We start from the raw sequence: 72,089 nt of genomic DNA, 5'->3' as shown, positions 1-72,089 counted from the left end.
GTCATGTTGCGGTATCCCTTGGCCACCCTGTGTATGTGAAGATACAGGTCCTTCCTGACCTGGAATGCGTGGACCTTCTCTGGCGACATGTTGGCTGACAAATAAGAGCAATGACAAAAAGTGAGTCCTGAGGACTATGTCAATGTTCTCCATTTAACTCAGAAACACAAGGTTAGTGAAACATGGGAGCCTACACTCTAACAAAAGATTGTGAAGTTCGAAAGTGACATGGACTATGCAATGTAGAATCAAGGATCAGTTAGAACATGCTGGAGGCACTGACATGACAGTGCATGGCATGTGACATGTAGTGTCACAACCCATTGAGACTGTCAGTGTCAAATGATGGAGCTGTCACATACCCTGTTGAGGGGGACATGTACAAGGAATTAGATGAAAGAGGCATTAGCCCTTCGGATGTAGCTCCTCGCTACTCCACTTCTGCAACACAGTGCTGCACCATATGTACAATATTCTGGTGCAGCCCTGCGTGTCCGCCGGCGATGGCGTGAAGTTTATCAACTCAGAGCCAACATAGGCACCCTTGCACAAGAGTGCAAGGGTGTCTGTATGCAGGGGAGGCTTGTTTATGTGTAGGAAGGTGTCCCTTCCTGCATAAGAACAATCCTTGAAAAGCCCTACTGTCACTTTGATTTGTGCTTCATCAAGCAGCACACATGTAAAAAGAACGTTAGGTGGCTGAACACTGACTTGTATATGAGGCGCAGCCCCTCTAGCCACCACAACTTCACAATATGTGACGTAGTGGTGGCGAGCGGGACAAACATTGTTTACCCCGCATTTTTCACTCCACTGTAAATTTTACAACGCATGGCTTTACACTGCAAACTGTTACAATGCATTTCTCAAAGTAACGCCCCCCTGGAGTTAGAATAGCAATTATGTTGTAATGGGGAATGTGTTGTAATGAATAGCGTTGTAAAAGGTATTGCGGAGTAAAAACTGCGGAGTAAAAGCATGCATGGTAAATGCATGCGGGGTAACGTCACATATTTGGCAAGAGGGGCTTGTACATTTGCCCCTATGTCTACCGGGGGAATGAACCCAAGGAGAAAGCTTAACAACACCATTGCAGTGCCAAAACATGCCAATTACATATATAGGGCCATCTTTGCTAGGTGGTTAGGGAACGTGCCATTTGTAGACTTGGCTTAAAGCTAAGTGTAGTATTCTCCTCTTACTATATATCTCATGCTATTCTTCTCCCTAGCTGCTCAGCCTGTGTGTGTGTTCTAAATGGAACGTTTAGTGTGTGAGCTATGTGTGGAAGGCTTGAGTGACTGAGAGAGTGACAGTTGGATGGATGGGGCTGAGCAGCTAGCAGGCTGCTCCCGGTAGGACTGTTATTGGGACTTATCTAAGACCTTGATGGACTATTTACCTGCATTATCTTTACTACAATAAACCTACATTGACTACATCATACTGGTGTCATCTCGGATTACTACACTACGCCCTGCACCTTTGGGGAAGCTTGTATGCAGCATACCTACTATAGTACTGTGCAGTCCTGTGTCTGATCACGCACAGCCTGAAAAACACTACCTCCATGAGCATGATCTGGCCCACTTGCACAGTCATCTCAGTCAAGGATGTACATGCATTCCATGTCTGGTCATACTCATCACCAACACCACTCACATGTCTCCTCTCCTGTCTGTAGGCTCTGTAATCCACATGCATGTGCTGTAGTGACAGAACCCATTGATATTTCTTAAATGGGTATCACTGACTGGGTATGTGCAAATATACATCTGGAAGATATATGCATTGCTCCATCTTCACTTTCTGATGTGTATACCCTTCACACTTTCACGAAACGCCATCACACTGGAGGCAAGGTACATGTGATAAACACCCATACTGCATACTACTAAGTACATAATTTGACCCAGACATTCATCACATCTCACAATGACAATATTTAATGGGTGAACTCAGCAGTGGCGTGTGGGTCCCTGAAGTTGTCGCTATCCCCCTGTGTGATGAGTGGTCTGCCAGCTGTGAGACATGCAAAGAAAAGTGTGTTGTTAACAGACGTAAATTCACACGTGTTCTATTCATCAACATCAATGTCAATGCTCTGTAACTGTACTGTTGCAGTTCATGTTGGCATACATGATTGTGTGTAGTTGCCTGTTATTCCCACAAGATATGATAATGCAGAGTTAGGCCAAACAAGACAATCATGATTGAACATTTGCACATTTTGCACAAACGACTTGTGTGACACATTCCCAAGGCCCCGTTTCTCCTAACAACATCTAGTTCTCCATGCTCTGTAGACAATAGCATAGCTGAAGATTGCACAAGGGTGTGTCACAACTATTGATGGTGTATGACACTCTGGAGATGTCCTATGATTAAAGTCCAATTGTTCATATCTCATACAACGTTACATAAAACCTAGGTACAAGGGCAGCGTACATAGGAGGCAACGCCAATAGTAAAAGTCAGTGATAAGCTGATCCTAACTTAGCAAAAGTAGGAAAAAAGCATATTTCCTCATCCTTTTTGCACAAGGCAGCACACATGGAATAAGCAAAGTACCTTGGATTGTTCATGTACAGTAAGGTCACCCTTTCTGTATATGAACAATCTTTGCCCTGCACGCAGACACTCTGGGCCCGATTCACAGAACTAACTTAAGCCAAAATCATAAACTTACTACTTATGGTATTCACAGAAGTTAGGATTTTGTCTTAAGTTTGTCTTAAGACAAACTTAAGACAGACTTAAGACAGACTTAAGACAAGTCTGTCTTAAGTTTGTCTTAAGTCTGTCTTAAGTTTGTCTTAAGACAAGCTTAAGACAACATCCTAACTTCTGTGAATACCATTAGTAGTAAGTTTAGGATTTTGTCTTAAGTTAGTTTTGTGAATCGTGCGCCATGGCACTATGGTGCAAAGGTGCCAGCATTGGAACTACACTGCTAATTGTTGCACCAGCGCAGGGGGAATTGCAAGCCTGCACCATATGTTTGTATGCATGGTGCAGCGTTGCGATTCTGAAGTGGCAAAGTTAGGCATGAAGGCATGACGTCTAATGCCCCACTCCGCCACTTTCTTGTACATATACTCCATTGTGTTACAGACAGCATTTATTTTTACAAAAGTGTTCATTTAACTCTTTTTGAGGTTGTACTTACCACCTTGTTGGCCAATGAGGACTCCCAGGTGGTCCAACATGTCACCCTCAAGGGCCACGCAATCCTGCCATGGTTGCTTCCATTGTTGGACAGTCCTGTCCACACCGAAGACCCGCAGCATCTGTCTACTCACATACTCTCACCTCACCTTCCACACACATATGGCATATCCCGGCAGGATCTGACCCCCTCTTTCAACCATTAAGGCAGGTAGTACTTCACTAGCCAGAGGAAGCCCCCCAATGCCCCCTCCAACACCCTGCCCTTCTTACCCACACCCACCATCTCCCAGCACACAACCTTGACCCGGTCACTCTACTACTGCACAGCCCCCGTGTACCCGGATTCTGCTGCCGCTCCCTGCTTGGCCCTCTTGCTGCCGCCTCTCCTTAGGGCCCCTGCTCTCCAGGCTTGCCCACGCTCCCCAGGCTTGCCCAGGCTTGCCCTCACTCTCCAGGCTTGCCCAAGCTTGCCCTCGCTTCCCCGCTCTGCTTTCCTGCTCTTTCCAACCCCACCTCTGCTCCCCACCGCTGCCTCCTGCAGCCCTGCCATCTTCTCCTGTCTCCCGCTCCCCATTCGCCGTCCCGCTCCCGCCTCCCAGCTGCTCCTCCCTCCCACTTCACCATAAATGGCGGGGACCGCGCATACGCGCAGCGGCCACGCGCAGCGGGCGCGCCGATTGCGTGCCGAAGGCACGCCAAAGGCAAGCCCGTCTACGCCAGTCCGCGCCTGGACCGCACCCAGCTCCAGAACCCCTGGACTCCGCCAGAGCCAGCCAACCCGACTGAGCTACGACGCCACCACCCTCCACGCACTCAACACCGGCCGACATCCAGCCTGCTACCAAGCCACCCCGAAACACACCCACGGAGCCTTCACCTGCCACGCCTGCTACTTCACCTGCACTCGGTCCTGCACCGCGCCAGCCAAAACAGCCACCAACAACAACCACCTCAAGTGCATCCTGCTAAATACCCGCTCCATCCACAGGCACGCCGTCGAACTATGGGACCTCCTGGACAAAACGGCACCAGACATCGCCTTCTTCACGGAAACCTGGATGAACGCCTCCTCAGCCCCCGACATCGCCATTGCCATCCCGGACGGACGGCTACAAGATCATCCGGAGGGACTGCGTCAACCAGACCGGAGGAGTCATCGCCATTGCCCACAGAAACACTATCTGCATCACGACCAACACCGACGACACCCTCGCCACCGCAGAGCACCTGCACTTCCAGATTCACACCCACCCCAAGACCACCCTCAGAGGATCCCTCATCTACAGACCCCCGGGACCACGCTCACACTTCAGCGAGGCCATCGCAGACTTCATCAGCCCACTCGCCTCGCCTCCCCCGACTACATAGTCCTAGGAGACCTCAATTTCCACCTGGAGAAAGACCAGGACAACAACACCACCGCCCTACTAGACAACCTCGCCAACCTCGGATTCAAGCAACTGGTCAACACCCCCACCCATTAAGCCGGCCACACGCTCGACCCTGTCTTCTCCTCCAGCAACCACATCTCCTTCAGCCACACCACCGAGCTCCACTGGACCGACCACAGCTCCGGACACTTCAACTTCAGGAAAACAACGACCCACCACCGACCTCAACAAACCCCCCGAAGATGCTGGAGCAAGATCACCGCCGACCAACTCACCACCTCCTTGCGCCTAAACCCTCCCACCAACACCACGGACCCCAATGAAGGAGCCCGCAACCTCACACAGTGGATCACCGACTGCGCCGACACCCTTGCTCCACTGAAAAAAAACCCTCCCAGCAACCTCAACAGCAAGAAAGCCGCATGGTTCACCAACAATCTCAAAGACTCCAAGAAATCCTGCCGTGGCCTCGAGAAAGCCTGGCGCCACAACCAGTCATAGGACAACATGACAGCCCTCAAGAACGCCACCCGCAAACACCACCAGCTGATCCGCACCACCAAAAGGTCATCCTTCAGAGAACAACTGGACAACAACACCCACAACAGCAAGGAACTCTTCAATGTTGTGAAAGAGCTCTCCAACCCCAACGCCAGCAACAACGACATCACGCCTTCTCAAGACCTCTGCAACTCTCTGGCCACCTTTTTTCACCGTAAGATCATCGACATACACGACAGCTTCGGTGCTCAGAACACGTACCCCACCACCGAACCTACACCCCCCACCACCACCATGTGCGCCTGGACTCAGGTCAGCACGGAAGATACCACCCACACGAGGAACACCATCCACTCGGGCTCCCCAGCCAATCCCTGCCCACACCACATCTTCAACAAAGCTGACTCCATCATCGCACCCAAACTTCGGGACATCATCAACAACTCCTTCATATCTGCCACCTTCCCGGAGAGCTGGAAGCACGCAGAGATCAGCACCCTCCTGAAGAAACCCACCGCAGACCCCTCAGACCTCAAGAACTTCCGCCCCATCTCGCTCCTCCCCTTCCCTGCAAAAGTCATCGAGAAAACCGTCAACAAACAGCTGACAGCCTTCCTGGAGACGAACGGCTCCCTCCACCCATCGCAGTCCGGATTCCAAGCGAACCACCGAGACCGCCCTCGTCGCTGCCACCGATGACATCCGGACTGTGCTGGACAACGGAGAAACCGCCGCCCTCCTCCTGCTCGACCTTTCGGCTGCATTCGACAAGGTCTGCCACCGCACCCTGACAACCCGCCTCCGCCATACCGGAATCCAAGGAAAGGCCCTGGAATGGATCACCTCCTTCCTCTCCGACAGAACCCAAAGAGTCCGTCTCCCGCCCTTCCTCGCAGAAGCCATCAAGATCATCTGCGGCGTACCTCAAGTCTCCTCGCTCAGCCCCACCCTCTTCAACGTCTACATGAGCCCCCTCGCAGCCATCGCACACAAGCACAACCTCAACATCATCTCCTACACCGACAATACCCAACTGATCCTCTCCCTCACCAACGACCCCACCTCCGCCAGAGCCAGCTTCCAGGACGGAATGAAAGACATCGCAGACTGGATGAAGCTCAGCCGCCTGAAACTGAACTCAGACAAGACGAAAATCCTCATACTCGGCCCATCCATCTCCACCTGGGACGACTCCTGGTGGCCCCCTGCTCTGGGCCCCCCACCCAAGCCCACGGACCACGCACGCAACCTGGGCTTCATCCTTGACTCCTCCCTCACGATGGCTAAACAAGTTAACGCCGTTACCTCCTCCTGCTGCAACACTCTCCGCATGCTCCATAAGATCTTCCGCTGGATCCCCACTGGAACCAGGAAAACGGTCACCCAGGCCCTCGTCACCAGCTGTCTTGACTACGGTAATGCCCTATACGCTGGGACCACCGCCAAACTACAGAAAAGACTCCAGCGCATCCAGAACGCCTCAGCACGACTCATCTTGGACATCCCCCGACACAGCCACATCTCCGCCCACCTGAGTGACCTACACTGGCTCCTCGTCAGCAAAAGGATCATGTTCAGACTCCTCACCCACGCACACAAGGCTCTCCACGACTTGGGCCCCGAATACCTCAACAACCGCCTCACGTTCTACACGCCAACCCACCAGCTCCGCTCCGCCAGCCTCGCCCTCGCCACCGTCCAACTGATCGGCAGAACCACCACTGGAGGAAGATTATTCCCCTACCTGGCGGCCAAGACCTGGAACACCCTGCCCACCCACCTACGACTCACCCAGGACCATCTCTCCTTCAGGAAGCAACTCAAGACCTGGCTTTTCGAGCAGTAGCAGCCCCCCCACCCCCTCCCCAGCACCTTGAGACCCTAGCGGGTGAGTAGCGCGCTTTACAAATACTCTTGATTGATTGATTGATTGACCTAAACCCACTCTTAAAAAATAAAGCCCTAATATTTACCCCAACAACTATTAAGAATGTAAATTACCCCTTGGACAAACACCTGATAAGATTTAGTACAAGACGCAAAAAACATGTAAGGACAAGTACACAAGACTTCACAGGGACACTAGGGACAGTTCACAGGGCACAACACTTTTAAATCCAAAATCATCAGCACACAACACCAAACACCTCCAACACTCTCCATAGTCACCAGAAGTGTGCTCAAAAGAGAAAGTGAAAGTGCACAGTACTCCTCCAGGCAACAGGATGCATGCTGACATCACTTCCTGTGTGTTTGCGGCCCTTTTTTTTGACTATGCAGTGAGATTCTGCACGCAAACTGGCTTTAGCAGTAATATTCCGTGTTGTCACGGGTATTTAGCTATTATTTTCCCTTGCGGTTATTAAATAATTGTCGCATTAGTGTTAAGGCGGAAAAAATGTGGACGCTAAGTGCAAGTTGTTCCTCAGATGAACAGTATTTGATGAAATTTCCTCACTGACCCGACAACACACCCTAAAATTCATCTCTGACCCCAAAACACACACCCAACCACAAACTTTCAATTCACCATTACTAACCGCACAAAGTTTAACTTTCACTTGTCAGATAGATGTTCTTATGCAGAGAATGAACATGCAAATAAGGTTTTGGTGTTGTGATGTTTAATTGCACAAACTATGCTCATGTGCGTTTTGCACATAAAAGAAACAAGCATTTGCAATGCAATAGGTCTCGCATTAGGAAAGTGTGAGCTATTGGTATTGTAAATGACAATTTTCTTTTAATATGTGTTGGCTTTGAAAATAAATAAATTAATAGCATTGTTATTCACAAAGCCAATAGCTTACACTTTCCTAATGTGAGTCCTATTGGCTATGGCATTGCTTGTTGGTAGCAAGCGAGGACAGTGCTGTTGTGGTGCTGAGTGATGATGTGGTTGGGCTGAGTGATGTGGTGGTGTCCCCGAGTGATGTGATGGTCTCCCCGAGTGATGTGGTGGTGTTCCCGAGTGATGTGGTGGTGTCCCTGAGTGATGTGGTGGTGTTCCCGAGTGATGTGGTGGTGTTCCTGAGTGATGAGGTGGTGTCCCCGAGTGATGTGGTGGTGTCCCTGAGTGATATGGTGGTCTTCCCGAGTGATGTGGTGATGTCCCTGAGTGATGTGGTGGTGTCCCTGAGTGATGTGGTGGTGTCCCTGAGTGATGTGGTGGTCCCCTGAGTGGTGCCCCTGAGTGATGTGGTGGTGTCCCTGAGTGATGTGGTGGTGTTCCCGAGTGATGTGGTGGTGTCCCTGAGTGATGTGGTGGTGTTCCTGAGTGATGTGGTGGTGCCCCTGAGTGGCGCCCCTGAGTGATGTGGTGGTGCCCCTGAGTGATGTGGTGGTGCCCCTGAGTGATGTGATGGTGTCCCTGAGTGATGTGGTGGTGTCCCCAAGTGACGTGGTGGTGTCCCCGAGTGATGTGGTGGTGTCCCCGAGTGATCTACGGTTCAGCGAGGGGTTATTAGTGTTCAGAAATTGGATGGCGCACAACGTGTAGTGGTTGAGTGGTCACGAAAAAGGTAGTATTGGTTGGTGCTGCTTGTACAAAGAGAACCCTAAAACTCTGAAACCAAAGGGTATAGGAATTAACCCTTATGATAAGTCAAACAGCCAGTCAAGCGCACACAACAATTGTAAGGCTATGAGTATTCAAGGTAGGGTGTTCAAGGATAAGATCACACACGATGTTCTTTCTGTCTTAGTCTAATGGGTATGTGAGTGGTCCTCCTATCAAAGGAGACACCACCAAGAAAGAAAACCAGCCGACACATGTTTCGTCAGTTAGGGTATTAAACCAAAGACTCTTCAGGGCTGGAGGCTGCATATTACACAAAAACACCCGATCAGGACCGGGTTGGAATTATCACCGGTCCCCGGTGAGTTAGACTCCCTTTTCCATTTTTGTTCTGATATACCGTGGGAGCACCAATTAACCAGGTGCTTCCTTCATTTTCCTAATACGGCCCTTTCACTTTTCACCCACAGATACGACGATATATCACACCTTCTCAGGTACCCCTTCTGTTACGACACTTACTTTCTTCTTTTCATATTTTCTCCTATACTATTCTCTTAATCTATCACCCCTGTACTTTGTATGTATTTTTGTCCTTCTTCCGGTCCTGTACACGGCAGGCACTTTCATTTAATTTATTTTATTAAAATTGGGTTAATACAGTATGCTTTCTCCTCCGAATGTCAAAGTGCCGACCTATCAGCCTCGTTGTAAGAACAGTATAGGTTCTTTTGTTTTCTCTCCCCACGATTAGGTGGAAGAATCATGGATACATCACCAATTTATAACATTCATGATGCATATGTACCCATATCATTTGAGCTTTCAGTCGTTCTAAACGTATATACTGCTTTTTCTCTCCCAAGGCGGCAGGTCATTCCATCTACCATGCAAAGCAATATTTACTGATGGATAATTCTTTGAAACTGCTTTTTCTCTCCTAAGGCGGCAGGTCATTCCATCTACCATGCAATGCAATATTTACTGATGGATGATTCTTTGAAACAATACTATGCGTCTCAGTCAGTCACATTGGGCCCGATTCACAGAATGAACTTAAGACTCAATCCTAAACTTACTACTATTTTGGTATTCACAGAATGTACTTACTACTTTTGGCATTCACAGAAGGAATTTACTACTTTTGGTATTTACAGAAGTTAGGATTTTGTCTTAAGTTTGTCTTAAGACAAACTTAAGACAGACTTAAGACAAACTTAAGACAGACTTAAGACAGATTTAAGTTAGGATTTTGTCTTAAGTCTGTCTTAAGTCTGTCTTAAGTTTGCCTTAAGACAAAATCCTAACTTCTGTGAATACCAAAAGTAGTAAGTTCATTCTGTGAATGCCAAAAGTAGTAAGTGCATTCTGTGAATACCAAAATAGTAGTAAGTTTAGGATTGAGTCTTAAGTTCATTCTGTAAATCGGGCCCATTATTTTGTCACTGGTTCCCACATCACCGCACGCACTTGCAATTTACACCATGTCACATGTTCCATCCTCTTTCCCCTTTTTTACAGGTACTCAATTGGGTCTGTGGTTAACATTTAGCTAGTTTACCTAGGACCTCTGTGTTTCTTCCTACTGTGCTTCCTTTTTCCTTTTTCCTTACTCGGTACGCTGTTTTTCAACCATTTATTCACATGCCAAGACACTCATCACCATGTGGTCACAATATTGTTTTTTTGCACTTTTAGGTGTTTTTAATTTTTTGAAAGTCACTTCTTTCATCCCTCCTCACTTTCTTCTTTTGGTTTCCACTCACACTAGGTACCCCTTTCTTTTCTTTGATTTTCAGTTTGTAATGTGTCGTTTCGCATTCTCATTGTTATCATTCCCAAATCCTTTTCTTCTTTGTATCACCTCAAGCCCTGAAGAGTCATTGGGTTAATACCCTAACTGACGAAACACGTGTCGGCTGGTTTTCTTTCTTGGTGGTGTCTCCTTTGATAGGAGGACCACTCACATACCCATTAAACTAAGACAGAAAGAACATTGTGTGTGATATTATCCTTGAACACCCTACCTTGAATACTCATAGCCTTACAATTGTTGTGTGCGCTTGACTGGCTGTTCCCCGAGTGATCTGGTGGTGTCCCCGAGTGATGTGGTGGTGTTCCCGAGTGGTGCCCCTGAGTGATGTGGTGGTGTCCCTGAGTGATGTGGCGGTGTCCCCGAGTGATGTGGTGGTGCCCCTGAGTGATGTGGTGGTGTTCCTGAGTGATGTGGTGGTGTCCCAGAGTGATGTGGAGGTGTCCCTGAGTGGTGCCCCTGAGTGATGTGGCCGTGTCCCTGATTGATGTGGTGGTGTTCCTGAGTGATGTGGTGGTATCCCTGAGTGATGTGGTGGTGTTCCTGAGTGATGTGGTGGTGCCCCTGAGAGGTGCCCCTGTGTGATGTGATGGTGTCCCAGAGTGATGTGGTGGTGTTGCCGAGTGATGTGGTGGTGTTCCTGAGTGATGTGGTGGTGTCCCTGAGTGATATGGTGGTGTCCCTGAGTGATGTGGTGGTGTTCCCGAGTGGTGCCCCTGAGTGATGTGGTGGTGTGCCTGAGTGATGTGGTGGTGTCCCTGAGTGATGTGGCGGTGTCCCCGAGTGATGTGGTGGTGTCCCTGAGTGGTGCCCCTAAGTGATGTGGTGGTGTTCCTGAGTGATGTGGTGGTGTCCCAGAGTGATGTGGAGGTGTCCCTGAGTGGTGCCCCTGAGTGATGTGGCGGTGTCCCTGATTGATGTGGTGGTGTTCCTGAGTGATGTGGTGGTGTCCCTGAGTGATGTGGTGGTGTTCCTGAGTGATGTGGTGGTGCCCCTGAGTGGTGCCCCTGAGTGATGTGATGGTTTCCCTGAGTGATGTGGTGGTGTCGCCGAGTGATGTGGTGGAGCTCCTGAGTGATGTGGCGGTGTCCCTGAGTGATGTGGTGGTGTCCCTGAGTGATGTGGTGGTGTCCCAGAGTGATGTGGAGGTGTCCCTGAGTGGTGCCCCTGAGTGATGTGGCGGTGTCCCTGATTGATGTGGTGGTGTTCCTGAGTGATGTGGTGGTGTCCCTGAGTGATGTGTTGGTGTCCCCAAGTGATGTTATGGTGTCCCTGAGGGAGGTGGTGGTGCCCCTGAGTGATATGGTGGTGTCCCCGAGTGATGTGGTGGTGTCACCGAGTGATATGGTGGTGTCCCTGAGTGATGTGGTGGTGTCGCCGAGTGACGTGGTGGAGCTCCTGAGTGATGTGGCGGTGTCCCTGAGTGATGTGGTGGTGTCCCTGAGTGATGTGGTGGTGCCCCTTAATGGTGCACCTGAGTGCTATGATGGTGCCCCTGAGTGATGTGGTGGTGCCCCTGAGTGATGTGGTGGTGTTCCTGAGTGATGTGGTGGTGTTCCTGAGTAATGTGGTGGTGTTCCTGAGTGATGTGGTGGTGTCCCTGAGTGATGTGGTGGTGTCCCTGGGTGATGTGGTGGTGTTCCTTAGTGTCGTGGTGGTGTCCATGATTGATGTGGTGGTTTCCCTGAGTGATGTGGTGGTGCCCCTGAGTAGTGCTCCAAGTGATGTGGTGGTGCCCCGAGGGTTGTGGTGGTGCCCCCGAGTTACGTGGTCCCGAGTGATGTGGTGGTGTCCCCGAGTGATATGGTGGTGTTCCCGAGTGATGTGGTGGTGTCCCTGAGTGATGTGGTGGTGTCCCCGAGTGATGTGGTGTTGCCCCTAAGTGGTGCCCCTGAGTGATGTGTTGGTGTCCCCGAGTGATGTGGTGGTGTCCCTGAGTGATGTGGTGGTGCCCCCGAGTGATGTGGTGGTGTTCCTGAGTGCTGTGGTGGTGTCCCTGAGTGATGTAGTGGTGTCCCAGAGTGATGTGGAGGTGTCCCTGAGTGGTGCCCCTGAGTGATGTGGCGGTGTCCCTGATTGATGTGGTGGTGTTCCTGAGTGATGTGGTGGTGTCCCTGAGTGATGTGTTGGTGTCCCCGAGTGATGTTATGGTGTCCCTGAGGGAGGTGGTGGTGCCCCTGAGTGATATGGTGGTGTCCCCGAGTGATGTGGTGGTGTCCCCGAGTGATGTGGTGGTGTCCCTGAGTGATGTGGTGGTGTCCCTGAGTGATGTGGTGTTGCCCCTGAGTGATGTGGTGGTGTCCCTGAGTGATGTGGTGGTGCCCCCGAGTGATGTGGTGGTGCCCCCAAGTGATGCGGTGGTGTTCCTGAGCAATGTGGTGATGTTCCTGAGTGATGTGGTGGTGTTACAGAGTGATGTGGAGGTGTCCCTGAGTTGTGCCCCTGAGTGATGTGGCGGTGTCCCTGATTGATGCAGTGGTGTTCCTGAGTGATGTGGTGGTGTCCCTGAGTGATGTGGTGGTGTCCCCGAGTGATATGGTGGTGCCCCCGAGTGATGTGGTGGTGCCCCTGAGTGGGGCCCCTGAGCAGATACGTTTTTGCTTTCTGTAAAGAACTATTGCTGTGCAAACAGTAAACATGCTACCGACAATATTTACTTATGACTGTTCACTGTAGGGAAACAGATCAAAGGAGTTTAAAAAGGTATCAATTTCATTGTTCAAATAGCAGTGTTAATTCTGTTGCCTAACCTTTTATACAGTTTACAGGTTCTGGCACCATGGATTGTGTCTTTGCACTTGGTTAGATACGTAATCTTATTACAGACGACCAATAAAAACTGTTATGGAAATTTTAGACAGGTTTTATATACGGAATAAGGCTTCTATTAATATAAGGACATTTTCAAATATGTTTCTTTTTGAGGTTTTATGAGGCACGACTAGGCCAAGGAACCTGTCAGTAGAGCGCTGTGCAACAACACATCCGGGCCAGTAGTACCGAGTGAGAAACATTCTCCCTGCACAGAGATGAAGTAATGGAGAACATGTGAATAAAGTACGTTTTGTCATAAAATATGATTGATATGCACAAAACTATTATTTCTGCAGAAAGTAAAGCAAAAAAATCATTACAAATTCTAAATTCTTCTCAAAGAGATGTCACCTTGTATTGTTCATAGCAAGATGGAAAAGGTTATCATATGGATATTGCTGGCTAACCTATATAATATAGTTAATAACATTGGCAATGCCTGTTATCTGAGCCCTGCCTTGGACTGCATTGATTGGCATCTGCTACAAATGCTGTGAATATGTGCCTCTGTTGGCGTCACTGGTGGCCTGCATTCACCCATCACACATGTGCCCTCTTCATGGTACCACTGCTCAGAAATGGGATATTCGAATGTCCTAGTGTCAGAAGTGTCTGGTTTTCTTCTGTAACCTTTCAATCTGTCAGGGCTGGAGATCTCTTTTAACACCATCGCTGCTTGGGATCTCCTTCTGCTGTGCTGAGGGTCAATAGAAATGGGTGTGGTCATGATGAGCTCAGCTCGTCATGAGCACACGAGCACCGTGCCTCATGACGAGCTCAGCTCGTCATGAGCACGGAAGGGGTTAACGCACCCTCTGACTCCCTCCTTGCCCTCAGCTGCCAGGGCCAGGGGCGGCTGCTGGTTTTTTGGACTAAGGCAGGTTGCTAAACAAGTTAATTAGATCAAGGAGATGGAGGAGAGCCGCTGAAAGAGGGCCCCAACTGTCAGGCTGCAGGAGTTGTGAAAAACTTAATTCAATCAAGTTTTCTCCTCTAAACTAGTTTGGCCGCAATCTGCCACGCGAGCTGCTGCTGCTGCTCTTGCAGCCCGGAATCGGGCAGGATGGCGAGGTGTGGAGGCAGGGGGATAGGGAGGTAAGGGCAACGGCTGGTCGAGGGATATAGTAGACCAGGGAGTGTGGGAGAGGGGAAAGAGGGAAAAGGGAGGGGGAAGGAAGGGAAAGAAGAAGCAATAAAGAGAGGGCGAAAGAAAGGGGAAATGAAATTAGGAAAGAGACTGGAACGAAAAAGGCAAAGAAGGGCAGCATTGAAAAGTGAACCTGTAGAAGCAATGAAATTAGAAAGGAAGAGGCAATGAAAGAAACGAAGGTGAGAGAGAACGACAAAGATAATAAAGAGGAAACCCATCACAAAAAGAAAAGCAACTGAATTACAGGCTGAATGAAAAACGTTAACCAAGAAAAAGAAAGAAGGAAATACATGTTTAAATAAGGAAGGGTTTAACAATCAAGGAATAACGAAATGGTGAAATAAGACATGTAAGAAATATAAAATGTAAGGCAAGGAGGAAGGGAGCTAGGTAGGGGAAAGGAAGTAAATGCAAGATATGGAAGAAAGGTAATAAAGATAAAAATGTGTGGGATGAGGGGGCTGGAGACGCGAGACACGGCCAGACCAACTCGAGAGCAGGGAAAGACACTGCATAGGGAGATGCGGCGGGCGTGGTAGCGGCATCCTTTGAAGTCTGATGGGGGAGTGGCAGCTTTGAAGTCTGATGCGAGGCACAGACAAATGGTGGAGTGAGATGTGCACGCGGGGCGGGGGAGCGGCAGATTGACCTGCTGCACAGGGGCGGCTGTGGAGGGCCTAGACACGGTGTGGGAGGAGGGGGCTGGAGGCGCAAGTAAAGGGAGAGAAGCACATTCCTTTGAAGTCTAATGCGGCGGGCGGAGGAGCAGCAGCCTTTGAAGTCTGATGCGAGGCACAGACAAATGGTGGTGTGACGTGGCTGGTTTGTGCACGCGCATCGATCACATGAACTATGGCTAATCCGCCGTTTTGGTAGACTTTTCGGACCGCTTACTAGAATCTCGACAATCAAGCATTGCTAAATCAATGCTTTAGGTCGAGACCTGAAAAAGGGATGTCATATTTGAATGTGCTTATGTGAAGAAAACGTCAATAATTCTGTCCCTTTCTGCTGTTCTTGCAGCCGAAGCTGGGGTGTGTGCAGCTTCAACCTCGTCTTCTTGGTCATCATCAGGATTGTCCGGTTCATCCAACACTTCAATCCATGACGCATTGGTGCAGACACATATGTTGTGCAACTCACAACATGCCAGGCTGTGCTTGCTCACTAGTTCAGGGCTGTACAGCAGTCTGCCACTTGAGATGTTGATGCACCGGAACCGTGACTTAAGCACCTAAAATGTTCTCTCGACAATGGGCCTGCTGCGTCCAAGGGCATCATTGTACTGCCTCTTTGCCTCTGTGTTTGTGGCTCTGAGGGGTGTCATCAGCCATGGAGAGAGTGCATATCCTTGATAATCTGTGACATATAATAGAGAGATGTGTCCATTGGTATTTGTGCCTTCAGACAATTGACGAGCATCACTGCAAATTACATTGCCTCCTAGCAGCTCATACCCTTCCACCTACCCTATTTGATGGTGGCGGCTGTGCGTTTGCGCCCGTCCACGACCAGCACCAGGGTCCCTGGATCTCCTAACGTCTACCACTAAGACTCATCCGCCGTCCTCGCACTCACCCCTGGAAGAAAGTACAATGTCCAACAGGCCACACTGAACACAACCCATGGCCAGTTCTCCTGCGGCCACTAACGCCAGACCGTCACCACCGCCACGGCCGCCGATACATCCTCCTCATGTGTGCTCCCTGCACAGACACGCTGTGGAAATCTGGAACCTCCGGGACACACTCTCACCGACGTCGCCTTCTTTACAGACACCTGGACCACAACCTCCTCCGCCCCTGACATCACCATTGCAATCCCGGACGGATACTACATCCATAGGGAGGACCACTCCAACCACACGGGTGAGAACCTCACCATCACGCACAAAAACTCCCTCTGCCTATCCACCTCCAGTCACACCTTACCCAACCCCTAAGACCTGCACTTCCAGGTCCAGACCAGCCCCAGCTCCACAATCTGTGGCACACTCACCCACAGACTCCCCAGACCCCTGGACAGCTTTACCAACACCATCTCTGACATCAGCATACCCCACGCCATCGCCCCCATGAACTAAATACTCATTGGAGACCTGAACTTCTACCTCAACAACACCAACAACCACAACTCCACTACCCTCCGGTAAAAAGTTTGCCAACATCGGACTTAAACAACTCTTCACCACACCAACCCACAAGGCAGGACACACCCTCGGCCACATCTTCGCAGGAGGAAACAGCATACACTTCAGCCACACCACGCAACACCCGTGGACTGACCACCACTGCGTACACTTCCTCGAGGACAAACCCAAGCCGGCCAAAATCGCACCCCGTGTCCCTCAAAGGAACTGGAACACAGTCAACGAGGAGCAGCTCCAATCCACCCTCAACCGCAACACCCCAACCGCTGCAGCCGATGCCAACCCCATTGTCAGGGAATTCCACACATGGCTCTCCAACTGCTCAGACAAACTCACCCTGCTATGCAACAAATCTTTTCTAACACCACGCAACTAACATGTTTTCCTGCAATGCCAGTTTCTTGGTCTGATCATTACCTTGTTAAATTCACTATAACAAATAATGAAACTCAGACCCAATTCAATCCTTCTATGAACATCAAAAAGCGAGTTTGGAAAAATTTGGACATTGCAGCTTTTAACAAAAGCCTGTGCGATCTTATGCCTAAATTTCCACTCAACTTGGATGACATGGATGCGGCTGCTAATTCTGTGAATTCCTGGCTTCTTGAGGCTATAAACACTTGCCTCCCTCTCACTAATAAGAAGACTCTTGTTCATAAATCTCCTGCCCCTGGTACAATGAAACTCTTCGTTCACACAAATCCCAATGTAAAAGACTAGAGCGTACCTGGAGGAAGGACTACTCCATCACTGCTGGTCTTACATATAGAACAGAATTGAAACTCTATCATAAGGCTTGTGCTCATACCAGAGCCGCCTATGTCAATAACATGATTACTGAAGCTATGAACAAGTCCAATGTATTATTTAATGTAGTAAAAGATCTTGCTGGTTCACAGACCACTGCTATACCCCCACCTCTTTCTAGCAAGAAATGTGATGAACTTGCTCAGTACTTCACGTCCAAAATTGAAAATATCTACCAAGATATAGCAGCCCATGATGATACCAATATTCCTATTACTTCATCTTCAACCATGCATACTGATGCCATTTTTTGTCCGCCTCCCACTATTTCTTGTCTACCTTCGGCCTCATTGACGACTTGGCCTGATCTCTTACCTGCTCCCTTATTGGAGATCCTCAATAACATTAAATCGGGCTCCCCCATGGATCCCCTACCAATTTCTATTTTACGCAAGCTAGAGCTCCCTCAACTTAGTTTGATCTGTACTTTACTCAATTCTTCTCTTGACTCAGCCATGGTTCCCAACTGCTGGAAGCATGCAATGGTTACTCCGCTACTGAAGAAACCTACTGCAGATCCAAATGTTGCTTCAAATTTTCGCCCTATCTCGCTGTTGCCTGCTTTTCCTAAAATTCTTGAAAGGCATATTCATTTACATTTATCTCGCTTTGTCACCACTAACAATCTTCTTCATCCCTCCCAGTCTGGTTTTCGTCAGGGTTTCTCTACTGAAACCACTCTATTGGGAGTGACTGAGAATCTTCGCCTACTATTAGATCGAGGTGAAACGGCTGCACTGATATTGCTTGATCTCAGTGCAGCCTTTGATACTGTCTCGCACAGTATCCTTCTCAGCAACCTTGCCTCTTTTGGCATTTGTGATAAAGCTTTGCACTGGTTTTCGTCTTTTCTCACTGACCGGACTTTTCAAATCTTTTCCAACACGTCTACATCCAACACCTACCTTTCTCCACATGGTGTGCGCCAGGGCTCTATCCTTAGTCCTCTTCTCTTCAATCTTTATGTTGTCCCTCTGGCTCATATTGCACATCACTTTGGTCTTAATCTTTTTACTTACGCTGACGATTCTCAGATTGTGTTCTCCCTATCCCAAGCTGATCCCTCCTCTCCTTCATCTTTGCAAACAGATCTTAGCGAGATCTCTCGTTGGATGAGCCTCAACTTTCTCAAACTAAACAGCGACAAGACGGAGGTGCTTGTCTTTGGGAACAAGCCTGATCTATGGAGTTCGAGACATTGGCCTTCGACCATGGGCGGCTTACCCATTCCTTCTGAGCGAGCGCGAAATCTTGGGGTCATTATCGATAGGGATCTATCGATGAAAGACCAGGCCAATAAAGTTGCAGCCACCTGTTTTACTATTCTAAGATGGCTGAGAAAATTTTTCTGGATTCTGCCTTCCGACACCCAGAGATCTGTCGTGACGGCCCTGGTGACCTCTAGATTGGACTACGGGAACGTGCTCTATCTGGGGGCTACCAGGGCGGTCATGCGCCGCCACCAACTAGTTCAGAATGCCGCTGCACGGCTTCTCTGTGGGTGTCGGAAATACGATCCCATTACTGAACGTCTTAAGGAACTGCATTGGCTCAACCTCGACAATCGGGTAAAATTTAAGGCATTATGCTTTATGCATAAGATTAAAATTGGAGTCGCCCCCTCTTATCTCCAATCTCTTGTTAAACTTTATGTACCTGCACGTTCTCTCCGTTCTTCTTCTCAACACTTGTTTTGTGTTCCTAAGTTCAAGCTTTCCAGAGTGGGTGGTCACTCTTTTGCCACCTTGGGACCCAAACTCTGGAATTCCCTTCCCCTGGACGTACGTATGGAGCACTGTCATTTTCGCTTCCGTAAAGCCGTAAAGACCTGGCTCTTTGCCCAATAATTTCTCTCTCGGACTGTATTCTGCAATCACTGTCATTCAGCGCCGGGAAACCCTTACGGGTAGCTGTCGCGCTCCATAAGATTAATAAATAAATAATAAATAATAAATAAATAAACTCCGACAGACAGCGCACCAGAAAAGCTGCCTCGTTCACCACCGACCTTAAAGAATCCAGCCGCACCTGCCGATGCCTGGAGAAGAACTGGGGAAACAGCAAGACACCCGTAAATGTCACCACCTACAAGAACGCCATGACGAAATACCACCAACGCATCTGTACCACTAAAAGGACCTTCATCCACAACAAAATCGTCGCCAACTCCACCAACTCCACCAACTCCAAAGAACTCTTCAACGTCATCCAGGAATTCAGCAAGCCACCCAGCTAAGCCACGGACAACCCCTTCCTGGACCCGTCGCAATCCGGATTCCGTAGCAGCCACAGCACCGAGACCGCCCTACTTGCAGCCACTGATGAAATCCGCATCCTCCTCGACCAAGGCCACACCGCAGCCCTGATTCTACTCGGCCTGTCAGCAGCATTCCACACCGTTTCCCACCGCACACTATCAGGCAGAATACAGGGTACCGGCATACAAGGAACCACCCTCAACTGGATCTGTTCATTCCGCACCAGCAGAAGCCAAAGGATCAGACTGCCACCCTTCCTCTCCAAACCCACTAAAATCAACTGCAGAGTGCCCCAGGGATCATCGCTCAGCACAACCCTCTTCAACATCCATATGGCCCCCCTCTCCACCATCGTCCAACAACACGGCCTCAGCATAGTATCTTACACCGACCACACCCAGCTCTTATTCTCCCTCACCAAAGAGCCCACCCCACCAGACTCCACTTCCAGGAAGGAATGCAGGGAGGTGCGACCTGGATGAGCAATAGCTGCATGAAACTCTACGTGGAGAAGACATAAGTCCTCATCCTCATAACCACCCCAGCAGCATGGAACAACACCTGTTGGCCCACTGTCCTCTGCAGCCCCCCAACCCCCACGGACCACGCCAGAGACCTGGGCATCGCACTCGCTCCTCCCGCTCCATGACCTGACAGGTCACCCCATCCTCTCTAGCTACTTCAACACCCTCCGCATCCTCCGTAATAGCTTCAAATGAATTCACCCCAGTCACCCTCATTACCTGCAGACTGGGCTACGGAAACGCCCACTATGCCTGCATGGTAAAGTCTCTGCTCCACAAGCTCCAGACTATGCAGAACACCACCGCCAGACTCTGGCATGTGTTCACACTTTCCTCATAGGTCCTGACCTTCCATCACACCTACTTGGTTCCCACCTCTCCCAGCATTTGCAGATGTGTGACGGAGGAGCAGGCCCTTTGATGAAAGTTTGTCTACAAACATCCCCAGTGACCTCAGTGACTCGTGAGGGACATCTAGTAACCACCAGTTGAACTACAGCTCTTTGTAGAATTATTTTGATATTGGATACTATATAATATTCACTGCCCACTGCTAATCTCATCCCATAATGCTTTGCAGGGCCTTTGGTTGGGAATGTTTTTTTACCAATAACTGTGCTTGGGGTGGTCCTAAGAGGATGGGACCACTATCTAATAGTTCAATAAGATGTGCTTTTTTTGTTTTCAAGGCATCTCTTTGGTACTCTCCCTAGGTTAGGAAGGATCCCAAAAACATCACCTCTCTCACTGCTTGCTAATCTTTCAGTTTCACTTTTCTGAAAGTACTATATGCACTTTAGCATATAAAGATAGAGACACTTATTTTATCATAACGGGCACTGTGCCGTATGCCATTTGCAATTATTTTGCAATTTTTGCACAGTGCAGCTATGCCCAGGGTTAGACTTAAGATGTGTCGCGAGTTCAGTTAGTATTTTCCAATGAAGCAGTCCATTTCCATATGTGCCATTCTCAAACCGCTGGTTGATGATTGACTGCCGGAAGATGGAGGAGTTATGCACACTCCCTGCACACTCCCTAGAAACTTGGCAAGGACATTGGTGAACAAGCCTCGGTGGTCCACGATTGCCTGCACGTTCATGGAGTGAGTGTGCTTCCTCTTCCCGTAGGTGTGTGCAGTGTCCGCAGGAGGCACAAGTGGGACATGGGTACAATCAATTTCCCCCAACACATGCGGAAAGCCAGCAATGGCATAGATGCCTTGCTGTTCTTGATCATTGTTGGGGAACATAGGTGCTGTGGTGTCAGGCTGATTATGGCATCCAAGACTGTTGGGAGGAACCTTGATAAGGATGACTGGGAGACTCCCCCAACTCTGGCAGTGGTTGGTTGGTTGGTTAGAGGCCAACATGTGCAGCACTGCTAGTATCTTAGTCTGTGGAGGGATGTTGGTACAACGCTGTGTTGTTGCCTGCAGTCTGGGGGCTATCTGGGTCAGTATGCGGAGGATGGAGGACCTTTTCCGCCTGTAGCTGGCTTTCACATCCTCTGGCGTTAGGTCTAGCAGGGTGATGCATTGACAATAGACCTTCTGTTTTCTTTGGCGCTGCCTCCGTGGTGGTCCTGGGGGTGGGGGCTGTGGTCGTGGTTGTTGTGGTCTTCTTGGTGCTCCAAGCTGCTTGAGTAGTACCTCCAAGGCATTAGTAGGTTAGCAAATGTGGGTCTGGGCTAGTCTTCCTTATGTCCTGTTTTTTATCTCCATTTTTAAGACAACCTTTTTTCTGGTCTGAAAAACCAGCCACTAAAGGGCTTTAGCGGCTGTTTTTGGAACGGATCGCGGGACTGGGCATGGGAACGTCCTACCTTGCATCTCATTTTCGTTAGCTCTCGCTAACACAAGTGGCGACCGGAAAAACTGAGGATTTTTCCAGTAAACTGTCGCTAACCGCGTTAGTGGCAACTTGTACATATGGCGATAAAAAAAAGCTGCTGTACCATCAATAAATTGACGCTACAGCAGCGTTAACTCCTTGTACATATGCCCCAGAGTATCTACATGATTTATGCACACATTTCGAAGATGCACTAATATTTACGGGGGGCATTTTGTGCATTTTCCAGCACTGAGGAGACCACACCAGCCGTGAGGGGAACGGCCGCACCGGGGGGAGTCCACAACGCCGTGAGGGGAACGGCAGGCAGGACTACAGCCCCCAGGTGCCCCGGCGGCGCACACCTGACGCCACCAACAGCGCGCCCGGGGGCGCTTGATAACGAAGGAGCACCGAGCACTCAGGGGGGCATTTTGTGCATTTTTCAGCGCCGAGGAGACCACACCAGCCGTGAGGGGAACGGCTGCACCGGGGGGAGTCCACAACGCCGTGAGGGGAACGGCAGGCAGGACTACAGCCCCCAGGTGCCCCGGCAGCGCACACCTGACGCCACCAACAGCGCGCCCGGAGGCGCTTGATAACGGAGGAGCGCCGAGCGCTCAGGGGAGCATTTTGTGCATTTTCCAGCGCCAAGGAGACCACACCAGCCGTGAGGGGAACGGCCGCACCGGGGGGAGTCCACAACGCCGTGAGGGGAACAGCAGGCAGGACTACAGCCCCCAGGTGCCCCGGCGGCGCACACCTGATGCCACCAACAGCGCGCCCGGAGGCGCTTGAAAACGAAGGAACGCAGCCGCGGGACGCGCGCGGGACGCGCCGGACGTAGCCCGGACAAAGGGCGGGCCGTCTGTGGCCGTCCGGGGCCGACAGGGGACGGGACGGGCCACCCCCCTAACATCCATCAGCGCCGTGGGCAAAAGGAAAAAGGTATGTGTTTCTGATGACATTGGAACTAAAGCTAAACATCCTAGGAAATCTGAGTCTATAATTTCCTACCTTACATCCGCTGTGGGGGTCCTTTCAAAAGAGATTGCCAATGCCGAAAAAGAACTGGGCATAAATCCTACAGAATCAATCGATCCCATACTAAGGTCACCAATAGGTAATGATCGACCAATCCCTCTAGAGCCCAACGTTGTTATGCGACCAGGGGCACACCTCCCACTCAGATAATTCCCCCCATTATTCAGGACATTCCCCCAGAGACTGTAAATATACCAGATGTTTCCAGACACAGGCCTCCACCGAAACTCAGACGGAAAAGCACAACAATGATGGGCAGAAGAAAGCCTACAAAGACTAAGGCAATGGGAATAGAACCTGCCCTTAAGGACTTAATAGGAAATATGGTGGAAGACCTATTCATCTCGCATTTGGAACCAGCCCTGGTATAGATAGCAAAGGACATTGTTGATACCTTAAATACATGTGTGTCGGGGCTCTTGAAAAAATGTGAAAAAATTGATGAAATGCTTAAACATAGAGGGAAAGTGGGGGGGACTACACAGTCAACAGTACCCCCTGATAGACAGACAATCACCGATACCCAGAGAACAAATGATGGCGAGGGGTTCTGCAAAGGCAGTCAGGGATGTCTCAAGGGAAGCAAGTGGTGGGGAACCCCTTGCCCAGCTCAAATACGGGACTCAGGCAGTCATCAACCATGAGTAAGGGTCGACAAAATTGGCGTGGGCGCAATCTGGAACTACCCCCGGAGGCCGCACCATTGGTAGCTGTTTTTACAGGGGTACCTCCGATTATAGGTGACATCATTGACCCCACCACGGAACTAATGACTAGATCTGGACAATGGTGCCATCAGTTCAGCTCGGGTGGTGAGGAGGTCGCCCGTGCACTCACGACGGCAAGGAGGGTTCAGTGGGTAGGACACCGTCCAAAAAGTATTCCTGGAGACTGTGTAGTGGTTAACTTCAGCAATAGCCACACCGCACATAAGCTATTTTGGGATAGCTCTAATATCACTAACAAGGGGATTCAACCTCTCCCACTAGGGTATTTTTATCCCCCAGTTGGGGTCCAAAATAGCCTTCATCAAATGAACAAGCCACACACACGACACACCCCATGTTCCACCCACATACCTTCAACATCTTATCAGACAAGGATGCGCTTAATAAATGCACACTCAAGGGGGGAAGGGACCACTGCCCCTTTAAGATCAACAACAATGCTCATACAACCGGCAGAATCCAGCCAAACAATGTTGACTGGCCAGGAGAGCCTCATAAACCTGCAGGGAAGGGGAGGAGAGACTACAACCCCATTAGGATCACTAGTCACACCCTTACAATTAGATCCCCATCCACTTCTGCCTTATAGGGATGAGATAGAGTTATATAATCCTTTCTCACCCCTATCGCAGATGGACCAAAATGATTGACTGGGAGGGGAAACAGGGGACCTTGAAAGTGGGACCACTGATGTAGCGGATGTCATTGATAAAATACATAACCAGGCCGATACATGCAAAATGATTAGTTGGAATGTTGCTGGTATTAGAGCCAAATGTACAGATCCTATTTGGCTGAATTTCCTGAAACACCATGACATCCTGGCTTTCCAAGAAACATGGGATGTAGACTCAGGCTTCATATTAGACGGCTACCAAAGCTTTGCTATCCCCGCGGTCCAGGGCTTAGCAGGAAGACCCAAGGGGGGTTTATTATTCCTGATTTCCCTGGATCTGACAGGTAAATTCCAAAACCTTGAAGGGGACTCAGATAATCTCCTTATAATTGATTGGCTGATAGCCGACCATCACTACCTTTTAATAAATCTGTACAATGCCACAGGAAACTCCCCGCAAGAGGATCATTTTAGCACATTAGATCGTTATTTGTCAGCATATAAGTCTAAAAACTCGTTTGACTTCGAGATAATTTTTATGGGGGATTTTAATTTACACCCCTGTCAATGGGACTGTTATGGCGAGGATATAATGAGCCTAACAAACGGGAAACTTCCCCACTTCGAACACACTAAAATGGGGGGCGTTTTAGAGGAACTACTATCCAAGCTAAATCTAACCGAACCAGACAAGGAAGAGGGAGGAGAGCAGGTTCCCACTTTTATGGGTCGAGGTGTGGAGTCTGTGATCGACTATATCTTTGTCTCCCCAGGCATTAAGACAAAAACTTGGTCATATAAGGTGGTGACATCGACTTTTAGCGACCACAACCCGCTTGCATTAGAAATTAAACTGAGGTGCAAGGGCAAGGGTGCAAGGGCGCCACTAGCGATCTAGGCAAGGTTGTCTCTATGCCCCTGTCGACGAAAGATCAAGGAAGACGAATAAAATGGGAGGCGGTAGTCCCAGAAGCTTTCTTTGAGAACTTAGCGACCCAAGTGGAGCCCGAATTTGGTATATGCCTGGACGAGAATGCCGAGGGGCCAGATATCCTATCCTCCTTTTCAGTAATTTGTAATCAAATATCTGAAAATCTACACAAGGAGAGCAGGTCCTATAACAAGGCATACAGATGGTTTGACTCAACCTGTACTAAAGCACACGGGGCTCTCTTAAAAGCCCTTAAATGCACCCCAAGGGATAGATCTCTTGTCTCTTCCCTTCGCAAGGAATACAAACGGGCAATATCTATACGGAAAAGTAAAATCAAAGAAGAGGCATGGGACAACCTGCAGTTGATAGATGTATTGAAAGATAGCATGAAGTTTTGGGCCACCATAAATCAGGCCACTTTTCGGAAAGGGCCAACCCAGACACAGATTGTGTGATCCCTGATGACGCCTGGCTAAATCACTTTAAGAACATCTACAGTGACAGGGATCATCAGGAACCATACCCTAACGACTTGACCTTGAGACCTCAACTACAGCCGGTGAAGTTTAGAATAGCGGATGTAGAAAAGGCCATACACGAAACATTGAAACACAAGGCCCCAGGCCCACACGGGGTGCCCGCTGATCTTTATATTTTATATCCCACGTTTTGGGCAAAGATCTTAACTAACGTTTTTAATGCAGCATCTACTACGGGTTTCCCCCCCTCTTGGGCATCTTCAGTAATAGTTCCCATATTCAAAAAAGGGAGGAGAGAGGACCCCGCCTGTTATAGACCAATCTCCCTTGTGGACTCAGCAGTTAAGATCATGGGCAGAGTCATCTTGCAGAAATTTGGGGATTGGTTGACTAACAGGGGGGTGCTCTCCAATCTACAGTATGGATTCAGACAACACAGAAGCACCATATATCAATGCCTGAACCTACATCTTCTGATTAATAAATACACTGTGGCAAAGGATGGGTTTTTATACCTTGGGTTCATGGACCTTTCGTCAGCTTTTGACATGGTGAATCGCTCCAAACTGTGGAATATACTACTGGAACTGGGTATTGAAGCACCCCTAGTTTATTTCTTAAGTGATCTCCATCAGAACCTTACAGCAGCGGTGAGGGTCACTCAGGGGGGTAGGCGTACCAGCCCTTTTAACTCTAGGCGGGGTGTCAGACAAGGCTGCATTCTGGCACCCCTGTTATTTACCATATACATTAACGGCCTTGAAAAATCCTTGACTGGGGTTGGGGCAGACATTCCGCGTGCAGGGGGATCGGGTATCCCGGTTCTCCTGTACGCGGACGATGCCGTTTTAATCGCACAGATGGGGATGGGTCTCCAGAGGCTGCTGGAGTCCTTAGACCTAAAAGTTAACAGCAGCAAATCACATGTAATGATTGCGGGACGTAGAAGGAAGACCAGTACGGTCCTCACATTTAGATGCCTGGGTAACAATCTTACAAGGGTACCTGCTTTTAATTATTTAGGTGTCCTTTTTGATGAAATAGGTAATTGGCTCCCCCAAGAGAAAATGAAAAGCAATGCTGTTTTAAGATCTACATCAGCCCTACTCAACTTTGCTAAAAAACTGGGAGCCAGACCCATGGAAGCAATGCTAAAAATATATAAAGCTAAATGCTGCGCTATTGCTTCCTATGGGGCATCTATCTGGGGCTATGCTTCCGTTAGCAAAATCCAGCTTGTGGAAAATAGATTCCTTAGATCCCTGTTATCTGTCCCAAAGTCATCCTCAACTTTTTCCATACATTTGGAATTAGGCTTAGGTTACATTACAGATCACCTAAAGACTGCGCCCCTGATCTGTTGGGCATCAACATGGCTCAATGAGAAAATCACACTTAATCATTTGATCCTAAAAGATTGTTTGGCATTGGAAAAGGCCGAGGGAATCCCCTGGCTGGCATACGTTAGAGCGGCGTGTGCCAGACTGGGCAGACCCGAACTTTACACAGCTCCTGAGACCATCAAGAAGGAGGATGTGGTTTGGATCAAACAAAATTTTAAAATTTTGTTGGAGCTTGATAGAGAGGAAGAGGAGCTAAAAAAAAAGGCGTAAGAAGTATTTACCTTCTATAGTCACCCCCTCATTAGAACCCTACTTAAGGATTGTCACAAAACCTTTCCATCGGTTCTTGCTGACAAGACTCAGGTTTCATTTAATACACTTTTCTTTGGGTTCCTTTGAACAATGGGCGAAACCAGAAGATTCTGCACCTTGCTCCTGTGACAATTTCTCCTCCCAAGATACACTCCATCTAATTATGTTTTGTGAAAAGTACTCTGTGCCCCGTAAAAAAAAATGTATTGCCCATACTAAGGAAAGCTGGATTCCTGCAAGTGAGACCAGCCCTCTTGCACCTGCAGCTACTGGGTAGCGTGCACATTATGTTTAGTGTAGCTAGCTTCCTGGTGGCAGCAGTGAGGATTAATAAAAATATTGGGAACACCTGTCCACCTCAGGATGTAGCAGATTGAGAAGGGGGTAGTCACTTTTAGTAAGCAGATAAATAGAGGTGATGTAGGAATTTATATATTTGAATAAATTGCGAGTTGTAACTAAGAATGTATACTTGAACTTTATATCTATTTGTATAACATTATATTTGCACAGAGCTTTTGTGGGGCTACAAAATTTGCTATTTGCACTTTCAAACTTGCTATTTGCACATATCTGTACATATTATGCACAAATCATGAATTGTATATATTTCGTATATGTTTCAATAGCTGCAAAAATTAGTATCCACATCCGTTTGTGTATAGCTTTTTTTTTTAAAAAAAAAACTTTTTTACTTGTATGTATGTTGTCTTCGATGCTGCTTTTATGATTTTAATCAATCGAAATAAAGACTTTTGACTGACTGACTGAATATTTACTGATTAATGTGGCAAATTGTAACTGGCACTAAGATTATTGAGTGGTGGGGCAAACTTAAACATGCACTAATGTTTGCTAAGTAATGGTGCAAATATAACCACTGAGTTAGGATTAATGAGTATGAGTGGATTGTGTAAATCTGAACATGCATAGCCGTGACAGTTACTGACATATTGTGTGCATTCTTGAAATGTTGCCACCTTTCTATAAGCAAGCAGTGGCATATAATACTTTTTATCACATTGTAGTAAATTGTAAATGTAAATGTAGAGGTACTTGTATAGCGCACTACTACCCGGAGGCCTCTCGGCGCTTGTACGAATACCGCTGAGGAACCCTTCCTGGCCTTTCCCTGTAAAGTGCCCACTCCTGGGCACCCCCAAGGTGAAACCAGGCATCCTAGCATTGTTGGGGCCGTTGTGGAGATTAAGCAAGCTATTGCCCAGAGTTGCAGAGTGGGACTTATGATTAGAATAGACACCAAGGCGAGAATTATCAGGCCTGAGGAAATTGAGTCCATGACCCGCTGAGGCGGGAATTGAACCCTGGTCCCGGGCCAGACTTCTGCATCAGGGTCTGCCGCTCTAACCATTGAGCCACATTTCTTCACATTGTGTCACAATTGTGTTCACTTCTGGTATGTGTTGGCACTGGCATATTGCTTTCTGTCCTTTATAAATTGAGGGTTTTCTTGCAATGACCCTGCCCAGCTTTTGCATAATGCTTGCACTCTATAATAGTTGACGTTTCTTTTATTACATAACGTTATCACTGCTCTTGTCTAAGGCCCAAACCAGTAAAATTGGTGCGACCTGTTAGGACCTGCGTACCCATTTACCCATTAAGTATCCACTCACTCATTTATGTATCCATATACTCACACTCGCATACAAATGCTGACTCATTCTCACAATCACAAACTCACCCATTCATACAGGCATCCACACTATCTTGCCAGTCACCGAAGAAGCGCTTTCACTTATAGAGAAGCTATAACTACTGGATTTACCAATGCTTGTTTGAATTGTGTGTGGATGGCATACAGGTCTGTAAAAGGAGTGCAGAATCTATTAAATCTGCTCACAAAGTCCCAAGTGAGTAAATTACATTGCATAATATCAGGTGTGCTAAACATTGCCATTGCACGCTTGTGCACCACTGGACTTGCCCATGGACATGGCCATCACTTAGGTAGGCTTCCCCTTTGAATACGTAGATGCACTTCTCCTAGGCCAGTTTTCATTTATGTCTGGTATAACCAGGCCAGAGCTTAAATTGTTCAAAGAAAAGTGACAAAGCCCTAGTACGTAGACCAATGCAGATGGCACCACCCATTGTCACTGCCAGCACTGCCAAAGACAGTACCAACACAACTACTAATCCATCACACTCCTACAAGTGTGAAAATTCAGACTATTCCAGGCCCTCAAAGCTATAAGTTTAGCTTGGGTGGCAGGAAGTGCCCATTTTTACCATCTATTGAATTTTTAAACAACTGTTGTTGTGCTCATCTCTTAATTAAACAGACAGCGCCACCATGGGGCAGGCTGCCATAAGTGCTGGTGCTGACAATTAAGTGCAGGTGCCGAGCACCAGAAACCACTGGCTCAAACTAAGCACTGAGCCAGGTGGAGGCTATGGTAAGGGGAAGACAAAATTAACGAGAGAGAGGCATATTATAAAGGGTGTTTATCTCCGCTTTTTTGGCTTTAAAAGCCAAGAAAGCGGAGATAAAATGATCTCCCTATTACCTAGCTGTCGCTAACAGAAGTTAGGGACAGCTAGTAGGAGATAGCGACCATCTTGGGCCTCGCTTTGCATGTCAGTGATATTTATCACTAATGACATGCAAAGTGGGCGTGCCAAGATATTAGCGACTGGAAACAGTCGCTAACATCGCTATCTCCTATTACCAACTTTTGGAGATATTCGCGCTAAGCGTGAATATCTCCACCAGCTAACACCTGTCCCTGAGCAGTTCTTAGCCATGTTATCCAATGGGAGGTGGATAACATGGCTAAGAGCATTAGCTCGGTAATGCTTGAATATCGCTGACTTTTCAGCGACATTCATGCATTGCGGCCGATTTTTATCGCATTTGCGATAAACCTTGGTAATACCAAGGTTTATCTGCGATAAAAATCGCCGCAGGTCGGCGATACATTTTTGTCTCTAACCAAGCAATAGCCATAATTATCGCTATTGCTTGGTAATATGCCCCATAGGTCAGTCGTCTAACTGTCTTTCAGACCCTCAGACAGCAACATAGTTGCAAATATTGTGTGACAAAAAAGTGGTGGTATTTTTCAGGTGTCTAAACCCATAATTAGCTAAATGCTTTCTTCAGTGAATCATGCCTTTTGCGATGATGACATTACAGGAATTTGGCTGAGACATATGATTCAGTGGCTTTTAAACCACATAACCACAAGCACTAAATAGCATGATGTAAATGAGTGACCTTTGAGCACTGCGCAAGCCTGAACCTCATTAACACATTTTGTCACTGGCAAGCAAATCTGTGGAGTGCAGTGTCAGCTAGTAACTGCAGGTGATGCGTTCACACAAAACAGTGCAAAAGGTTTTCACAGAGCTGTGGGCATTTAAGTTCCTGTTCAGAGAGCTTCCTGCTGCCTCTTAACACTTTCATTTGTCTGAACACAAAAAATTCACAGAACTAATTTAAGAAAAAAATTCTAAACTTACTACTTATGGTATTCACAGAAGTTAGGATTTTGTCTTAAGTTTGTCTTAAGACAAACTTAAGACAGACTTAAGACAGACTTAGAACAAGTCTGTCTTAAGTTTGTCTTAAGCCTGTCTTAAGTCTGTCTTAAGTTAGTTCTGTGAATTGGGCCCTATGTTGTTTCCTACTACCTAAATTAATATGCATCGCCATTATACTCTGAAGCATGCCTAAAGGTCTCCTGGGATACTAAAACACACAGCTCATTAAGAGAAACACAGGGCATGTGCCTTTTACATGACACAATTGATGTTGTTCGGATCCTCCTCACGGTGAGTTAATAACCTTAAAAAAGCTATATATTTTAAGTCTCATCTACAGACAACTTTTAGGTCTCTTTTGACGAAGACCTGTTGTGGGCAGTACAAATACTTGAGACCTCATTTACGAGCCCCTGTGCACCACCGGAATATCACCTTTGGTGACAGTCCGGTGGCGCACACTACAGGGCCATATCTACAAGGCCGTGTAGATATGGACTGAGGCAAAGAAGCCCAAGTCACTGCATTGCCTCACCCTGCGATAGGGAGATGTGCCACCGTCGTTACGGTGTGTGCTCCCACGTAACACCCATGGCATTTGACACATTCCCAGATTCATGAGATTTCGTAAACCTGTGAATGCGTCAAAAGCCTACGCCCCCCAGGGGTGGCGTTGGGGAGGTTCAATGAGGATAAATAACATTATTTCTCCTTGTCTTTTCCTCTTTCTATAGAAAGAGGAAGTTGCCTCCATTGATTGTGTTTGTGCAGGAAGGTGTGCCTTCCTGCACAAAAACAATCACCCCTAAAACACAGATACTCTTGCCCCATGGCACAAGGGTGCCTGTGTTAGCACATGGCAGCCATTTGGGTGCCAGCACAGGGGAAAGGACAGGAAGGCACTGTACCTGATAGATACGGCACATTCCTGTCCTTTTCTTTTGACGTAGGTTAGCGCAGCAGGAAGGCTTGCGACGCTGCCCTATGCCAAAAGGTTGTAAAAGAGGCCCTTAGTCTTTGGGGCAGCCCATTGCTTATAACTGATTGGTTTTCTTGTAAATCTCATTTTCTTCATTTTATTGCAATGGCGTTTCTTCCTCATCTTGCGTGTGCCCCTCTACTGGTGCATATCTTTTTTTACCATACTTTTGATCGGATGAATTGTATCCTTTCACTGTTTACATTCAAGGACCTAATTTCTTCCAGGGGAGTGCATGAGTTTTCTTCCTCTCTCCCTTGTGTGCTGCTTTCCCCTATAACTCCTTCCCTTTGGTCTCTGTCTTGCATTACAACCACCCAGCTCATCCATTGCTTCCATCAAGGTTACACCTACTGGTTTCCTCCTGTTCTGTTTTTTAAATGTTTTAATTTTATTTTGCAAACTTGCCAATCATCTCTGCCATTGGTTGCCTGCTCCCCGACGACATTGCCCCACCACTTAGCAGCGGTGTCTTGCTAATCACCACCGCTCCTCTATTGCTACCCCATCGCTTTCCACTGTGTTATTTGTGTATTTATTTTAATTATTTTGCCCTCTCTTTTGGAGGTTATGTCCGTTACACTTTGCTACTGGGATGTTCTTTACACTCTCATGATATTGTGCACACGTTGTTTAACGGACTACTCCTAGATTACTCTCCACCATCTTGGAAGGATAAAGTGAACATAAGAAAAAACTGCCTGCAGCATTTTAATCCACATGGGCACATGCATGGTGATGCTTGCGCATATATGCATCATCACACAGCTGAGCCTTTTTTGCTGTGGCTGATACTGTTCTGCATCCACTCAGGGACAGAATCCATACCAATTGGGTAAGTATAAAAAAGGTATACTTGTATTTTATTTCTAGAACTAAACAAGACTTAGCACAGGTAGGTTAAATATACTTTCAATTGTAAACCTTTACCCAGAAATGCAATTGAGGATGGATTTGCAATTGTTACAGGTTGGTATCACTTTAAAAAGCAGTTATCAAACGGGAGCGACATCTGACGCCCACCATTGACGATATGGTGTTCGGAGTGAGTGGATCAAAATGGTTCTCAAAGAGGGACTTAAGACCACGTTCTCCACCCACGTAGGACTGATAAGGTATCAAATGTCTCAGCTTTGGAATCTCTAGTGCAGCCGACGCCTTTCAGGACACCAGCTGAAGTGTACTTGCTCGCCTGGAGGGAGTCCTCAACGTCAGTGACAACATTTTGGTATAGGCCCCTATGCTCGAAGAACATCTCAATCGTTTAAGAGCCACCTTTTAATGTCTCAAAGAGAGTGGTCTAACCCTTCACAGAGAAAAGTGTGCTTTTCTCCAAAAAGAGATATCGCTCTTTGGGTATCATTTCACCCAGGAGGAGTTATTACCTGATCTTGTCAACGTCCAGGACATCCAGGATGCCCCAGAACCCACCACTGTAACCGAAATGAGAAGTTTCCTCAGTATGGTCACATACTGTGGCCGATTCATCTGCAAATTCACAGACCTCACTGCCCGTTGCAAGAGCTGACAAAAACACAAAACTTGGGGGAATTGGAGGCCTGATCAGGAGTAAGAATTCTAGGCCACAAAGCGGGCCCTGTCAGCTGACACAACCTTGGTCTACTTCGACCCGCCAAGGACTCTAAACCATCTGGTGATGCCAGACCCACTGGTCTAGAATCAGTGCTATCTCAGAAGCAGAACAGAGAATGGGCGCCAGTGGCATATGCCAGCCGGGCACTGACTGAGACGGAGCAACGCTATTCCCACATTCAGAAAAAATCCATTGCCGTGCATTGGGGATGTCACCATTTTCATCTGTATCTATATGGCCAGCCTTTTGTAGTCCATACTGACCACAAACCCCTCATCCCTTTGGTTACCCCACCCCAGATTGAGAAATTGATACAATAATTGCAGGATCATCATTTTAGAGTCATATTTTGCCCGGGGACTCAAAATCCCGCTGATTACCTGTCCGGGCATGCCAGACCTGCCACAGAAAGCGAAGAGCGTGATGCGGAAGATGTGGAAGAATATGTTTGATTTGTCGTTGAAAGATCCCTACCGCTCCCCATTTCTCTAGAGGAGATCATCAAAGACACTATGACCTACGAGTGTATCCAATTTGGCATATCTGCTGTGCGGTCTGGAAAGTGGTGCACCTTACTGGACAGAACCACACACCGCACGGACGACGCAAGGCTGACATTAACCTTCTTACACAATGTTCGAGCAGAACTGGTGGTGTCCACAGAAAGCTGTCTCATGTGAGGACCTCGCCTGGTGGTTCTTGGAGCACTCCAACAACAAATGGTAGACCACTTGGCCCATCAAGGGGTCATCACGACCAAGTCTTGACTGTGATGCAAGGTCTGGTTTCCCAGTTTGGACACCCTAGTGAAGCAGACTGTGCATCAATGCTCCCTGTGCCAGACTGCAGGCCCTGTTGATTCACCTGCACCCATCATGATGGAAGACATCCCACCTTTCCCTTGGCATAGGGCCAGCACAGATTTTGGTAGTCTCACTGATGGTCATTAAAACCAACATTCCTTCCCCATCCTCCACATTCATTAATCCCTCCCCTCCTCCCACCACTTCTAAACTAACCACCATTCCGCCCCTGACTAAAGCCACTCTCCTCCCCTTGCTTCAAAGGGTGAAGTCGGGCTCCCCCCTGGACTTTGCCCCTGCCCACATCCTTAGAGAAATCTTCCTAGCTTGTCCTACTCCGCCCCTCACACTCCTTAATGATTCACTTAGCAATGGGGTCGTCCCTACCCCCCATAAATCTGCGGTCATCATCCCTATCTTAAAAAAGGCCGGCGCCGACCCATCATCCCCTTCTAACTATCGCCCTAACTATCGCCCCATCTCTCTTTTGCCTTACTTGGGTAAGGTTTTAGAAACCCACGTGACTAGCACCCTGAGCACCCACGTGGAGACTAATCACTGCCTCTCCCCTTGCCAGGCGGGATTTCGGCCCCTTCACTCTACGGAGAAGGTGGTGATCTCAGTGATGGACGGGCTACGTGAAGGCATTGACTCCAACCTCCTGCAAGCCCTCATCCTCTTAGATCTGTCCGCCGCTTTTGACACGGTGGATCACTCCATCCTTCTCACCCGTGTCAGGGCGGCGGGCATAGAGGGCTTAGCCTTCTCGTGGCTCGAGTCTTTCCTGAGCGAGAGGGCTCAGGCGGTCCATCTTGCTGGTTTCACCGCTGCCTCCCGCAAGGTAGTGTGTGGTGTTCCCCAGTGCTCTTCACTTTCCCCTCTTTTGTTTAATTTATACATCTACCCCCTCATTTTTATGTTGCAGCAGCTTGAGGTCACGGTGTTTAATTACGCCGACGACCTCCAGCTAATTTTCAACCTTTCCCACTCTCCCTCATCCGCCCGGAATGTCCAAACTGCAGCCCCTTGTCTCCGTCCCATTGGCCCCTTCCACTTGGTGTTCCCCCACTCCCAGTTCCCAAAGTCAAAACTCTTGGTATTCTTCTCAATTCCCAACTTTCCGTTCACTCTCAGATTAGTTCTGTTGTGTCCTCTTGTTTTTTTCCCTCAGGACAATCAGGAAGATTTCCCGCTTCTTTTCCCTCCCGGCTCTAAAAATCATCGTGATGGCAATGGTGCTCTCACGCCTTGATTATGGCAACATAATCTATAACGGCGCGCCGGCCTATGCTATTCATCGCCTGCAACTAGTGCAGAACCAGGCTGATCGCCTGATTCATGGCCTGCCCAAATTTCACCGTGCCACCCCCCTTCTGCAGGCGCTACACTGGTTGCCTGTGAGAGAGCGAGCCTTATTCAAACTCGGCTGCCTCACCTTCCAGGCCAGAATGGGCACCGCCCCTGAGTTTATATGCTCTGCCATCAAACCCTATATACCAGGAAGAGAACTTCACTCTACTCTCATGGCACTCCTGACCACCCCACGCTTCAAAAAGAAAAAGGCTGGTGGAACAAAATTTGCTGTCCTCGCCCCAGCTTTTTGGAACTCCCTCCCTGTGGGACTTCGCACTTCATCTTCCTACACCGAGTTCCGAAAAAACCTTAAAATCCTACTCTTCTCCCGAGCTTTTGCTGCCTAATCCCCCTTGCCACTGACGTTGGTCGTAATCTGTAAAGCGCCATGAAACCGCTTGGTAAAAGCGCGCTAAATAAATATTTTTAAATTCAAATTCAACACATGCTACTGGTCATGGATGATTTTTCAAAGTACCCCGAAGTTGAGGTCATGGTTTCCACCACCGCCAGTCAAGCCATACCTCGTCTGGAGAAAATTATGGCCACCCATGGACTACTTAAGGAACTGTGTACTGACAATGGCCCCCCTTTCTCGAGTCAAGAACTTACTGAATATTTGCAATCCCGGGGTGTTCTTCACAGGAAAATTACACCCAGCTGGCTGCAAGCGAATGGAGAGGCAGAGAGCTTCATGCACACTCTAAATAAGGTGCTCAGAATTGTGTTGGCCAATGGCCAGAATATGTTATGTTAAGTTGAATTATTTATAAAGCACAGCGAATACCCGAGGGTGTCTTGGCACTAAAGCAGAAGCAGCAAGAGGGGTAGAAGTGAACTAATTGAATAAAAAGCCAGGTTTTCAGCAGCCTCCTAAATTGAGATAGGGAGGAAGCTGATCTCAGATTGCGTGGAAAGAGATTCCAGACTGTCACAGCTCTAACCACAAAGCTGTTGCCACCCCATGTAGATTTTTTTAACCTGATAGTATTTTCTCTGAAAGAGCCTGCTGATCTTAAATGTCTTGAGGAAATATACCATGATAGGGCTTTCTTGAGAAACCAGGGTCCTGAATCATGGAGAGCCTAATAGGTCAGGCAAAGGGCTTTAAATTTGATCCTGTTTTTTACTCTCAACCAATGGAGATCCTTGAGAGTAGTGGTAACCAAATGGTGCCTAGGTACGTCCAGAAGGAGTCTGGCCTCCAAATTCTGAAGGACCTGCAACTTATGTAGATATTGAGCTTGTAGGCTGATGTAGAGGCTCTTACAATAATCAATTTTAGATAATACAAGTGTGGAAATGACTGACTTCCTGACTAACATAGGCAAAAAGATTAAGATTTTTCAGAGTATTCTCAAGATATTATATGGGGAGGAGAACACTGGGTTAATTTGGTTTCCCAAGAGTAAGTGTCATCAATCATGACGCCCAGACACTTGGCTCTCCTGGTGGGTGCAGAAAGGGGGCCCATCTCTCTAGGCCAACATGGGGCAGACCAAAGGTTAGAGTTATTGCATAGGAAGATCACCTCGCTCTTTCCAGCATTAAGCTTAATATTGGTGTCTATTCATCCAACCATTGATGCCTTTCATGCAGTCATGTATGCGAGCACCAGTGTCGTTGGCATCCTGGGAGGCTGATACTACGATTTAAGTATCGTCAATTGAGAAGGAAACAAACCAGTTCTAAACATATTATTAAAAATGTCTGAGAGATGGGTAGCAATGATGTCCGGGACACACTTTATAATTAAAAGTGGACATGGGTCATCTGTAGAGCCTGACTTGGTAGTTAAGATAAGGTCTTTTATAAATGCTGAGGAGACAGGTGAAAAACACTCAAAGCTTTTGATAAACAAATCCATGTTGAAAGCTGAGTCCACTTTATCTTGACCAGTGACTGACAAAGAATTACCATGGGGAGCAAATGAGCAAAAAATGGAGTCGATTTTACCCCTGAGATTTGAAGCAATGACTTTGCAGATGGACTGATTAACCCAATCTCTTTTTTTATTCAGGTTGTTTTGTTAATTTATGGATAACTTAATAGAGTTCTCTGGCTGAGTTTTTGGAGGATTCCATTTGCAAGGAGAAATAAGCTGCTTTTTTTCTGTGACTAATAGAGATTTGTATTTAGTTAAGGAGTGTTTATAAATTTCTGTCTTGTATATATCATATTTGGCTCTCCATTTTCTCTCTTGACATCTGCAACCTTGTTTTTCTGTTCTGGGATCCTCTGTGAACCAATGGGCGGATGGTCGAGTTCTGCTAGGGCCACCTCTATTTATTGGGGCAAGGTGGGAGAAGGCAGCGTTGAACCAGTAGGAGTACGTCTCCGTTGCCCGTTCGGGGTTGTCCTCCATAGAGGGACTTGAACTAACCAGAAGGTGCTCAAGTTGAGCTCGGTCAACCTTTGCCCAAGATCTGTGCTGGGAAGATTGAAGTCTCTTGTTAGGGGCTATATGGGAAGCAGGACAGTTGATCTTAAAGAAGACGGCAGAGTGATCAGACCAAATCAGAGGGAGAATTTCAAGACTGGAGATATCTTTGTTGTTTGAAAATAGCGCATCCTGAGTATGACCCCCACGATGAGTGGGATCAGAGCTGAGATGTTTGAGATCACGAGCATCTGTAGCTTCCAATAATGATGATGATAAATTAAAAAGCCTTGAAAGGTGTAGTTGTTTGTGAGCCCAAGTTTAAAGGACAGAACTTCACAGTCATTAGACTGAATAGTTTTGAAATTTGCTCTAAATTTATCTTTTCAAAGGATGATCTTGCCTATGAAGCAAGGGGCAGATTTATGTTAACTGGCGCATCCCCAGGGATGCGCCAGTTAACATGCGCCACAGTGCGCCACAGCTCCGCCACCCATGGTGCGCCGCATTTATAATGCGGCACACCATGGTGCAAAAACGGCACAGATGCGTGACGCATCTGTGCCGGAAATGTGGCGCATTGCTGGAGTTGCATCGCAAGCGCGCCGCAGCTCCAGCAAGGCTCGGGGGTACACCATGTGCACAATGCTGCGTCAAGACCTACGCCTGCTTCAAGCAGGCGCAGGGTTTTGACGCAGCATTGCCCTGAAAGTGACTGAGTGAAATCTCATAGATTTCACTCAGCCACTTTCAGGAGGCGTTCCTGCGCAGGAATGCCCCCCCTGCGCAGGAACGCCTCCTTATGGCGCAGGGCTTTACAACGTGACGCATCTCCTAGATGCGTCACGTTGTAAATAGGGCGCATTGTTTGCAACGCAGTTGCGTCAAATAAAGTGACGCAATTGCGGCGCAAAGAGGCGCAACAGCCTCATAAATATGCCCCCAAGTATCCAGAGGGTGTGGCTATAATGAGTTCGGGTGATGAGGTATTAGTGGCCCATGTTTCCGTGATAAATAAAATGTCAGGATTATGTGAATCGATCAACTCTGCCACTTCATAGGCATGTTTTCTCAAAGTGCGAACATTTATGAAAATGGACTGTGCTCTCTATGTATTTCTGAGAGAGTATTGTTTAACTCCTCATTCTACAACTCATGTCAGTCCAAGTTCTCTTTGCATGAATCGCACCATGAGTGATGTTATTCCTTACGGGGAAAAGCCGTAAATTGTGCACAAAAACGTTTCCAAGAATTTACAGAAACGCAGGACCCCAAATGAGCACATGTGGCAGAACCAAACAAAGTTCTATCGAAGTGGGTGCTTTGGTGGTGGAAAAGAATAGACAATCCTGAGGAAAATTCATGCTATCGTTTGAGTCTCATCCATGGAAGGTGCAAACGGTAAAAGGAACCATGACCACTGCTCAAAGAGCTGCAGAGACTATCACAAGGAATGTCTTGTTTATTAGATGACTTAAAGCCCCTATGAGCAGATCTGGAGAAGATCTAGATACCCTGTAAGGAGAAGAGATACCAGCTGATAAAGAGCTGCTGCCCGTTGACCATCTTGTTCCACTCCAGGCACCAGGGGTGGTGCCCTCATTATCTGAAAGAGGGAGTTTCTGTCTGCCAACTGTGCTGTCTGATCAGGGCCAGTAGCAGGCACCGGGCAATCCCCAGGTGCGCCGCAAGGGTGGGGGCCAGATTTGGGCCACTGGGGTCCGTTTTTGTTACAGGGCCGTTTTTGCAGCTATGTACCAAAATTGGCCAAAAACCTGCCCGGCAAAAAGCTCGGCGGCAGCTCCAACGACCCCATGTGGGGAGGGTGTGGGGGGGGGGGGGCGGCCGAGCACTTTGCCCAGGCTGGTTGTGGTTCCCAGTCCGGCCCTGCGTCTGATGTAGGTATTTCGCCACCTACTGTCTGACAAGATGAGCTGGAGAGAGACGCCAGTCTGCAAGGAATGGAGAGATATCATCTTCAACCCCACCTGGCAAGATCACATCGTTTGAAGGACTTTTTACTGCACTGAATTGTGGTCCTGTTTCTATTATCTCGCTCCCTTTCTCTCTCCTCTCTTTCTCTCCCGTTCTCTCTCTCTCTATCCTTTCTTTTTGTTTCTTTCTTGCTTTCTCATTGGTTTGTTTCATGTGTGGGTAAAGGAGGAATGTTATGTTTTGTGTTTGTGGGTTTCCCCCACTCTGTCAACCCCTAGGAGGGGTGTTTTCTGAGTTGTCCCATCCCGTCAGGTACTGATAGTTGCAATTGTGACGTAGGGACTGAGTGAAATGAAATAGCGACCCTTAGGGACTTGAAGGGAGACGCACACGAATACTGGTCTGGCGTGATTACTGTCTATACACGACCCATACTGCAGAAGCAGTCACAGCATGCAACACTAGCAATCCTGAGCGCCCATCGCGTAAACAATTCATACTCACAGCAAAAATGTCTCTCTGCCATGGGAGAGTACAGAGTATTAATATCATGCCAAAGTTAAGCACTGACAAATCTGATCCTGTACTCACTAATCCTTCATCCTTTGGGTGACACCACTTCTTTTGAGCCGTGTGTTTTCGCCTAGACACCGGTGGGTAGTAGAGCGCTTTATAAGTTTGGTTTTTATTTCCTTGTCTCCAACACTGCAATGATGAATCAAATGCTGGAAAGTGTTGACCATGAGATTTATTAAGATCACAACGAGAGGCACAGAGAGAACTGCCATTACGGAGAATGGAATCTCCTTACCTCATAGCATTCCACTGATGATTTTACATTCCATGCTCGGTCTATAACCAATGACATCACCACACTTAAGAATCAGCCTACGCGGTCAATTTATCCTTAACTCAAACATGATAAGGCTAATAATATATATATGATTTAGTTTATGTTGCCAACCATTAGGCCTCTAGGCTAAACAACGTTTACCCCGAAACTTTTTCCCCGCAGGGATTCACAACACGGTCGTTACGACTACCTTGTTATTCCGCATACCATTACTCCGCAAGTGAGAACAACGACTTGCGGGGGGGGGGGGTTGGATTTAAAATCCAACACCTTTCCTAGTGTCCGCACAGACTGGAATTGGAATAGTAAATTATACTATTCCAACATCCAGCGCCCCCCTCCGCAAGTCGTTGTTCCGACTTGCGGATTAATGGTATGCGGAATCACAACGCCGTCATTGTAACAACGACGTTGTGATTCCCTGTGGGGAAAAAGGCTGCGGGACTTCAACACATATTCGGCCTCTAGTGGCCAGAGTAGGTCGCGCAACTACATCATTACAAGGTGAGAGTCTCTGAACTCTATCCTGCCTTGATTACTGCACGAAATGTTGGTGAATCGCTCAGGATGAATCGCTAAGGGTGCTTTATATGCTTTTCCCTATTATCATGATGAGTTCTTTGGAGGAGGTAGCAAGATGGCTCCATGTGCTGACTCAATCATGCTTGAGTGGTACTTCACAAGTATGTGAAATATATAGATACATATACTTGCATGTAGAAGAATCACCTGCCAGCTTCCTAAAAACTTGCATCCCACAGACGTTGCTTCTTTTTATTTCATTGTCTGCAATTATCGGGGTCTGCAAGACTCTACCACGTAAGCCCTTAAGAAATGAATCCAGCCCTTTGTGGATTTTTCCATGGTGATTGATCAAGTACCTTGCGGACGTTTGTGGGTTGTTTTATAATTTGGGGGGGATCCCTCCACCGCTGCATTCGTTTATATATCCTTTTTACTCCAAAACTTACGTGATGGAGAATTTCATCAACCAGGAGTGCATATTTACCATACTTTCATGCAGCGCAACACAGCAAGCCACCATGCTGCACTGCACTGCACTGCGTGAAAGGGAAAGGGTAGGAATGCACCATATTTAACATCATACAACGTATTCTTGTCTTTTCTTGGTGCTGTCCCACTTTTTGCTGCCTAGTGCCAACAGAGGTACCCTTTCAACATGATGCAAGGGTGCCTGCGAGACACCTTCCTGCACAAAACAATCCTGAGAGGCATTTTCCTGCAATACACATAGAAAGAGGAAAAACCGAGGAGCCATAATGATATTCATGCAGAGTTACGCAAGCTGGCCTTACGAAGCATGATAAATCTGTCTTTAGTGTTGTGTCGCCCTTATGCGTTGAGCAAGGGCGACACAACACTATGATATATATGCCCCAGGATATTTTATCTGAGAAAATGCTATCTCATAGAGGAGGTAAATATGGGCTTTTATCCAATTGTAATAAAACATTTATAACATTTTGCCTAGGGTATCGGCAATGACTGCACACCTCAGCGTTGTAATCTCAGAAACCTACATCTCACTTGTGGCACTATTCACCTTTTATCTAAGCTCACCATCACTATCAACACCAGCTGATTTAAACACTAGGACTAGATATGCTATGGCTTGTGTTTGTGCCCGCATAGCGCTTTGCAATTTTTGTGCTCTTTTTTAACTCTTCATCTATTGGTTTCTTGACTTATCATTTACATATTTCTTCCTCCGACTACAGCATATAGCATAGGGCAGTGGGTCAGCCCACTTCAACTATTGTATAGCCTCACTGTGAGTAGTGACATTTCGTTCATTCATAAGGGACATATCTGCACTCTAAGGGCGTCATTACGACGATTGCTTTCCGACCGACTACTTGTCGGAATCAGTTTTTGACCGACGGGTTCAGAGAGTCCGACCGACTGATTACAATGTTTCCAAACACCGTTTTGGCAGACTCCACAGGATCCCTTTGCAAAAAGGGGTGATTGCGGAAAACCTTGCACCCTGTCGCAAGCACCCCATGGTGCTTGCCACACTGTGCATGGTTGTAAAGAGGGGACCCATGAGTACCCCCAAGGGCCCCAATAGGAGGCCTCCGGGTAAAGGGGGGCCTGCTACGGGCCTCTAAAGTCAGTTTACGACAGCCATTTCATGTTGGACAGACCAATTCGGAAAGGCAGTCTGAATCTGACATCTTAATACTCGGAAACGCAGTCCATAAAGCTGTACGATTCGGCTCCAACCGACTTGGATTCTCCGAATGCACTTTTTGAGACCATAAATATATATTCTCTTTTAGTAATTATTTTACTGCTGGTGAGAGACTAGTAGAGCCCCAAAAGGAAAGTGGTACAAAACTCATAACAAACAAAAGAAGCATTGGCAAAGCCAAAAGGCTGGTTGACAACATCAGATCTATTGGTTTTGCCAATGCTTGTTAATGGTAATTAATTGGTGCAGTACTTTGTGGCTCTTTAGCCACACAAGTGCAGTACTTTGTGTCTCACAAGCCACACAAACGCCAAAGCAAAACATTATTAAATTCCCCTATTAACCCTTTCCGTGCTCCCGTCGGCCGTTGGCTGGTGCTGCGAACGTCCAATGGCCGACGCGGCCCCGCCCACTCCTTAGAACGCACGCACTGCGCCGAAATAATGGTTGCGGTAATTGGGTTAAGTGAGAGCATCTAGGGATTTGTGAAAACCTGAGAGTGACATCACTGAAAGCAAGAACAGGCAAAGTCAATATGGACGGCCTTGGTAAAATAGTACAATGTTGTTTTTTTATTGTGTGTATATTTTAAAAAATAACTGTCACTGGAAAACTGTAATTCAAAGGACTGGTGTTTCATAGCAGGCAGATGTATTTACTAGTGTAGAAACCTGTTTTAGCTTTAACTCGCATCACATTAACATATGATTCTTAATGGCACAAATAAAAGGCACTATTGACTATGAATTGTTGTAACTTTAAGACACTGTTTAAATAAAGAAAGATACCTTAAAATAAAAAAGGTTACAGAATGGAAAGAAAAAAGCACTGGAAAGTAAAGTATTCGTCCATGAAGCGTAGTACGGAAGTGCACATCTTTATAGGCGACTGTGCACAGATGCTCAGGCAAAATGCAAACACTCCTCGAGGAACACAGTCAGTGGTTGAAATGGGCTGACTGACTGCCCAATGACGTATGCTGTGCTGAGAGACAGTAAAATGTGAAAGACATTTGAACAATGGAAGAATAGGGCTGGCTCAAAACCGCTCTTTGTATGTATATGTAGACAGTTTTTATATATGAATTTGTTTGAGTACATGAGGCTGGTGAGACAGGTAACGTTTTCTCCAAGACAGACCTAAAAGTGGACAGTGGCATCAGCTTTTTCATCATTCTGACTCATCCCCTTCAACTTCCTTACTCAGCTAATGCTAGTGAAGGCCGGTTAGCTCAAGGTAACACTTCTTAATACCTGCCTGAGGCAGGAAACTCCCCTTTCTTAAAATGAGTTCTGAGAAGCTGACCAGGAAGTTTCTTCACAATTACTCAGCCCTGCTTACGTATGAGCAGAATCCAAGGTGACCTTGGTCGCCAGTACCTCTATGACGGTAATCAAGGATATCTGTAACCATTGACCACAAGACAAGACTATTTTTAGAAACACTGCCTTTGTTTGCCTTCTTGGCTCCCAGGCACACAATTCTGAAGCATTGCTGCTTTTGTAACTATGACACCTTTCATAGCCCAAGTAAAACCTTTAAAGGTGAGCGGGTGGGTTTGTGACTAATCCGCTGTGATCTTTTCTGTGTTGCAGGTTAGCCAACGTCTTTACTTGGGTAAACAATTGCTCATGTTGCAAGGCCTTTCCATAACAAAAGATTATGATTTGGAAGGCAAGGCAAGAAAAGTTGCTGAAAAAGGCTATATTTATCTTGTACCGCTTTGTAGTGAAGCTAGTGTCAGAGGGACACACAATCCCAGACCTACCTGAAGAAAAGGAGGCAGAATGGAAAGTAACTGGATGGGAAACCTCCTCCCACAGCTGAAACTGCATTGAATTAGTATAAAAAGGACAAAAGTATGTAAATGATACATTTGAAGTAGGACTTTAGACATGTTATTGCATTGTCTTACAAACTTCACATGACTTGATATCATTATAGTGATAGGGTTTTCATGATAAAAAGATTATTTTCATGCTTAAAAATATTTCCTGTTTTCTAAAAATAACTGTGTACTCCAACAAAAGGGATTTTGATGTGCCTTGTAAGAATAGTGATATCTCACAGTAAAGAAAGCCCATGACTACAGCTTTTGAATATCGCTTCCAAACCTGCAATACATAGCAGGCAACATTATAATACATAGCACAAGTCTACAGAAACCTTGGAGAACAAAGGCTTCCTTAAGCATTTCTTTCCAAAAAGCTCTACATTCTGCTGCAAAAGGCCACATCTGTACATACTGCCCAATCGGTTGCCTGCTCGACCAATCCAACACGTCACTTATTTCTATGAGATAGGGAGGGCAAGGTTGGGGGCTTTAGATGTCATCTGTTTGGTTTTTAGCTTCCAGGACATCTTACCGGGCACTTAAAGGCGGCAGCACATGAGATCATAGAAAAGAGCCATACCAGGGTATCCTGACAGTTGAATGAATGAATACCCTTGCGGGTGATTAGCGCGCTCTACAAATCGATATAACATAACATAACTTGAATGCAAAGTCTATACCAACATATGTCACACTGCCTTGATCATCATAAGTCTTCAATGCCTTGGCATTCCTTCCAAGCGATATATGATGCAGACCCATGTGGCAAGAAATAAAATCTGCATTACACTCATGTTGATAGATCTCTACCGGATGTAGGAAGACTGAGCAACATGAGAGGCAAATCAACGCTACTTCTTGCACTCCCCATGACAAAAGAAATCAAGAACTCTCAACCAATCTTTCGCCTGTCAAGTTCCCAGAACATGGAAAACCCCTCTATGAAGAATTCAGATACAATTAAAACGTTCTGATCTTCTGCAAAGCTCGAATAATTCAGCTATTTAGGCTTCTTATGAAATTGAATAATTAATGGACAAATTCATTACATCTGATCCAGCAGTCACTTATTAGTGTCTCCTCAAAATTTGCATTTGTTCGCTTCAGCGCGTAAAGTGGGAATCTCTCCTTGTGTTATCCAGTTCTAAGAAATTGGATAATTCTGGCTTTGGTTGCCAGAATACCATTGTTCAAACCCCAGTATGTCACCCTGTAATACTTACTTCTTAAACTGAAACACTCTGTTGGTTTTCTATGAGCAAATTTTAAAGACATTATGAAATCTTATTTCTCTCTCTATCAAACATTCCCATTATTTCAAAATGTTGAACCCGAGGCTTGCTTTGCTGACTACTCAACAGAGGTCCCTCTTTGGTGTGGCCATTCCTGTCTCGATATGGTGTTTCTATATAGCTGTGTCAGGTTTATGAAATAAGGATGCATTTCCATGGTGAAGTATTAGACCAGGGTTCTACCTCTGCTGATGTTATGGTTTTCCCTGATGAAATAGGATGAGTCCCTCTTCGATGTCAAAGCTACTGACCATCTTGAGCAGACTGGGTGAGACCTCTCTGTGTCTTAGGGGTCCTGGTCTAGCCATTTTCAGATAAGATTTGCTATGACTTAAAATTGATCCTATGAGTTAGTGATGTTGTTCCTGTTTTAAGTAAGTACAGGCCAGATGTACTAAAACATTATTCTCAATATACTGGTCTCAAAATGCAACCAGTATTTTTGTGATTAGTAAAGAATTCCATGGATATTACTTGGGTGTTCCTTGGATGGTATGTGGGTGTTCCATTGATGGTGTGGGAGTGTTCCTTGGCTAGTGCGTGGGTGTGCCATTGATAGTGCATGGGGTGCCATCAATGGTAAGTAGGTGTTCCATGGATGGTGCGTGGGTGTTCCATGGACAGTGCATGGGTGTTCCATGGATGGTGTATGGGTGGTTCAATGGAGGTGTATGGTTGTTCCATGGATCAGGAGTGGGTTTTCTTTGGATGATGCGTGGGTTTTCCATGGGTGGCACATAGGCGTTCCATGGATGGTGCGTGGTTGTTCCATGGACAGTGTTGGGTGTTTCATGGATGGTGCATTGGTGTTCCTTGGATGGTGAGTGGTTGTTCCATGGATGGTGCGTGGGTGTTCCATGGATGGTTGCGTGGGCGTTCCATGGATGGTGAGTGGGCTTTCCATGGATAGTGTGTGAGCGTTCCTTGGATGGAGTGGAGCGTGGTTGTTCCATGGATGGTGTGTGGTTGTTTCCTGGATGGCACGTGGCTGTTCCGTGGATATTGCGTGGGAGTTTCATGGATGGTGCCTGGGCGTTCCATGGATGGTGCATGGGTATTCCTTGGATGGTGCGTTGGCATTCCATGGATGGTGCGTCGGCGTACCTTGGATGGTGCGCGGTTGTTCGATGGATAGTGCGTGGGCGTTCCTTGGATGATGCGTGGGTGTTCCATGGATGGTTGCGTGGCCGTTCCATGGATGATGAGTGGGCTTTCCATGGATGGTACATGAGCGCTCCTTGGATGGAGTGGAGCGTGGTTGTTCCATGGATGGTGTGTGGTTGTTTCCTGGATGGAACGTGGCTGTTCTTTGGATTGTGCATGCCGTTCCGTGGATATTGCGTGGGAATTTCATGGATGGTGCATGGGCGTTCCATGGATGGTGCGTGGGCGTTCCTTGGATGGTGCGTAGTTGTTTCATGGATGGTGTGTGAGAGTGATTCATGGATGGAGCTTGGGTGTTTCCGAGTATGGTGCATGGGTGTTCCGAGGATGGTGCATACGCGTTCCTTGGATAGTGCATGGTTGTTCCATGGATAGTGCTTGGGTGTTCTTTGGTGGTGCGTGGGTGTTTCATGGAGGGTGCATGGGTGTTCCATGGATGGTGCGTGGGCGTTCCTTGAATGGTGCGTTGGCGTTCCATGGATGGTACGTCGGCGTACCTTGGATGGTGCATGGTTGTTTCATGGATGGTGCATGGGCGTTCCATGGGTGGTGCGTGGGTATTCCTTGGATGGGGCATTGGCGTTCAATGGATGGTGCGTCGGCGTTCCTTGGATGGTGCGTGGTTGTTTCATGGATGGTGCGTGAGTGTTTCATGGATGGTGCGTGGGAGCTCCGGGGATGGTGCGTGGGTGTTGTGAGGATGGTGCATACGTGTTCCATGGATAGTGCATGGTTGTTCATGGATAGTGCATGGGTGTTCTTTGGTGGTGTGTGGATGTTTCATGGATAATGCGTGAGTGTTTCATGGATAGTGCATGGGTGTTCTTTGGTGGTGCGTGGGTGTTTCATGGATAGTGCATGGGTGTTCTTTGGTGGTGTGTGGGTGTTTAATGGATGGTGCGTGGGTGTTCTTTGGTGGTGCGTGGGTGTTTAATGGATGGTGCGTGGGTGTTTCATGGATAGTGCATGGGTGTTCTTTGGTGGTGCGTGGGTGTTTCATGGATAGTGCATGGGTGTTCTTTGGTGGTGCGTGGGTGTTTCATGGATAGTGCGTGGGTGTTCTTTGGGTGGTGCGTGGGTGTTTCATGGATGATGCGTGGGTGTTCTAGGGTAGATTCAGAAAGAGCCATACCCTGCTCTCTGTTTCAGAGCTGCACTCTCAGAAATATCAGGTTAAATGAACTGACTTTACGAACTGCGGATGGCGGCATGGGCGGATTGGCAATGCGGGCATTCGGGCATCGGCCGAAGGGCCGGTGTCTCAGTGCCCTCTATGGGCGTTTTTTTTTTCCCCTTCCCAAGTCCACAGAGAGTGGACTGGGAAAGGGGAGAAAAAAACAGCCCACAGAGGGCACAGAGACAGAGACAGAGAAATGAAAGCAGCCTTGCTCTGCGGACGTACAGCGATTATCAGCTGAGGCCTCTCCTGCACCCCCTGCCCTGCCAAGCAATCACGCTGAGGCGGGGCTGGGGAGGGGTGATTGTTTGCAAGAATCGACCTCCCTGGGGGCCAGTGATGTTGCACAGGCCTTTGAGCTATTTTCACTTCGGGCCCCCTGGAGGCCCAGAAACAGTGTTAGTCTTAACACCTCGCCCACAGCCCTTCACATTCAGGGCATAGTGGGCGAGGAAGAATGGGTCTCGCTGTGGGGGCTAGGTGATGTTTGGAACTCGCAACATCTTCACCTCAGCCTCCCCCTGGCTACCTAGCTAACATGGATGACCCAGCAGCTGTGTTTTGTGCTCCCCTGCCAGGACATTGCTCTGAGGCCTGGAGGGCTGGGGAGGGCTGATTAATTTACTAATTGCAGGGGCCTTACGTCTGCTGTTCATGTGCTCCTGAGCTGAAGGTCTGGGAGGGTTAAATATGTTAGTAATAGAAGGGGCTTTGCTGCTTTTCAGGTGCTCCTGCGCTGGATGGCTCGAATAATTTTGTGACAGAAAGGGGCCTTGCTATTTTTTTTAGTTGCTCAGCATGTAGGCCATTGTCACCTTGGCCCTGTGTCCTGCGCAAGAACAGCATCCTCCCACTTTCATTCCTTGTCTGTGCAAATAGTGTTTCATGAAAGGGCCCGCCCCTTGAATGTGGGCCACGCCCCTTAAATGTGGGCCACGCCTCATGGATGTGGGCCACTTTTTTTGTCAATGTCCGGGCCAAATTGTGATCCCAATCCGACCCTGATGTGCGGCTCTGCTGAGGCATCTCTCTCCTGAATCCACGTGACCAGGTGATAAACAAATGGGAATTGTGCCTTGGCTTAGAGCGCTTAGCACACTGCCAGCGAGGTCGGGATTTTTGAATGACAAATCATCAACAGCCCTGGAGATGAAAGGAGGCGCTACAGTTCTTCCATTGTGCCCTGGAGAGAGGTGTTTACAGTGGGTGCGTCCCTTCTCCGCTCCGGTCAACTGATACTCGCCACTAAGTCTGTGCAGAGCACACAAACGGGGAAAAAAAATCTGTGGCTGCAAAGGATTAATCGTCTATTCATCTTTCAAGCATATTGATTTCCAGTGTACACCCGGGGACGCGCGGCAGTCACGTAGGCCGACATATAACACAATATTCTGCAACCTGCCCTCTGTTCAGGTTGTGCTGGTTAATAAGACACAGAACAGGTCCTTGGGCACTCTCTGTGTTTGCAGAAGGAGTGGAGTGGAAGGGAGAACGGCCTAAAAGCTTACTTCAAAGATAACGGGTAGGAAACGGGTTCTCGCAGGGAAACTTTATTGGAGTGACGCAGTGCTGATGTAGATGGAAAGGTGTGCATACACGTTATCTAAGAATAAACAACAGAGGTGAACATACCCAGCAGGGGTCGCTGTTTCAAACAGTGTATTCATTTTGTCACATTGGTTAACCAGGCCTCTGCCCCTGGGCGCATGGTTCTTTTTGCCTAACAAGTGCAAGGGCCCCAAAAAGTTACATTGCGTTTTTCATGTGAACGCACTAACACCCTGCCCTCTGACCCATGGGCTGAAATGTCCGCCAAGGGAAATGTAATTATTTTTTCTAAAAAATATTGTCCTGGCTTTGCTAGAAAAATCCATTTGATGCTGATCAAAATTAATTGTGTTCCCAAAGTACGTAAGGGCAGATTTACAAGCCCCTTGCACTGCTTTTACGCCGCCGTTGCGTCACTTTTGTGATGCAGCGGCGGCGCAATAGATGCGCCATGGTGTGGGGTATTTACAACGTGACGCATCTCCCAGATGCGTCACGTTGTAAAGCCCTGCGCCAGAAGAGGCGTACCATCGCAAGGGGAGGCGTTCCGGCACAGGAACTTCTCCGAAAAGTGGCTGAGTGAAATCGACAAGATTTCACTCAGTCACTTTTGGGCCAATGCTGCGTCAAAACCCTGCGTCTGCTTGAAGCAGGCGTAAGGATTGACGCAGCATTGTGCACATAGGGCCCCCCTGATCATTGCTGGAGCTGCGTCGTGCTTGCGACGCAACTCCAGCAATGCGGCGCTGTAGAGCTGTGTGAGGTAGTCTAGTGGTTGGGGGGCGGAGTCATGGGAGGAGCAGGAACAGGAGGAGCCGGGGAAAGGTACTGGTCAGTTAGAGTAGGGACAGTGAGTGAGTTAGAGGTACTGAATAAAGCTCTTGAATATAAGCAATGGTGTCTGTGGTTATTAGTAGCGGGACGCTACAACTGGCGACGAGGGTGGGATGAGCAAAACCCCACAAGCCACAGCACCTCGTGAAATCATCTTGTCCCCGCAGCGTCGAGAAACGAGCTCCGCTGCTGAAGGAAGGCGGCGCCAAGAAGAAGAAACCGCCGCTGTACGGAGCTGCCCCAGAGAGAAGCTGGCAGCCGGTGACCCTGTCCCTTCAGAGGCTTCGAGGGAGAAGAGAGGGAGCCGCAGTAACGAGCGTTGGAGCGCTCGAGAAGTCGGAGCAGTTCGCGCCAAAACGCGACATTGCCGAATGCACGTACCCCCAGCATATGCAGATAGAACAGAGGTCGGGAGCCCACCCTGACTCTGCCCAGCGCCCAAAAAGCGGAAAAGAGTGCCCCGAGTGAAGAGTATCGCCCCCAGAAGATTTGGCGGCAAGCGCCGTCGAGCGCGGTGGAACCGGAGCTCGAGTGGCCCCGACGCCAGGAACCTCACGCCTGATGCGTGTGTTTTGACACGCTGTCGCCGCGTGGAAGCGGCCCCTAGCGCAGCGAAGTGGGAACTCGCTCCAACCTCACCTGTGGATCAGCGTGGAGACCGGGAGAAGTACTGATGTCCCTGGGACCGGCGGCCGGTGAGTCCTGATTGAGTCGGCCCGGGTCTGAATGAGCAAAGTGAAAGTCTCGTGCAAGCTGGGATTTCAGGGACGGCGGCCATATTGGAGTCAGGCAAGCCAATGGGACACCCCTGTGAAAATCGGGAGCGGCCATCCTTAAGTCAGGCGAGCAGTGTTTGGAAATAAGCATTGGTAAAGGACAAACAAACAAACATTGGCGAAGACCAACAAGCATTGGCAAAGGCAAGAGACATACAAACAAGCATTGGCAATTGCATGCAAACAAGCATTGGCGGAAGTGAATCAACAAGCATTGGCGAAGACCAAACAAGCATTGGCAAAGACCAAACAAGCATTGGCGAAGGCCAAACAAGCATTGGCAAAGACCAAACGAACAGTGGCAAAGGCCAAACAAGCATTGGCGAAGACCAAACAAGCATTGGCGAAGGCCAAACAAGCCTTGGCGAAGACCAAACGAACAGTGGCAAAGGCCAAACAAGCATTGGCAAGGAACAAACAAGTACTGTCAAGAGCCAACAGACGAGTCTTGGCGAATAGAAACAACAAGCAGTGGCGAAAGGAAACAAACAAGCACTGGCACATGCAATCAACAAGCCTTGGTATATGCAAATAAACATACGCTGGTAACTGCCAAGGAATAGGCAGTGGCAAGGCGAACATATAGGCGTGGATAACGGCGCGTGAACAATAATGAACAAGTCTGGGCAATCAAAACAGAACAAGCACGTGCACACATGAGAGTGAATCAACTAACAAGCACGGGCAACCACGAGAGTCACTTACCTAACATGCGTTGACAATAAACAAATGTCAGCACGGGTGGCAACGTGGACATTGAGAAACGCAAACGAATGCGCAGTGGCGAATGTACTGAAGCAACACGTGTCTATAAAATAAGAGGCACAAGCGAACGCAAGAACCAAGCAACGACAACAGCACAATGGAACAAGCATTAGCAAATGCAGGAGGCGGATAACGACGACGCTGAGCACAAACTGAAGAGCGCCGAAGAGAGAAGAGCTGCTGGACAGAACTGCAGAAGACCCAGAGAAGGGCAGTCCTACAGAGGACCTCGGAGAGAGCAGAACCATCCAAGTTCATTCGCCGGCGCATACTCTGTTGATTACAAAGACTATCTATCTCTAAGCAAACGACCAGACCAAAGACTCTCCCTCTCTCATGGCGGGAGGAGACATAGCACGGCGGGTCACTCCATATAGTGAAGTACTGCCCCCAGCGATGCAGACTGATGATTGGATCTCGGATCTCAAACGACACCGGTGGCTCAAAGCATTAGAAGATTTCTTAAAAGCCCATGGTGAGCAAAGAGAGAGGAAATGTCTGATACTACTCCTCCATCGGTTGGGCCCGGAGGGCCGGTGCCCAATCAGGACATTTTCCAAAGAGGACACAGAAATCTATAAAAGACTCCAAAGGGAGCTCTGTGCTCATCTCAACGCACAGACAGATGTGGATCATAATCGCATGGCTTTCAATACAGCACGGCAGGAACCAGGCGAACCGTTGCCAAGTTTCATCACTCGTCTGCAAAGTATGGTACAAGGCTGCTACTTCAACACTTTCACAGATGAGGATGCGGTTCGACTTCGGATTGTTGAAGGTTGCACAAACCCTGCCACAAAGCGCAAGATCCTGCAGGGGCATTGGTCCTTAAAGGAAATCATCAAGAAGGCCGAAATTGGAATGCAAATTGAAGCAAGAGAAGGATTGAAGGACGTGCACCTAAGCGCAAACAATCAAGATACCTGGGAAGATAGAACTCAGAAAACAAACAGAACTGAAAGGAGAGAGAGGGAAGGCAGACCAGCAAAAAGACAACGGGAAAGACACAGTGACAAAGAAAGTGACACAGATTACTCAGAGTCAGATTCCTCAGCATCCGACTACTCGAAGTCAACCAAGGATTACTCGGAGTCAGATGACCCAGAGTCAACCATCCAAAAGACCGTTCCAAGAAGTTATTCACCTCCCAGGAGTTCCTCAAGGAGTCACTCAAGGTATGACACACAATGCTCTGATGGGGAAAGAGCATCAAGTGGGACAGATCGCACTCCTGGACAAGAGGGCATCCAGCACAGCAAGTGGAAGAGAAAGAATAACCATAGAAGAAGGGGTCGCACTGGTCAACACCGGAAGTCGGCGCAGGAACATCAGTCGACAAGCAGTGAAGACGAGTCCAAGGAAACATCTGGCCGAAGAACACATAAAACTCAAATCAGAAGTGTTAGAGCATCAAACAAGAGAGAAGGAGAAACAGGTCGCACAAGACGGACTGATCCTCCATTGCAACAAACCAAAAAAGAGGACAAAGAGGCAAAAGCTTGGGATCAAGCACAAGGAACAAGCACAGGATCATCAAACAACCTCCCAAATGAGACAGCATTGAAGACGTTCCAACAAAGGCACACGGAGAAACATCTCAACGACAACTCAAAGGGGAAGAGCAATTCGTCATGGACTACGGAATTCAAAAATCCATTACCAAAGACAGTTTCAAAGAAACGTTGGAGAAGGAACGGGGAGAAGGACCTCTCTGACACTGAGTGCACATCTATCCGATCCTGGAGGTCGACAAAGGACTTCTCTGACCCAGAAAGCACGTCCATGGCCAGGAACTCCTCTGGTTCAGAGAGCGCGTCCGTCCGATCCTGGAAGTCAACAAGAGACTTCTCTGACCCAGAGAGCACGGCTGTTCGATCCCGTGAGTCGACCAAGTCATGGTCCCGACAACAGCCATGGTGTCAACCACCCGAACGCGCCATAGAACCAAAGGACACCCTTCCTGTCAAGAGCAACATAACACACACGAAGGTCTCTGAATACTCAGTCACGCCACAAGACAATCTGTCATGTCAATCACAAATATATCCGGACATAGACCAGACACCGTCACCCCTGAAGGGGTCCGAAAGGCTGACTCAAAGGACCTATAAAAAGAAAACAGAGACAGTGAACCTTAGTCACCGGACGGGAAGGGACCTGCCAGCCACTCCGCAAAGAAAGTCGGACATGTCAGTAGAGAGAGATCATCAGATGAGAGAGAAACGTGCCTATGCACCGGTAACCCACGAGTTCGTCAGACAACCCGAGGCTGTGAATGAGTTACCGAACCAAACCAAGACAGTCTCGTCAGATAGTACCGTACTGTCTGGTGTGCATGACCCTGAAGTGGAAGACAGTGTTGCCCTCGACCGGACAAGACAAGCGGAAGCAAAAGCAGGCGCAGATGCCCATAAGAGGACCAGAACATTATCCACTCATGAAAGGGACCGAGCACCCGAACCAACCGTTACACCACCAGAAGGAAACATGAGGACTGCAGACTGTGAGAGCGAACAGTTCACACGCAACGTGGTCAAGAATACCCTGATCAAGACACCGGAAAGAGTGACCAAAGCCAAACCCACCACTGATTCGACACTACTGAGGCTTGAAGAACAGGCTGTCCGCCAACCCGTGTGGTGGATTGAAGAACTGCGAACACTGAGGACATTAAGCTCACTCTGTTGAGAAAGGGGGAGATGTAGAGCTGTGTGAGGTAGTCTAGTGGTTGGGGGGCGGAGTCATGGGAGGAGCAGGAACAGGAGGAGCCGGGGAAAGGAACTGGTCAGTTAGAGTAGGGACAGTGAGTGAGTAAGAGGTACTGAATAAAGCTCTTGAATATAAGCAATGGTGTCTGTGGTTATTAGTAGCGGGACGCTACAGGCGCTTTTACGGCACAGATGCGTGACGCATCTGTGCCGTTTTTGCCCCATGGTGCACCGCATTGTAAATGCGGCGCATCGAGGGTGGCGGAGCTGCGGCGCACAATTACTGGCGCATCCCTGCCGATATGCAGGAATGCGCCAGTAATTGTAAATCTGCCCCTATTTATTTATTTATACCATTTGTAAAACGCTCTATCACCTAACAGCCATTCTGGCGCTGGACATATCAGTGTATAATCAGGGATACACACAAGTAACCGCAATTAAGCACTCGAAAAGAGCCATGTTTTTAGGTTTTTCCTGAAAGGAAGAAGATCCTCCATGTGTCTCAGCTCCCATGGAAGCTTATTCCATAATCTTGCAGCCGAGGTGCTGAATGCCTTACCTCCAAATTGTAATCTTTTAAATCTTGGCACCTTCACCAGTCTCACAGAGGCAGAGCGAAGGCTCCTACTCAGAACATACCAAGCACATTTCCTCCTCATCAGCTTCGGCCCAATGCCGTGCAGAGCCTTGAACACCAAGCAGAGGGATTTAAACTGGACTCTTTGATGTATCGGAAGCCAGTGGTAAAAATAGAATTGCAACATCATACATCACCTTAACTAAAGCATAGCATTCATAGCATTCTAAACATTGCCTCTACATCACTTCTTTTCAAATACTTTGGATCGTCCCCTTACCTGTCTATCCTCACCACCCTCCCAGGAAAGTTGGGAAACTACTCAACAAAATATTTTATGCAGCTGAGTCAACACACGGAGTAAAATCCATCACCTCTCTGAAAATTTAGCCTCTTAACACTTAGGGGCCTATTCCCCCCGCTTCATTATGATGCAACCGCACTATGGGGTCAATTAGGATGGCGGACGGACAAAGTACGTCCGCCATCCTGTCGGGGGCCAGTACCGCCCGCCACAAGGGCGGAGGAACTGTGCCCCCAATTAGGATGCACCCGCCACAGTGGCGGGAGCATCCCACATTTTTAACATTGCGGCGGACGGTGCTTAAAGCACCGGCCGCCGCAATGTGAAAAATGCTTGCTGTGTGTTTCACAGCAAAACATGACAGGCACCGCTCGGTGCCTGCCATGTTGTGCTGTGAAACGCAGGGGTGTACCATAGGTACCCCCCATGTGCACCCCTAACCCCCCCTTCAGCCTGGGGGCCCGCAACGGGCCCCCAAAGCAGGAACCAGATGCCTTTTCGTGGCGGCATTGCCACCACGGAAAGGCATTCCTCCCAGGCCATCCTAATATGGTTGGCGGTGTCTGATAGACACCGCCACCATATCAGGCCTTTTCCGCCGCTGTCGCAAGGCGACCGCGGCGGAAAAGCAACAGGCGGTCTTCCCCACCGCCACGGTCCCCCTGCCATTGTAAAATGGCGGGGGGAAGAAAGGTGGCAGACGGGCAAGGATGGCGATCCGTCCGCCATCTAATGGACCCCATAGTGTGGTCGCATTACGACAGTTCCCTATGGGAGCCTATGTTACGGCTGTAAACCCAACAAAGTACATGCTCCCTTAGGGAAATGTGAGGTGGTGTTAATCCCTGCACCCCATTGGATTAACAGGGGGCCACAATAGGTGCCCCCCTAAGCCACCAACCGAAGGCCGCAAAGGAAAGGAGGCTCTGCTAGGGGCCCCCAAACACACTTTAAGGCTCGCATGGAAACCCTGCCGGAAACCATGCTTTGTAATCCGGACGGCGTAAACAGCTGCCCATTTGGATTATGGGCTGGTTCCGACTTTTCAGACAGGCTCCTTGAGCCCATCGGAAGCCAGCCAAAATCACCGGCAATTTCAATTCCGACAGACTGAATCATAATCAGCCGGTCGTAATTGAAACCAACATTGTATGAACGACATCATAATAGCCCCAAATTCTTAAAATCACACTGGGATGAAACACAGGCTGTTAGCCATAAATATTTTCATGATGTTAGAAACTATTCAGTCTCCCTTGACCATCATACATATAAATTAGAGGTGGACCATTTCAATTCCAAATTCCACATGTAGCATTTATATACTTTACCAGCTGTAAAACAATGGTGAACTCTGTATGCTCCTTTAAGAGAACAGTCTCTACCAGATTATTACCACAAAAAGACTTACACTAATATACTAATATGTTACTTAAGATACCTCCTCATTTTCACTGTTTCTTTCAAGATCCTTTTTGTCAAATAAGATGTTTGTACTTTCAACGGGTTGAAGCGTGTTGAAGACGGAATTTTTTTTTTTGTGAATCAAAGGGTTTTGCCAAAAACATTCTGACCTTCACCTTGTTAGGGTACTTAGAGAAAAGGAACTCCTGGAACCTCCTAATCTCTATGAAAAGCTAGCATTTTTCATTTTAGAAACACTATACTAGATGGACAAAATAATAAAACTCAGCTCCTCCTTTGATTCTAAATAGATTTTGAACCTTATAATGAGTTGGCGGTGTCTCAGTGGGCCACCACGCCAGTGCCCCGCTGTGAGACCGCCAAATCCATAGTCAATCCACCTGCCACATTAGGACTGACATCCTGTTCTGGCAGGCGGTGCTTTGGTGGTCACACAGCGGCGCCTTTCTAAGTCTCATATATGAGCCTTAGAAAGGCAGCGCCGTGGGACCACCAAAGCACGTTCTAGCATGGAAAGAAAATCAAGATGTCATGCATTTATTTCTGTGCTGGAACTGGGAGTGCAGACATGCAGGGGGGCACCCAATGTGGCCCCCTGCTTGCACCCCTGTGCACAGAGGCAACAGGGTGGCCCTGTAGGGTCCCCTTAGTTTCCTCACTGCCACCTTTTTCATGGCAGGTTTACTACCATGAAATGGTGGGCGTTGAGGAAACTCAAAATATGCTCGGCGGTGCTGACTGCGGCACCACCAGCTTATTCCTCCCTGTGAAAGACCGCCGGCACAGCTGGATCCTTGATCCCTGTGGTGCAGGCGGTCTCGTGGTGGTGCGACCACTGCAGTTGTAACACTGTGGGTGATGCCGTAGTGCGATAATCGCGGAACCGCCAAAGCGACTATCGACCGCCGTAGTCGTAATAAGGCCCTTAGTTGTTTCTATGGATTTTGTAAATCCTTATATTTTCCCACCAAAAATGTTATCCTTGTTTTGTTGGTCGAGGCATACATTCTTGGGGAACAATCCAGCACAGTTTGCCTTCTATAGCCCTCATTTTGAGTGACAACTAAATAATGATTTCTGTCCAAATTGATATTATGACTAATGCTGTATTACTGCCCCGGCAATACCTAATGGAACTCTGGGCGCATATCCATTTGCCAGGAGGCAACAGAAGATATGCCACAAACTACAACCGTACTCATGGGTTTCCTTGCAGTAACACTGATTTCTGCCTATTATTACCCAGTAGATACTACCCCACAGGAGATCAACTAGTGATCTGATGGTATTACAGATACCCATGCTATTGGTAATACTGGGTGTCATATTAACACTATAAAATACAAAACAACTCACAATGAGAGTCTTTTACATCTTCCAGAATCACTCCACTAATTCGTGCTTGATGTGTAACTTAATTTTGTCCTGGTGGTGTGGTGTTGAGAAGGTAGTAGAAGGTATCAGCAAAAAAAAAGTGTGGTACACCAAAGCATTATAGCATGGTATATGACAAAGTTCCATCAGTATTTTCCACACACCTTTCTTTCACTGCGGCCTCCTTGAGAGGAGCCATTTTGTGCCTTTTTCTGTTCTAGATCATTCTCGCCCCTAGATGCTGGGTGCAGTTCACTATTAGTATGACCCAATGGTGGCACCCGCAAAAAGAAAGTAGGGGATAAGATGGAGGAAAGGACAGGGAATTGAGGGTAAAAATAATATTTAAAAATAAAAACATACCTCTCGCTGCCCTGATGCCAAAGCCCACCTCGGTGCTTCACTCCCAGCAGTCTCCAGGAAGGCACAGGCTCCCCACCCAATCCAGATGCTGATCTCATGCTATAAGAGCAACACCAGGATTGGTCTGAGCAGCTTTTCTCCAACACAGCTGTGCAACATAGCTGGGTTGAAGAAACAGAAGTGTTCATGTCTGTTTGGCCGGCCTAAGACAGCCAGCAACATTGACATGCGTACTTCTAAGTGCCCCCCATTCGTTCCTTTCAAGTCCTCGTATCGTTATTTATCTGAAGGGTTAAATAACACCTAAACTCGTAATCAGGGCCAAATGTACCTTTTGGCTATTGGCTGACACTGATCAAACGCAAAATGCATATCCTTGGTATCATCACAATACCACATCCAGGTCAAAAAAGGATGAGATATAGAAGGATTCTATTATTTTAAAGGACAATAATAAAAAAACTCATAAAAGGTTAAAAGCAAAAGTACAATCGTCAAAATCATGTGTAGCAGAGGGGTTGAAAAGCCTTTAAAGTTTACTTTCACCATCTGCTTGTAGCAGGTAATAAAGGTGAGCTAGGTCATGTGTTCTGGCCTGGGATGGGCTGTTACGGGACGATAAGAAAAGGGTATCAGCAAAAAAGTATGGTACAACAACACATTAAAATGACATCTAGGACTTTTAAAAATTTTATTTGCAAAATATGTGCAGCGCTCATGCTGCCAGAAGACAATTCAGAGTTCTGGAGTTTTAAAAAGCGGAAATAGGAGGATGAAGAGGATACAGGGGTAATTATGACAAATTCATTCGTTTTGGGACCCTATAGAATGCTTACCACGGGGATCTTTAGCACTTCTATGAACTTCATGGAGTTAGCTCAAGGCAGATGTGCAGCAGGGAGTTTCAGGTGGTGGAGCTTTAATAGGGAAAAGATCTACAACCAAAGTTCTTGCACCTTGGATAGTAAGGTTATGAGGCAAGGTTGTCAGACAGTAAGTGCCAGATTACCAAGAGGTGACGCAGTGCAACGAAGCAAGTCCACCGAATGGAAGGGCAGGATTTTGCCATATCTAATAAGATCCAGGTTTACTAGTGTTAGTAAATCTGGGAATGCAGCCAAAATCATGGCTCTAATGTCTTGGGAACACCCAGGGCCCGATTCAGAGAATAAACTTAAGACTCAATCCTAAACTTACTACTATTTTGGTATTCACAGAATGCACTTACTACTTTTGGAATTCACAGAAGTTAGGATTTTGTCTTAAGTTTGTCTTAAGACAAACTTAAGACAGACTTAAGACAGACTTAAGACAAAATCCTTACTTAAGTCTGTCTTAAGTTTGTCTTAAGTTTGTTTAAGTCTGTCTTAAGTCTGTCTTAAGACAAACTTAAGACAAAATCCTAACTTCTGTGAATACCAAAAGTAGTAAGTGCATTCTGTGAATACCAAAATAGTAGTAAGTTTAGGATTGAGTCTAAAGTTCATTCTGTGAATCGGGCCCCCATGCTCCACCCATGGAATGCCTTCCAAGGGCAGAGTAACGCAAGGCAGCGCCTTTCATTGGCTTGCGTTACTCGAGATTTATTATGCCATGCAGAGCCGAGCTATGTGGATCTCCATTGCATAGTAAATCTCACTTAAGGGCTTGCATCCCATTGCGTATGAATCTGGCCATAAATGTAGTTCAAAGGGAAGATAACACAAAAGTGATAATGTGACATGGCAGAGTATACTATAGATAATGTAAGTGGGAAAATCTTGTTTAAAATTTATATTTCACTATTTTAAGAGGAGAGTGGTCCAAATATGCTTCCCTGCCTTTCACTATGCGTATTCCTCAAACTGCATCTGAGGTCACACAGGGGTTGGGGTGGGAGGCGTGTTCGGCTGTGGTTCAAACAAAATAAATAATAAAAAATAAGCATCTTCTCTCCTGCTCACCTGTGTCCTGACTCTAGGACGGAACAAGAAGCAGCCAGGCTACCACCCCTAAACCAACACTCCAATTGAGCTCTGTGATTGGTCTGAGCGTGCTGGAGGGGTGGGCATGTTCTCCAAGCAGCCTGCATGGAGAACAGGGAAGTGCATATGACTGGTTTGGGCAGCACGAGAGGGCCGACCAAACAGTCACTGCACACTCATGAGTGGGCAAACCACTCCTCCCCTGACCTGCCGCTTAAGCAGAGCTGCCCCGCCCACCCGCCCGCTATAAAAAAAAACATAAAATGGTACTAACTAAAAGTTATTAACATTTTATGTTTTTGCTACTCGCACTGAAAGAAAGCAGTGGGGCCACGTTCCTCCGCTGTTGGGTCTGTATGCAGTCCAAGATTGGGTCAGTGGTCCAGACTCTCTTCGAGAGAAACCTGATTTTCATTTAAGAAGGGCCTCTCTTTCCTACCTCAACTGCTTTTCTCAGACCCTGTGAGCAGGGACATAGATATCATCAACCTGCCAGCTCAGATCATGTTGGATAAAGGACCTCTCTCTCCCAAGGCAACCTCCAAGAGATACCATTTGGATGATCCTCATTTTAATAAGGTCAACCGTCTCCACCTCAGTGGTCCTCTACGAGGACACAGTGTCGGTCCCTCTTCTCAGCTTACTTCTGGGATCGCTTCACCTGGGTTTAGGGCCATGAATATATATGCTATGAGTTTTCTAGCAGTGAATCTGTTTCTCTTTCTTGCTCGCTGTCAAAGCATCCATCCAATTCCTATGCCGTCAAGATTCTGAGCCATGATCAAGAACAACTTCAGATATGCCATCTTCTTTTATGGAATATCTGAACTTATATACAATGTGAGAGCTTTATTTTACATGATCCAACAGTAGGGACCCCACTCCAATGCTCTGACCTACGATGTAATGCGCGTTTAATACCACTGTATGGACAGGCAGACATCCCTCAGAGGGTGATACACTCCTGGTCTGAAGAACTTGATTGACAAACGTCGTTCTCATCGTAAAACAATATTTGTACAAGTAAATCTTTTAGCTCCTCTCTTCGGAGTACCTTCAATGTCAGCTTGATGGTATCAAGATGGAACAATCATGTTACTCATTTCATTCGCTGGTGTATGGACATACATGCTGTATTAATTCGGGATCTGGCCAGTTTTTGTCGCAATGTTTGCTCACTCCTTTTCCGGATCCCTAGCCTCTTTACCAGGATAATGTGGACCTTCTTTGCTCCCCTTGGAGAATAAAAAGTTTGGTGTTCCACACTCTTTAACAATCTGTGTTGCCTGTATGGCGCTAGAGAGCATGCACCTCTGCCTGGAAATCACCATTGCACACTGTTGAAAAATGATCATACATGTGCACTTGATGTGTATTTAGTGACTCGTACTGAGACCCAATGCAGGGATATGTGGTCAATAAATCCCTCATTGGCACCCTCCTTTGGATGAGCATGACTATTGACAGCTCACTGGCCTGTAAAGGACTTGGGGGCATATTATCAAGGGGGTTTATCTCCGCTTTTTTGGCTTTAAAAGCCAAGAAAGCGGAGATAAAATTAACTCCCTATGACCTAGCTGTCGCTAACACCAGTTAGCGACAGCTAGTAGGAGATAGCGACCATCTTGGGCCCCGCTTTGCATGCCAGTGATATTTATCACTAATGACATGCAAAGTGGGCGTGCCAAGATGTTAGTGACTGGAAACAGTCGCTAACATTGCTATCTCCTAAGAGCGAATATCTCCAAAAGCTTACACCTGCCCCTGAGCAGTTCTTAGCCATGTTATCCAATGGTAGGTGGATAACATGGCTAACAGCATTAGCTCGGTAATGTATGAATATCGCGGACTTTTTAGCTATATTCATGCATTGCGGGCGATTTTTATCGCATTTGCGATAAACCTTGGTAATACCAAGGTTTATCTGCGATAAAAATCGCCGCAGCTCAGCGGTAAATTTTTGTCTCTAACCAAGCAAACCAAGCAATAGCGATAATTATCGCTATTGCTTGGTAATATGCCCCTGAGTGTGGTGGTGGTGATAGGTTTATTAACTAGTTGCCTGCTGGGAGAAGTTACCTTACAGCCTCTTCTATGTTTTTAATTGGTTTGCCAGTCTCCTAAAAACCAGGACATTCACTCTCATCCACGTGAGAAATGGATATTGATTTCTGTGTCTTGTAGAGAAAGTAGATGCATGTATGAAGCATATGTGACATATGTGACAAGAGCTACACTTGGATCCATTATTTATTTGCTGTATTCAAGTGATACCTATGATGGAGAGTTGGAGGGAGAACCCAGACAGCAGGTGTGAATTATACGGCTCAACAAGGACATTACAGGAATCGTTTATAGTGGATCATACTAAGGAGTCTTAAGGAAAGGAGAAAGAGGGCTCATCTGAAGCCAGAGAGGTTTCCCCTGCCCTTTCACAGCCCAGTTTACCAGGCATTTAAATGGGGCGACTCCCTTGCATTACTGCCGTTGTTGTGGGCTTCATGTGAAAGGGGACTGCCAGCTTCATCCAACCATTCTGCTCACTCCTGCTGACAAAGACTTTGGCTGGACAGCCTGAGAGGAATAAGCAAAATGGCACACTGGCCAGAACCAGTATAGGAGCTGTCTGATTGAATACTCATCACCTGCAGTGGTAACTAAGGAATTCTACTGCACACCATGTTTGGGCGATCCACTGCCAGCACCGATTGCCAGGTTCAAGACCAGAACCTGGAGAAGTTGGACTAACAGCCTGCAGAGCTAACTGGCTGCTGGGAAGGGGCATTAGAGGTGCTCCTGCAAAAGGACAGCAAAGGGGGCTTAGGATGCGATGAACTGTGATGGCCACCACAGCCCAGGGAGGACCCGCGCCGCTCATAATGCTGGGTAAGCATGGGCGAATTTTGCGAATCTGGCGTCCGCGAATTTTGCGAATTTGCAAACTCGCAATCCGCAAAATCTGCGAATTCTCGCGAATTTGCGGATTTTTTTGTGTTCGCAAGGATTTCTGACAGTTCGCAAGGATTTCTGACAGTTCGCGAGGGTTTTGTAACAGTTCGCAATCGCGAACTTACATGTCGGCTCGCAACGGTCACGATTATGTTGTTTCTACGTCTGGTTCATCATCATAGGTTCCCAGCACCCTCTGTTTCACCCCTGCCACCCTCTGTTTTACCCATGCCACCCTCTGGTACATCAATGCCTTATGCCACCCTCTGGTTCATCATCACTGTAGATTATGGGGGGAAAAAGCAAGCACACCTGCCTGCTTCAACTGACATGAATTAATTTGGGGTTGATTTATTAATGTGCCACTGTTTTAAAATTCCAGTCTGGCACCTGCATCCTTATCTGTAATTTGCTTTCTGTTGCAGTGCAAAAATTTTTTCCAGGACCTTTGTGGCCTACTTGTAGCTATTCTATGAGCCTGCTGTGAGGGTCAGAGCAGGGTCATACAATTGTTGCAACTAGCAACTGAACTCTGGAGGGGCCCTTGTCAGGAAGCACTACAGGGAATGGTTACTAATGATGAGTTTGAACTTTTGAACCTGCTGAATGCTTTTTTTGTGTTCGCAAGGAATTCTGCCAGTTCGCAAGGATTTCTGCAAGTTCGCGGGGGTTTTGTACCAGTTCGCAATTGCGAACTTACATGTCGGCTCGCAACGGTCACGATTATGTTGTTTCTACGTCTGGTTCATCATCACAGGTTCCCAGCACCCTCTGTTTCACCCCTGCCACCCTCTGTTTTACCCATGCCACCCTCTGGTACATCAATGCCTTATGCCACCCTCTGGTTCATCATCACTGTAGATTATGGGGGGAAAAAGCAAGCACACCTGCCTGCTTCAACTGACATGAATTAATTTGGGGTTGATTTATTAATGTGTCACTGTTTTAAAATTCCAGTCTGGCACCTGCATCCTTATCTGTAATTTGCTTTCTGTTGCAGTGCAATTTTTTTTCCCAGGACCTTTGTGGCCTACTTGTAGCTATTCTATGAGCCTGCTGTGAGGGTCAGAGCAGGGTCATACAATGGTTGCAACTAGCAACTGAACTCTGGATAGGCCCTTGTCAGGAAGCACTACAGGGAACGGTTACTAATGATGAGTTTGAACTTTTGAACCTGCTTTCACTTTTGCAAAACTCGTTTTTCTGCAGAGCAGCATTACAGCAACTTTAATGCCCCACCAAGCTTATATGAGAAAGTTGATTTCTAATCCAAAAGTTATCCAAAGAAAATCAAAAGGCATCAAATCTAAAAAAGTGCAGGCAAATGTCAACCTGAGGAGTTATTCTGATAAAAATAATCATTTTCAGAAGGTCTATGCTGCTTGCTAGTAGATTTCTTGTGCGGAATTGCAATTTTTGTAATTTCGCGAGTGTGAGATTGTTGCTGCCCGCCGCACCTACATGTTCGCAATTGCGAACTTACACCGCAAAGAAAAAAAATCCGCTGCGTGCGAATTTGCGGATTTTGCGGGAAATTGGCGAATCTCGCGGATTGCGAATTTACCGAAAATCCGCAAAATCTGCGAGCGTAACGGATTTTCCGCCCATGCTTAATGCTGGGTGGCTTGAGTGCAGTAGAGGTGTGTACAGGCCCTTGGAAACACACTTTGCTGATGAGCTTTCCTAAAAAAACTGGAAGTAGTACTTAGTGGGTGACCCCATTAAAATAAGCTCACACATAGATGCCACAGATGTTTTTCACCTTGTACCCGCAGTCGACAGTTACACCTGACTGCGTTGTACCAAGAAGAAAGGCAACCCTCTAAACACAGCGAAGGACATCATACATCACCTGACACATCTTTTGCAATAGGGATGGGCTCCTATCCTGTTTGGTAGGGGCTGTTGACTGGGCCCTAGGAGGAACTCAACGAGCTGAGCAATGCACCTAATGTGCAGGCACTCCACCTCCAGTACTGGCACTGCCTACGCTACCCCAACTGAGAGTATGACAGCCGTTCACTACGGAGTGCAACCAATGTCAGCTTAGCTGAGGAGGAGGAGGAGGAGAACTGAAACCAGCTCACTGGTCCAAGCACGGCAAAGTCCAACAGCGAACCACAGGCTCAATTTGTGATCACTTGTCGTTGTGACACCAAACAGTGGGAGGAGGAATGATCCCCTGTTTGTGGGGCTAGAAATGCACATTCTTGTGCAAGAAGAGTAAAATTAGCCGCAGAAGATCCTCTGCAATTCCTCTTGGGGTTGCTATGGACCGATTAGCACTACCACTCCACTGAGAGTATTTAGAGTGCTCCACAGATTACTAGGGTACTAAATTATCATTGGTAGAATGATTTTGAATCCCTCTAATGAGTAAGTGTAATCATTGCATTATATGTTACTGCAGTACTTTTTTTTTTCATTTCAAAGTATTTTACTAGATTTTTTACAAACAAATACAAGGTTAAGCCCCAAGACACCAATGATTAATGGCTTGAGGTAACACAATCCTAGCCCAGTAATCCCTAATTACGCTGGAGATCCTGAAAATATATCATGGTAGGTAATTGATGTTACTAGCATCATTTTTTTCTCTCTGGGCTCTACTAGGAAGTCAGGCTGGGGAGTTTTCTTACTATCCCACTTCTTCTTTGTCGAAGAGTTGCTGCTTGCATAAGCCAGACTTTTTAATTTCAGATTTGGTCATTACCGGAGCATAGAAACTTTTAAAGGTAGTGAATCTGCTGGGAGATGCAGAGTTTGCTGGTGAGTTGCAAGCTTTCTGGATCTCCCTACATCTACTCTAATGTGTGTATGAACAATTTTGAGCAAACTCCTATTGCATAATTAGCCTTTATCCTCTCACCATTTTTCACTGGCCATCTTGTGGACCGAGGTTGAGTTGTTTGATAAAGCCCTTCTAATTTACCACTACTTAAAAAGCATCTTAATGCAAAAATTCCCTGCTCTCCAGTATACCCCACTCTGTGATGTCAACATAGTCCTTTTGCTCCTGGAATGCTAGACATTTCTTTAAGCTTACAGCCCTCCTATCCCTAATGTCATAAAAGCGATATTAAAAAAGAGTTGGATGATTTGCCACCCCCATTCCTCATCTCTTACAGTAAGGTTTCTGATGTCTTTAATTCCAGTGAAGTCTGCTTTTTTCTCTCCACATGCACCAAAAAATCTTAGGGGCATGTTATCAAGGACACAGTTAAAATTATCGCCGCTTTAGCGGCAGGAAACTGCCGCTAAAGTGACAATAATGGGCTTGTTAATATGCCCTGGAGAATTCCAATAGAAGCACAAGGTCACACCAGAACATTGGTTCTATGGGAATTCATAAGGGCATATTATCAAGCCCATTATTGCCGCTTTAGCTGCAGTTTTCTGCCACTAAATTGGCGATCATTTTAACGCTGTTTCTTGATAATATGCCCCTTATTTGTTGGTTGTGTTATCCTGACTTGCCAGAAAACTAGCATCTGTGCCGTTAAATGACTTAACCCCTGCACTGCGGCGGCTATTCCGCCGCAGCGCTAAAGGGGGGGGCGCGCGGCGGTCCCATGCTTCTGACGGAACCGCTCCGTCGCGGCTCGCGGGTGAGCTGTGCTTGTGACGGAACGGTTCCGTCACAAACCCGCCCGCCCATTAATTAGTCAGCGCAGGCGCAAAATTCGCGTCGCGCAGGCGCGGCGAGCGGGCCGTGACGGAACCATTCCGTCACAAGCACAGCTCACCCGTGGCTTGTGACGGAGCGGTTCCGTCACAAGCATGCAACGGGTTAAGTCTAACAAGATAAACAAGGTTGTTAGAGTCTTGTGCAAGCTTTTGGAAGTGTGAAGCTTACAAAGTAAAAAAATCCAGATAGGCTTTTGCAGCTCCTCAGTGAGGAAGATAGGAGCTCCCACTACTAAGAGGGGTAGCAGGTGGACTACAGCCACTTGGCAGAAGCTCGCTGAGAAATCTGTGCCCCAACTCATTCCCTGAGCAACCCTCCCAACACTGTGGGCCCGATTCACAGAATGAACTTAAGACTCAATCCTAAACTTACTACTATTTTGGTATTCACAGAATGCACTTACTATTTTCAGCATTCACAGAATGAACTTACTACTTTTGGTATTCACAGAAGTTAGGATTTTGTCTTAAGGTGGTCTTAAGACAAACTTAAGACAGACTTAAGTTAGCATTTTTTCTTAATTCTGTCTTAAGTCTGTCTTAAGTCTGTCTTAAGTCTGTTTTAAGTCTGTCTTAAGACAAAATCCTAACTTCTGTAAATACCAAAAGTAGTAAGTGCATTCTGTGAATACCAAAATAGTAGTAAGTTTAGGATTGAGTCTTAAGTTAATTCTGTGAATCGGGCCCTGTATCATCACCGTCCATGTCCCCTACCACAAGCGGCCGATTCCGATAGCAGGAAGTCCTGCCTAATGTGCGCAGGAAGTCCTGCCTAATGTGCGCAGGAAATCCTGCAGCTGGAAACCAGACCAGTGTGTGGACCTCAGAAAAGTCACTAGCCACTGTTGAGAAATTTACCAACACTGCAAGGGAAGGGAGTACCCTGCTCTCCCCTAATGGTTGCATGTACTGCAGAAACAGATGAAGCCGATACTCAAGAAACATAGGGGCATATTTACAAGCCCCTTGCGCCACCAGAGAGTCATCTTTTTTGACACTCTGGTGGCGCAGTGTGCTGGCCCATATTTACAAGGCCACTCAAAGCCATCCTGCATGGCTTTTCATGGCCTTGTAAATATGGCCTGCTTTCACGCATTACTTTGCGTGAAAGGGGCATTCCGTAGGTGTTCCCATGCAAGACCCATGGATTATGATGCATTCCCAGACTTACAACGTTTTTGTAAACCTGGGAATGCATCAGAGTCGAATGACTCCCCATTCTCCCCACACATAGAAAGAGAAAAGCACATCACAAATTGTTTTTGCGGACGAAGGTGTCCCTTCCTGCACAAAAGCAATCAGCCCTGCAATGCAGGCACCCTTTCACCATGGTGCAAAGATGCCTGCGTTGGCGCTAGGCAACCTATTATGCGCAGAGGAAAGCAAAGGGATGCGTCATTTTGTTGTAAATACGATACATCCCTGCACTTTCCTGATGCAGCTCGGCACGGCAAGATGTCTTGCAGCATCGCGCTACGTCTTTATCTTGTAAATATACTCCAGAGTTCTGGAAAAATATAGATGCCTTATCACTCTTGCATTAGGGGTAACCACATGACTTATTGTAAGCTCCCATACATCTCCCACTGTGTAAGGCTTTCAGAACATTTGAAATGGAGCGGCAAACCTGGCATAGAAATTAAAGCACCCCTCGACCTTACCAAGTTGTTCAATCCGCCATCGTGGTTGGCGCCAAACTAAGTGAAACATAAAATTTATACAACAACAGCTACAAAGATTTCCAGCCTCAGAGATAAGAAGCAAATGGCAATTAGGACCATAAAATGTCATAATGTGCAGAGGGTGTGAGGAATCAATGCCTTATCGGTGGAAAAACAGAGATGAATGCTGAGCTGGGAAGCTGAACAAGAAAACACAGCAGAAAGTCAAATGTATCTGCCACCATAAAGAAAGAAGAGGTGTGTGCAGAAAAAATAGAATCTACGACGAACACAAAGGACTAGAAGGCCTTGGAGACAAGTTTAAAGCAAACTATCCTGGTGGCTGTCAAGCTCGTTTTTTTTTTTTTTGCTGCTGGTACTAAAAAGAGGGCGCACAGGTACACTCTGAACAGGATGTGCTGGCACCGAATATACATCCATGATCCTTTGGGCCGATTACAAACTGCGAAGGCAGAATCCGGAATGGAATATGGTCAGGAACAAACACAGAAAAAATACGTTGATTGAAAAGTTTAGTTCACATTTTAGCGAAAACATAACATCTCAACCAACATATTTGCCCTCTTATTTATAGTGTGTGAGACTCTACAAAAGTTTCAGAACATTTTTGATAGTTATGAGAAAACAAATATTTTCAGTAGTATATTTAGAGCACCAGTGGACAGACTTAGTAAGACTTTAACTCCTTGCGTGCTCAGGACGGCCCCGGCCGTGCTACGTCACGCTGGGCGTGTGCTCAGCACTCGAACGCTGCTGATTTTCCAGCGCGGCGCGAATTCTGCGCCTGCGCTGGAGAATTAATTAGCGGGCGGAGTTCGGACGGCCCCCGGCCAGCCTGCGCACACGCCCAGCGTGACGTAGGACGGCTAGGGGACGTTCTGAGCACACAAGGGGTTACACCCTCTACTAACATCCCGTGCACCGCAGCGGATTTACCGCCTCAGGGAAGGGGGTAAGCTACCGCAAAGCGATGGAAAGTGATGCAATGTGCTGCAAAGTCTTCTTGAAGTATTATTTTTTCGAGGTAGGGGGGAGTTTTATATAGAACAAACTCGACCCGGAGGTATCAGAGCTCTTTACATGAGCACCAGTTACGTTACAGACAAACACATTCCTTTTGGTAGGCACGTGGAGAATAAGTAAATTGCCCAGTATCACAGGATGTTGAGCGTCCCTGCTGAGGCTCGAACCCGGCACCCCAGCTTGGGGTCGGCCGCGCTAGCCATTAGGCCACATCCTCCCCCCAAAACCTAGTTTTTGCTCTACAAATATGTAATAAACTAATGCAAATTACCCTTTGCATTGCTTTGCGCAGCACTGATGTCCTCGCACTAGCTGCTCTAGGTTTTAACATTTATTTTGCCTTTAAATTGTACCACTTTTAAAAACTTGAACAGTATTGTGCTGCGAGTATTTTATCAGAATGAGGGAAGAGGAATGGCTGTCCTATCTGTTCCCCAGAACTAGGTAGATTTCATCAAAATAGATAGGACACTTGTGACCACTTATTCCAAGAGATATATTGAAAAACCCTCATAAACGTTGTGTATCTCGAGAAGCGGTATATCTTATTCTCCGCCCCACACAAACGTTATGGCAACAGTCATTGGGTTGTTTCAATCAGTATCTTGCCAGCCTCACCCGAGGCAATCTCTGGTTTTATCGTGGCAGTATCCAGAGAAAGTGTTTGAGTCACCCCACAGAAGCTGAAAAAATGAGTAAAATAGTTTTCAGGCGATTACGTGCTTTATTCAAATCGCTGGACCACTAATTAAAAGTGTGATGGGTATGCTCTGGGGATAATTAGGAATCCTTAGCATAGGTCATTAGGACAGAAAAAACGTCAACATGTTTCTGCTCTCTTGGCCCGTGGGTCTAAGAGCATTCGTCAGGACATATAACAAAAAACACACACAGTAAAAGGCTACTAGCACTATTTGTGACGTAGGTGGGTCAATACAACATAATAGTCTTACCCATGAAGGTTCTTAATAGTCACCTAAAGGATTAGAAAGGAAATGGGGTAACTAGTGGCATTTTAACAAATTCATGCTAAAATCGTGGTCAAAAAAACATGCATTGTGTTTATCAAAAGGTTACACGCTCTTTTTAGAGACATTATATGCAAATTGTGAGGAAACAAACAACAATAGTGACATCATGGCGAGTTAAAAATAGGGATTGCGATATTTAGAGACTGGTGTGTCAGTAGTAGAAGGCTATGTAGTTTTTGACTTATATAGTTAATAAATCATACCTCTATGTTAGGTGTATACAGATTGAACCTGGATGGAAAAAACGGAGGTAATATGTGATACTACTCTCACGGAATATTTGATGCTCAGTTACCTCTTGAGAGGTCTTACCTTAAGGTAATTTTTACCAGGTCCCGTCAGGAGGTACGGACTTTAGTCCCAGGCTAAAAAGACATCAGAGAGAGATTTTGTAACGTCGATATCTGCCGATGACTATTCGGCGGCGAGCGTTAAGGGAAACACTCACCCGCGTTGGAAGCGTGTTCCGCGTCTTGTGCTGGCTCTGCCTCCTGGACGCTGGGAGCACGCTTCCGATGGCGTTTTCTTCATTACTGGCCATAGAACTAAAGTCCGTACCTCCTGACGGGACCTGGTAAAAATTACCTTAAGGTAAGACCTCTCA

This window comes from Lissotriton vulgaris, chromosome 1_1 (assembly GCF_964263255.1).
Source record: "Lissotriton vulgaris chromosome 1_1, aLisVul1.2, whole genome shotgun sequence".
NCBI classification, from domain to species: domain Eukaryota; kingdom Metazoa; phylum Chordata; class Amphibia; order Caudata; family Salamandridae; genus Lissotriton; species Lissotriton vulgaris.
The sequence above is the reverse complement of the archived record's forward strand: the minus strand, read 5'-3'. Positions refer to the sequence as shown.